Source organism: Danio rerio, chromosome 16, assembly GCF_049306965.1.
Source record: "Danio rerio strain Tuebingen ecotype United States chromosome 16, GRCz12tu, whole genome shotgun sequence".
NCBI lineage: Eukaryota > Metazoa > Chordata > Actinopteri > Cypriniformes > Danionidae > Danio > Danio rerio.
In genome coordinates this window covers 12,945,888-13,012,239 of record NC_133191.1, presented here as the reverse complement: position 1 = coordinate 13,012,239, position 66,352 = coordinate 12,945,888, and the positions used below count along the sequence as shown (strand labels likewise).

The following is a 66,352-nucleotide window of genomic DNA, read 5'->3' as shown; positions in this document are numbered from 1 at the left end:
AAAAAAGTCATGTGGTTTTGTTTCACAGATCATGTGATAACAAAAAAGCATGTAAGGTGGCATTAATGAACAAACTAGTGATCCGACCACATTGCACAACATCTGAAATGTTGTTTTGGTCATTCTAAAATGCCATAGTTAAAGACTGTCTTCAAAGACGTTACCTCCCAAAACTGTCTTGAGCAGCCGCGCTCCAAAAGAGAGGCTACCACGTGTTCATTACATTGCGTCTTCTGAAACACAAGTAATTTTTTATATAAGAAAAAATTCCCACAGAGGTTGCCATGGTGGATCAGTGGTTAGCACTGTTACCTCACAACAAGAAGGTTACTGGTTTGAGTCCTGGCTGGGTCAGTTGACATTTCTGTGCGGAGTTTTCATGTTTTTCCCGTGTTGGCGTGAGTTTCCTCTGGGTGCTCCAGTTACCAACACAGTCTAAAAACAAGCACTATAGGTGAATTGAATAAACTAAATTGGCCATAGTGTATTAGTGTGTGTGCGCACACATGAGTGTGCATGGGTGTTTCCCAGTACTGGGTTGCAGCTAGGAGGGCATTCGCTGTGTAAAATATATGCTGGATAAGTTTACGGTTCATTGTAGTGATGAATAATGGGACTAAGCCGAAGAAAAATTATTGAATAAAAAAATTGCCAGTGACTTGCTTTTTGACAGTGGCTTCTCCCACCACAGCAAATTCTATGTTTCATTTTGATATTTGCCAACAGTTTATCTGGAAATATTTTGTTCTTTGTTTTTAATTGGATGAAAATGAGGCTTTATTTGCAAATGTTTTATGGGATATTCCAGTTTTGTGCATAAATTAGCATCTTTGGATGGAAATATAACATGTGCGTTAAAAAAAAAAACCCTGATGAATCTGCCTGGTTGAGGAAAAAGGAAAGCGAGTAAAACGCATGTGCCGCACGCTCCTTCATTTGCTGCTGTCTGCGACTGAGTTTGACTCCGTCCTGGTGACTTTAAAGTTGGCATCCTGCGTGTTTGTCTGTCTCCAGTCGCTGTGCTTCACCCTCTCGTGCACTCTGTGGCCAGGGAAATCACCGCTCCCCAATGAGCTCCCTCTCAAGTGTGTGTAAGTGCATGTCTGAACGCAGACATCTGGAAGAGATCTGTCTGCTCCCATGATTTACCTTCCGACCACAAGTCTTTCTGAGGTCTTACCACAATGCGCTATGTGTGTATAACATGGGAAAACAGAGAAACGAATACACTGTGGGTCCTGCTCCGAATAAAGCTGATTATCATGGCTGCTAATTGTTTCTTTTAATACACTAAAATGACTTAAAGACAAATGAAAAACTAATGATATATATGTGTGATGAAACCTTTAACACTATTACTGTTAAAAACAAACCGTTTCCGTCATAGTCGACTTACCCTCAAACTGTTCTTTCTTTCCTCTGAAGAGCACAAACTAAAAACTTCTGAGACAGTATCTGTGCTTTTTTGTCTATATTCTGAAAGTTAAAGTCTGAGTGAAATCAAAATGTGCAGTGTTTATTTAAACAGCGCACGTTGTTATTCTATATGTGAAGCAATCCGTACAAGTTAATCCACTAAAAGAAATGTTTTTGTAATCTTCAAAGTCTGATCATTTGCTTCCATGTTTGGAGTGGACTTCCTTCTCTGTTTACGTCAGTTTTATGGCTTCATCCACACTATTCTTAGCCACGCCCCTCTTACCGTTAGTTTGCTATGAGAGAATGATGTGTAAATTGAAAAGCCCCGCCCCCAAATCAATATTCCGTTCCAGGTAAAGTACATCAACATACTGAAATAAACTCGCAGCAACTTCCAGATTTACGCAGACTTTAACAGAGGGCAGATTTGTTTTTGAACCGTATTGACTTCATGTCAAATCACCTGTTTAAAGAAAATAAATGAGCGAAGGTTTTCAGAAACTCTTGTTTTTATCAATGGCGATTTAGTGTGCTGCATGCCAGTAACGTTTTGCTTGTGCTCACACTTGACTGGATGTGATTCAAGTTCCTATTTTTATGCTTTTAACAAACATCTGTCGAAGCTGCTGAGAGCGACATTCAGATGAATATGCAAATATTTGCTGCCTCTTTCCTTTCAATAATGGAATAAACACACAACAAAAATTACAGCAGTTAAGAATCCGATCATAACAATGTGGATTTGTTTGCAGAGGATCTGCATCATGCTAACAGATAAGATAGAATTTACACTGATTTGTAAATTTGAGACAATAGACTATAGACCAGGGGTGGCCAGTCCTGTTCCTGGAGAGCTACCTTCCTGCAGATTTCAGTTGCAACCTATATCAAACACACCTGAACCAATTAATTAGGACCTAATCACCATGTGATAATTACAGGCAGGTGTGTTTAATATGGGTTGCAACTGAAAGCTGCAGGAAGGTAGCTCTCCAGGAACAGGATTGGCCACCCCTGCTATAGACCTACACTACATGACAAAAGCCTTATCGCCTATCCAAGTTTTAGCAACAACAAATAACCTGATTTCTAGTTGATCGTTTGGTATCAAAAGTGTCTTATATGAAAGACAAACGCCTCTAGATTACGCTTATTTTAGCTAAATAAAATATCATCATGCTTTAATTCTTAATTATTTAGTTAGGACAGTAAGGTTTGTCTTTACTTAGACAAAAGTCTTGTAACAGAAATAATGTGCAGTATAAAATATGAAGTCATGGTGCAGTGGAAAAACAATTAATATTGTGTACAACTCCCATGAGCTTGGAGGACTGCGTCCATACATCTCTGCAATGACTCAAATAACGTATTAATAAAGCCTTTGGAACGGCAAAGAAAGCGTTCTTGCAGGACTCCAAGAGGTTATCAAGATTCTTTGGATTCATCTTCAATGCCTCCTCCTTTATCTTACCCCAAACATGCTCAATAATGTTCATGTTGACTGGGCAGGCCAATCCTGGAGCACCTTGGCCTTCTTTTCTTTCAGCAATTTTGATGTGGAGGCTGAGGTAAGAGAAGGAGCGATATTCTGCTCAAGAATTTGCCCTCTCCTGTGGTTTGTAATGTAAAGGGGCAGCACAATCGTCTTGATACCTCAGGCTGTTGATGTTGCCATCCACTCTACAGATCTCTTGCACGCCCCCATACTAAATGTAACCATTATTTTCCTTCACCAAACTTTACTGATTTCTGTAATAATAATGGGGCCACGCAGGTTCCATTAGGTCTTCTGCAGTATTTGTGATGATTGGGATGCAGTTCAACAGATGAATCATCGGAGAAATCTACCTTCTGCCACTTTCTAAATGATCAACTAGAAGTCAAGTTATTATTTGTTACTCTTTACAACTGGCATCCATGACAAGACTTTTGTTAGGTAGAGTATATTTGACAAGTTAAAATATATACCTTTTCTTTTAAATGACACATTGATTTTACAGTACAGAAACCTCTTTCGGCATTATCTTGTATTGCATAAACATTTGTTTTATCTAGAGAACATGTGCCAATGTCACAAGTCCTTCACATAAATATCATTTTAATACAGGTTTTCCAATGCTATCAATTCATAACTTTTGTGAAGTGTGTGGCTTATTCATATGATTTTGTACAATCTTATTCGTACGATTTTGTACGATTTTCTCATCCCCTAATGACAGTCTAGTGGTAGGGTTTGGTGCACCTACTTTTAAAAACTGACATTTACGTATGACTGAATGATGTATGAATTTATACGAATTAGCCACTAAACTGACAAATCATATAATAATTAAGTTTTCTCGAGAGACCAGGCTGCGTTTTCACATACTGCAATACAGGACAGGTATCATTTATTTATTTGCCTATTTTTTAAGTTTTTCATTTTTTAAATGTGTATGTGTAAAATAGCAAACTGCTTCTTGAGTGATTTATTCATTCGATATTTTTAATTCAATGTGGCAAATTTGACAAAAGGTCTAGTAATATACTGTTATTTTTGTTCTATTTACGGCCTCTAAAAAAATCTTCTTACCATTGTGATATTCAAAGGGAAAGTATATAAAAAAATGAACGTGATATTAATTTACTCAATGCCATCCAAGATAGTTGTCTTTTTTATTTGGTAAAGATTACAATCAAAGATTACAATTAAAGATTGTTTAATTGTAGCCCTTGGTGATTCCTAAAATACAAGTCAATATTAGGCACCAGCACCTTGAGAGTCAAAAAAGAGGGTTCTTGACAACTTCTTGGCTGACCGCTAACTCAACCTAAGTAGTATGACGATGGTACTCTGCTTCACACAAATATGGCTGCGAACAAAAAAAACTCAAGCTCTTCTTCTCTTGCAGTGAAATCTTCTGACCTTTAAACTCTTTGTTTTCCACATTCAGTGAGTTACCAGAAATTAGTCATCTTCGCTAGAGCTTCCACTAGGAATGCATCTTATGTCAAAGGTCAGTCAAGACATTGTCGAGAATGCAGCTGGATATTATCTTCAAGCCTCCAGAATGTGAAATAATGAATATATTTAGATAAGCAACTGTAAAACCGTTGCAAGTCAGTGATTTGAGTTTATAATAAAAAAAAATAATTATAATTATCCTTTTTGTCACAAAAAGCACACTGAACCACTTCATAAGACATGCATACATCCCCTGGTGGTGTACAGGTTTGTTTTTAGAAACTTCAAAAGGGTTTACAACCCAACACCATAATACAGTAATGATAAAAATCCCATTTGTAATGGGTTTAAACAAAATTGTGTGGCAACATTGTGTAAATATAACCCGATTCTAATATTAAAAAATGTATATTTTATTTTTTATAATTCCTCCTTATCTGCAGAAACACTTTGATTGACATTCTTCCGTTGTTTGTGTCATCAGAGGGGGGAAGCCCCTCCTATTATTGATGATCTGTCCCTTATTAGCATATGACATTAGTCTGTTTTTGAAGCTGCCACTCTACTGACACATAGGCATTTGCACATAACCCCGCCTTCAAAGGTACAGTTTCATAATGATATTTTAATTTAAAGCGACAGTCACCAAAACGACACAATTAGGATCAATGCCTAAAAGAGGCAGTTTGAAAGAGTTATAAAACATTATTTATAGGATATTCTGAGCTGAAACATCACACACATACATACTCTAAGGCAGAGATGCCCAAATTAGGGCCTTTGTATCCTTTGATTTGGCCCAGCAGAGGGAAAATTAATGGGAAGGGTTGTGGAATGCCTTTAACAGAGATTCAATTTTTTTTTATGTAACCTTTTTTATCAATTTTAACAATCAAGGCTCGAACCAGCGACCTTCTTGCTGTGAGGCGATTGTGCTTCCCACTGCACCACCATGTCACCTTGTGCTATTGTTGAGCTACAAAAAACAAACAAAAATGAAATTAAATATTTCAATTAAATATTGTACATGAAACAATTAAAAAAATGTACATAGACAAAATACAAAAAATGTAGCTACACATCGCAACGACGTGTGGCGCAAGCTCTGTGATTGATCACTTGGTAGCGCTGATGAGTCTGGGCGGGACAGAGAGCCGCACGAGCTCGATGGAGCGATTGTTTGCAAGTGTGGAGTCTCGTGAAGGAGCTCCGGATGAAAAGTTTTGTTTTGTTTATCTCATGGTTAAAGTTGTTGCACGTCCGCCGGTTCCTGCCTAAAAATGAGTGAGTTTGACCCACTTGTACATTAAGGAAGCGTTCAGTACAAACAAAACACCAGCAAAGAAACTCAACACAGAGGAACATAAACACCTCACTGCCAATTAGTGTTGCGGAAGTGTTATTGCAGAACAACCGAAACAGCGCGCAGAAGTATAAATGCACAGCTACGTGCGTTGCATGCGCCGTGGGTCACGCCGATCACTTGATGCAGAAGTATAAACCAGGCTTAAAAGTGCCGATAGCACCAAGATTCCGAATGTTTTACTGAAGAACAAAACTCCCCTATACCTTGGATGGCCTAAGGGTAAGTATTATATTCAACATAGGCTCATTCTGAAAATGTAGCCCTATATATGATTTTGGAGATCGTGAATTATGTAGCCTGAAGTACGTATGGCTGCATTTCATATTTTAAATGAATGCTACGCTGCGGTATGACAGCATTGCTTTTCTGGCTTCCTAGCTAACCGCATACCTCCATATGGAAGGCTTTCCCACTGTTGCCAGTTTTTCCTGTTAGCTCGCCATGTGCGTTGGCGGACTTGAGATGTAGATAGGAGTTGACTATGACAACGAGTTCGAGTCTGGTGAAGAACAGTTCTAGAAAGCAGCTAAGACAAAAACAAAGTAAATAACAGGGTGAGAATGTGGTAAAGTCAAGCGAGAGCTTTTCTTTTTCTGGACTGATTTTAAATGCTGTTTGGGTTTAGAGAAGTGGGTAGGCGGGTCAATCAATACAATTGGTTGGGTTTAGGGAATAAGAAGAGTGAGTCAGTCGATCAGTCAGTCCGTCAGTCAGTCAGTCGACAGCAGCCTCTAGTGGGTTGGCGCGGGAACAGCAGGCACGAATGGCACTCGCAAGAGAAATTTAGGATCTCAAAAAGCGTACACATTGGCCTCCAGTGGATTTGCGAAAACAAGAACTGCAAAAAAACGTAGCTCCTGGGACTTATTTGGTAGTCACCAGAAATGTATATAGAGGTAAGTTTTCATTTTGAATAAAATATCCCTTTCAAACTGAATTCATGTTTAGTGTCTGTCATAGACTGTAAGCTATACATGTATGAACAGTTAAGTCCCACCTTTTTCAATTTGGCCATCTCAGTGATTTTGATAATGATGAGCACTGATGTGACAAACCTAAACTTTTAAAACCTTTTGTTATTTTTACAAAACAGAAAAAACAATATGAATTAGAAAATGATTTCAATGCAATAACAGGTGTTCTGATTTTAAAAAGCTATAAAACTCTTCATTTGCATCCTTCAGAAGAAAAAACAACACAAGGCTGATTTATTACAAATGATGATAGGCTTAACGTTTGGTTCACACAGTCACAGGTGAACCAAAGCCCACTTTTGTCTCTTGCTTAAGGTGCGCTATGAAGACCACCACATTGTGTGAAGGGGCACATTATATGAATCGAATCATGGCCGGAAGCGCCTAGTCATATTTTCCGAAACCTACCCACCTACACACACACACACACACACACACACACACACACACACACACACACACACACACACACATAGAGACAGAGAGACCCATCGTGCAGACAACTCAACCACAACTCCAAACACACTTACTTTCCAGAGTCATGAACTCACATCTGTTTCCTGGCGACAATAATAGTTACACATTGGTTGGGGGGGTTCAGTAGCAGGTGTTCAATCGCCTGGACATTATAACAAAAGCTCCTCCACAACAAACCAGCCACCATGACTTGCAAAAACTACCAGAAGGAAAGATGAAGTAATTGTGCTCATTAGTAGACTAACACAATTGCAGCCCATAAAAAAAAAAAGTATAGTGGCTGAGTACTAAAACGGGTTTTTACATTAGTGTTGTGGGTGTGCATGACAAGGGCATGGCGATGTTTAAAAAAAGAAGAAAAAAGCCTTGTACCGGTTCTTCAGCTGCATGGTGGATTCATTTATATATCTATATGTGAGTCAGTTATGTGTGAATTTACAGAAGTTGTCTTATAGAACCCAAATAAGTTTCAGGTAACTATTACAACTCATCGTGAAAGTGTATTTAAACTGAAACATGCAAAGAAAAGTGTACTAGAAAGAAATATGCAAAACGAGTACAACAATTTTTACAGATTTATATTTGAATGTATTTTATGCTTTAAGTTTTATTAATATAGTTATTTTAGTGACGTATTTTCTTTTAATAGTTAATAAATGTTTGTAAATAACTGTTGTAAATGCCAACTTGCAAAAGAGAAGTCAAAAAAATGAATTGTTCTGCTTGCTTTTTGACTTGACACTTTTTCAGAATAACTAATGTTTTCATTTGTTGTGATTGAAAATCAGGCTCATTCAACCAAATATTAATAGCTCTTTTGAGGTTAAGACATTGGCATTGTGTTGTCTAAAATGGAATATAAACATATTTGAAAACTTTTGTTGCTAACAATATATATATATATATATATATATATATATATATATATATATATATATATATATATATATATATATATATATATATATTTGGAAAATGTCATCAGTAGTTTACATGAAGTATAAAAATTGTGTTTTGCTAAAACAAAAAATTTAAATGCAGTATTTTCATATGGTGTCAGTTTTTTCAACCTGATCTCACAAGAAAATGTATGTATTTTACGTTATGTCAGTTTAGTGGCTCATTAGTACGAATTCGTCTAATTACGAGTTCAGTCGTACAAAACTTTACAATTTTAAAAGGATATGTGGCCAACAACCCCATCCCTAAGCCCAGCCGTTATTGAGTAATGAGCAAATCATACTAAAGTGTACAAATTAGATTGCACAAATTCATACAAATTAGCCATTAAATCAAAACATTACGAATTGCTGTGAAATTGCGTTGGTTTTCCAAGAGTTATACACACTTCTTATGTGCTTCAAGCCAATTTAATATTTATAAATTACTCACATAAACTTTTGAAACTTTACAAACTTTAAACTGATAAAGTACACTTTCCTTTGTTCAATAGCATATTTTGATGGGTTAACAAACGCATTACAAGTAACGCGAGTTATTATAATATTACTTTTATAACAAGTAAAGTAAGGCATTACTTTTTAAAAATAAGTAAAAATATTTGAGTTACTTTTTAGTTTATTTGATTAACATTTGAAAAGATATATATATTGCTGAATTAAAATTGAGTCACAATGAATCACGCAGTCATTGAGAGAACGTGTTTATTGTTTTGAACGCATCGAAGAAAAGAAAAAGGAGATTATCTCAATGGACAGTGATTTTACTTAGTACTAAAAGTAGCAAACTAAAGTAGCAAACTAAAGTAGCAAACACACTCCTTTTAACTTTTAATAATCTGCATATATGGCATGTAGAGTTCTGGTATCAGGAAGTTCTCAGATAACATTATCCCAATATATAATTTTTTGATGTGTTTTTAAAGGTAAATGCAGGTGTAGGTTATAAAAGTGGGATGTTAATTGAAGCTTCTTAATTGATGTAAATTGAGCTTCTCTAATAAAAAAAAAGAAAGAACAAAAAACTAGTTCTGAAAGAGATCAAGCCTCAGCCAGGTAATAAAAAGTAACTCAAAAGTAACATAACACATTACTTACCCTAAGAAGTAACTAAATAATGCAACTAGGTTTTTTTTTTTTTTTTTTCTGTGGAGAGTAACTCAGTATTGTAGTGCATTACTTTCTAAAGTAACTTTTCCAAACACTGACATGTTTGATGTTTTAACAACAGTTAGATCATTTTAACTACAGTAGTCAACATTTAAAGTGGATCAACATGGGGACGTCATCAAGATGGCGCCGAGCATGGCTGCCGTGTTGCGAGCACTTAGCAAACTTTGTTGTGTTTTGAGTGTTTTACTTGTATTTTTGTCGTTTTTCGTGCTGGATGTACACTCTCCTAAGCTTTTCACTTATCATAGCACATGTGCTGCTGATGATGTGACAATAAAAAGGGATTTGATTGATTTGATTAATCACCTTTAATTAAAGTTACCTAAAACTAACAACACCCTTTCTTGTCTAAGTACAATTTTGATCAACTTTTTGATCTACTTTAAATGTTGACTACTGCAAACTACATGACATTTAAAGTTAATTATATTTATCTTTTCAATAATTATATAATTAATATTCAAGCAATTAAAAAAAGAAATAAGAAATATACACTGTAAATGCTTGCAAGTACATTGCACAGTACGTTTTATGCATCATCCAAAGAAATAAAAGTAATTTTTAAAATGTGGATTAAAAATAGGTCATATAAAGCTCTGCTGACTGCAGATAAATACCTTTATAAACTATATTTTCCATTTAATTCTATTTTTAATTGGAATTAATTGCAATTAGGTGGCCAAACCTTTTACATTCAATTCAATACTAACATCAAGATACTAAAATTCTTTTAATCTTTAAAGTGTACTCCTTTTTTCACATAGATGTGGTTTACAAACAATAGTCAGAGTGTTTTCTGTTAGTTAGCAGCGCTAGATTTTAAACGTGACGGTGCAGCTTTGTGTTGCAGGTAAGCATCAGACCGACCGCACAGCGAACTGTATAAACATCCGGTGGTGAATGACAGCCTTAGGTGCTGTTGGGTAAGTGAGTGAGAGTGGTTAAGGTATAGCTGGGGTTTTAAGCTAACCACGCGGCATGAGCAGCTCTTAGTTTCAAATAGACAAAACTGTATCCACCCACACACATTCAGCATGTGAGAAAGAACTGTACGCGTGTTGCATGTTGCAGCAAATCAGAAGTAATCTATCTGGATAGGAGAGATTAAACTCAAGTTGCTGTAAATTTGCTTGTACAGGGTGTCTATTATGATCCTATTATTACAATAAGTCTTTTAAATGTCATTAAAATGTACCGAAGGTTTTATAAGAAGAGGTTTATGAAAGACATTGAAATGTTTAAGCATTTACAGCATTTTCAATGATGACAGTGGGGTAAAGTGAGACACTTTACATTTGCTCCAATGTAAGCGAGCTGAAATTATATATTGGTAAAAATTACAGATTTCTTATTAATTCAGAATGTTTTTTTAGCAATGGAATTTATCAGACTGTATTTAGGATAAAGAAAAGTGAAAATATGATTGTATTAAAAAAAAGTTGTCTTGTGTCTCACTTTACTCCAGCTTTAAAGGGGTAAAGTAAACCAAAGGGGTAAAGTGAACCAGCCGGGGGTAAACTGATCCACTTACTTTTTCCACATTAAAACTACCATAACAACGCATGTTGTAAGAGTCTGAATCCTAACAGCTAGCTTGACAACCACACCATTTCAGAACTAATGTCGGACTAGTCAATTATGGATTGGGGATTGGTCAATTAGGCACATTTGTTTATCGAAACACTTGAAAGTAACTCTGAACAAAATCAAAGCAATCTACTTCAAACTATTTGAACTTACAATCTAATGACAGATAGAGCCAGTTAGATTAGAACACAATCTGAGGCTCAGAACACAGGACCCTTAGAGCCAGCTGTAGTATATGGGGGTCAGAGAAAAGGACAATCAGAACTAGATAGAACAGCTTGGGACTCAGAACACAGTCAGGACTAGACCCACCTGAATTAGAACATCAGCCTACTGTCATACTCGACAACTCCCACTCTTTTGTGTTTCCTTGGATTCTTCCTTCCTTTCCTGGATTAACATCTATATATTGATCCTTAAACAACATTTTAATCAGCCAATCAGAATTAGGGGCATGTCTACCGTTTATGTTCAGTTTAGGCTTGCGGTTAGGTTTATGCACTTATACTTGATTGTTATCCAACTATTATTCCGCTCTGATTTGGGGAGCAATGTTCAGTTATGGCTGGGTTTAGGGGTAGGGAATAGGTATGGATTAAATTTTTAAACAAAACTATGTTCCAGGATAAACATGGATGTTAATCAGATCATATTTGGCAAAGTCATGACGTGCGTAACTCATCATCATCAACTTTTTTAACCATGCCAGTGTAATAAACCCTTGTGTTTTTTGTTGCGAAGTTAACTATCACAAATTCTCCCACAGACAGATCTGTGTTTCTTGGACCACTACTCTCATCCAGAACTTTCTTCGTCAGACACATTATCAACTGAGACAGGGACATCACTTTTCTCTGAGCTGCTAACTATGATTTCCTTTTGGGTTAATTTTTTTTTTTACATTTTTCCTTTTATTTGCTATTCTTTTGCTTTTTCCCTTGCTTGTTTTTCGTCTTTTTTGTAGGCCTTTTCATTTGTCACACAGTTTTATTTGGATTGTGTTCTTGGAGGACATTTGAGAGTGGTAGCATTTCATGAGGAGACACATATCCAGGTTGGCTGGAAACACATGGCACATCCATGTAGACTATGTGCAATTAAAGGATTAGCATCAGTGAGTGAACTATCTGTATATGGATCATCTGCAGGAGGTAGATCATCCAAATATTCTGTAGTGGCAGGCTGGAGCTCAGGATTTGGCCAGTCTGACACCATGAATAGTGCAAATGCTTTATCAAGGAAAATGTCTCGGTTATATGGAACAATTCCAGTGGACCTAAATCCAGAAGTGATGTTGCATGGTGTCACTGTTGATTTGAAGGCCTCATTTACAAGTCCTACAGTCTGGTAGGCAAAATTTTAGTTGTGCCTTATGTCTCACTTTACCCCACTGCCACATTTTAGAAAAAAAAATTATCTTTTTTAGCAATTCAGGCTAATCCTCAGCTAGCATCCTCACATGATTTTATATGTTGGTAGTTCATTAACATGTATGATAAAAGTTTTTTCGACTTGAATCAATTTGCTTTAGCACAACAGTTGATTAAGTTGATGGCAAAAAAAAAAAAAAAAACCTTGAAAACCTTCATGGTAGAGGAGAAATGGAAAGGGCTTGAAAAAAAAAGTTTTAGTGTGATATATAAAATCTGCTCCCTAGATAGAGGGGGTGTCTCACATTACCCTATGTCTTACCCCGTTCTCCGCCTCTAATTATACTTATTATTTGCCAAGTTTGACAGTGAAAATGCAACGCCGCATCAACAATCCATATTAAAGAGGTGGTTCACTACGATATCATATGTTAAACTTTAGTTGATGTGTAATGTAGCTGTGTTAACATAGACAACATCTCTGAATGTAATACACTCAAAGTTCAATGCAAAGGGAAACATTGACTGCATCCGAAACAGCCTACTACTCAGTAGGTTTGAATTTAAACGTACTACTCGGCTGTTAAAAAAGTAACTATACAGTATAAATGTGAAAAGTATGAATGGAATTCGGACGTACTACATCCGCCATTTTGTCATGGTCATGTGACCTACCTGCATCAGTTGTCACTTCACTCCTATTCATGAATTCTCTCGCGGGGCATCATGGGATAGCACAGCGTGCATGGTATGCGCACTTCAGAATCTTGCAAGGAAGTAGTAAGTCATCCGGGTATTTCTCGCATACTGATTTTCGAATTCTATGAATTCGCACTGCTCGGCTCGCATACTGATTTTAGCGTACTGTGTAGTATGGAAGTATGCAATTTCGGATGCAGCTATTGGCTTTTACAGAGTTAGCTTAGCAAAGCCTACAGTGAATGAAGTTTGGGGACTACAAAAAAAAAAAAAAAACATCCGGACTAAGGAGATCACAAGCGCTTTAGGTTACATGCATTCACTATGCGCATATACCCCGCACATCGAAGAGGCGTAGCCAGAGGCGATGTAATGTTATAGCAGAGAAAGCTAAAATAGCATCCAAACGCTGCTATTTCCACTGAGCTTCTTCTGTTTCTGTAATTGGGCTTTCAAAAGACACGGCCTAAAGAGAGAAGGGCTTACAATTTAATTTTAATTATGTATCAAAGAATTATAAAATATATATATCGCTCTAGCATAAGACAAAGGAGAGCTTCCAGAATCTCTCCCAGTCCAATGATGTATTCGGCTAAAAACTCCTCAAAGGAGCAGCTCCAACCATAATAGACCAAGATGTGGATTGTGAGCCGCAACCTGTAAGTGTTTTTATTTGTTAAATTGATCTATTACATGGACCATTTATAGCGTATGTTGTAGCAAGGACGTAAACAAAGATGTAAACAACAGGAAATGCTGTTTGGCACCGCTAATAATTTAGCTACAAATTCATATTTATCTGTCAAACCGCTGTAAACACTCACAATCTTCACCAGCGCTGCAGTGTCTCTCTATGCGGTTGTTTTCCCAGCATTCTACATCTCAAATAACAAATTAGCAAAATAAATGTGAACATTTCATATTACTCACACATGCTTATAGTTTGAATATATGTGAAAGACACTTGTCAGATGTTACTTTAAAGAGCAGGTGTGAGGTTCAGCTGTGTCCTGTGACATTTTCTGTCTGATTCAAGCACAAATTGATATGGCTAACAGCTACTCTAACTGACAATACTTACACAGCGCAAAAGCAAGTGTTTGTAGGGGCCTGACGCTTTCCTGGTAATGTGGAGCCAATCCGCAAATCACAGTACATTATGTTAACTGAACAATCAGAGCCCCTTGAGTGCGGGCCTTTCAGGGGAACTAGTAGGAAATATGACAGTGGTTTTCATCTTAACAGAGCAGCAGTATATAATCAAAATACAAATTATGAACAAATAACGTGATTTTTTTACAAATAAAGCATGAGCACAAATTGCTTTGTATCTTATAAACAACCTCAAGTCTTAAATATACACTCTGGACCACCCCTTTAAATTATGACAATACTAATTGTATTTATTATTTGACATGTTTGACAGTGAAAATGCAATGTCTCGTCAACAACCGATATGTATTAGAAGTGAGTACTAATAAAAATGGTATGAGAAACCTTTGGGGAATACTTTTATTACCTTAAAAAACAATGCTTATTCATGAACAGAGAAACAAGTGTTTCACAAAAGAACAAAAATCTCAAGTTCACTCATAAATACAGTATAATAAATAGGTTAATAAATAAGGTAAACCCATGTAAATCTGCCTTAGTCCATGTTAAAACAGTGATCCATGCTTTGATTGATTGTCCTTTCCTATTCAAAATGATACCTCCGTGAACCCAGAGATGACTTTTGCAGTGTATATCGACGTTAAAAATGACTTATGCAACATAAATGATTTTCATAAGAGCATTAATAGAAGATCTTTTTGTAATGGCAAACCATTGTAACGGCTGTTCAAACAAGTGGAAAAAAACACTCATTCGTACAGGTTGAAATATTTCAGGTTTAAAACAAGTTGAACTCGATCAACAGTGCTATTTTGTTTACCCCAACAACTGACAAGTTAAAATGGCCCTAAATTTAGAATAAAATGAACATTTATTTTCTAAATACATCACTGCTTTTTTGAGACTAGTCAGCAAATAATAAATAAGAACTAACAGGTGCCATACATTAGTTGTGCTTTGTTTTGTTTTGTTTTGTTGAACTTAGATGTACATCACAATACAAAGGAAAAGATTTGTCACTATTTCAATACTTCTGGCTTACGGGAAGGCAATACAATGAAAGGGAATGGGTTAAAACAACAGCAATAATGATAAAATCTCAAGACAGCTATAAACAATCTGCTAGTAAGGCAAACCATGTAAGATTTTGTCATTAAAATATCCAAAACCACTAGAGCAGTTATACATTTTGCTGACTTACGTGATACAAAATGTTTCTAAGAATGTTCAAATCCAGAGAAATAAGCCATTTTAACTAGTGATATGAACCATGTCCTGTGTTGCCATGCTAATTATGTCATATACCCGCAATTTAAGGTTTGTTTTATAAAAACCATGGAAACACCAAAGACTTTTATATGTTGTGCGTTTTATGGCATAATAAAAGCTCTGCTGCTTTCTTGCTGCGTCACGCTCATATCTCATTAGCAATTGCTTCAGTGTTTTCATTTCACTTCAATGTCTGACAGCCTTACTTCATACTAATTAAGACGACAACTCCCATGATTCTAGACTCATTTGTAGCATCAGCAAGCTATGCCTTTGTTTGTTGTTAATATGCGCCATCTAATGGCGAAAATTACAAATTGTGCCTTTAACTTGATTGTAGTGCAAATTATTGCTCACTTGCTGTATAAAGTTAGCGCATATGTACATTTCAAATAAAAAGGATGCTAATGAAACAACCCCATACACCCATTACTTTGGCCGTTTGGCTAAAGCTGCCCTATAAATAAAATCTAAATATACCTAGGCATCTCTAAATAATAAAGAGTTTGATAAATAGATCTAAGTAAAATAAATAAAATAATTAAATGTTATTAACAATTGTTTAATTGAATTAAGATGCTGAGGCGATCGCTCAGAACAATTCCTCTATGAACAAGCACACCAAACATCATTAAAAGAGCAGCACTTGTGTAGCAATCACATCACCTCCAACATGCAACTGCAACACACATCACACACACACACACAAGATCACAGCCTATTGACCTTATACTTCACATACGAGCAGCGACAGCCACTGCAATCTCTTTGGATCATGGCTTCCGGTCTCATTCACTTCCATAGACTAATTTCATGTGACCGCCAGTTTAAAAGCTAAAGCAAGGCTGAGGTGGGAAGAAACCCAAAACTATCGGCTGGAGTTTCACAGAAACGGCGTCTACAATGGCATACTGTGTACCTGGCTGTATTTTTTATTAGCAAAGAGAAAGTGACACAAATGTATAATTTCATTGCCTTCCAAAAGACCCAAAGTATCGTTCTGAATAAATTGTGAAAATAAAAAGGGATATTAAACCTTATTTTTAGCTAAATTAAGGGACATGGCAATAGTCAGCTAACGTTTTAAATACACGTTTTAAAATACCATTTTTCAAACTCAAGTTGATGAACTGATTATTTCACTTTAATAGATTTCGCTACTGAAATAAAAATTAAAAACGTCAATTTCCCGCTAACATTTAAGCGTTGTTGAGTGCGTTCTTAAACAGCGATAATTTGCCATTGTGTTTACCACGGGTCCGTGCTTCGTACCTTGCTTAAAGATGATCTGGCAGATCCTGGATCTTTTAATCTTGATAACTGATCTGACTAATTTGGTTCTTCAAACAAGTTCGCAAATCAGATTAAAATGTCTGGATGAACTGATCTAAAATTGCTGCGCGTGTTGTAAAGAAATGATCTATCAATCACGCAAAATCATGATCAGCAATGCAACGATTGGCTGACGGCAGAGGCGCAATGACATCATCTGATTTATATTAAATTATCCATGTGAGCAAAATTACATAAAATTCATAGGAAACGGTTTGTTAAATATGATACGCAATTTCTTTTCAAAGTTTGTTGTGGGCTGCAGGCTTTACACTTTCATGAGTCAAGAGTATTTAGCAATTTATTTAGTTTTACAGTTAGAGAGGATTTTCTTTATTATATTAGTCATAGTATTATAGTAGCCGATTTCTTAATCGGTGTAAAGAAAAACTGTATGTTTAAATTAATTTAGCATCACAAAAGCATTTTTATGTTGGTAAAGGTGTCTGCAACTTTTGTGAAACATCAAATCACCGTCATATTAGCTGTGAAGACATGTTCATGACTGCATAAATGTGTTATTCCTTAAAAAAAGTTGAATATGGTGGATGTCTATTTTCATACACAAATTGTACTAATAAGCGATTGTATCTAAAAAGTTCTTACCAATCATTTTTCTATTTAAACCACCAGGTGGCAGTCTTCGTACTTTTATTTCTGTGTGCAGATGCCATATATTTTATTAATATATATATATATATATATATATATATATATATATATATATATATATATATATATAGTTTTAAAAATTACATTCTCTATTTTTACGTTTATATAATTACTACTGTAAGAAAATATCAGAATTAGTTACATACTTTCAGTACAATCTTTGCTTGAACTGACCCGATCTAATCCTGTTTTAATGAGCCTACTTCCGAGCAGGTTTGAACAACCAGAACTGTTGCTATGACAACAACTTTTGGACAACATGATCCTGGATCATGTCAAATCGTCAATTACCAAATCCAGCTAATTGAGTAATCCACGTACAAAGAACGGACCCCAGTGCTCAACAGAAACGTTTGTGATTGGCCGTGAAGGTCATCAGTTCACTGCACTTCACTATTGTTTACAGAATGCAAACACAGATGAGCGATCCACTGATCTTTGCGGCTTTAAACGCTCTATTGTCCGTGTATCTCTACTTGCACTCAATGAAGATCGTTGAACTGATGACCTTCACAACCAATCACAGAAATGGACGTCTTTAAAATTTCTGTACCGGGACAACACTATTACAGACAACACAAGGGTGTGCTACAGAGCACTGCAGTGTTTTATTGCTCACCGGGTTACATAAAGCCTAGTTCACACTACAGGATTTTAAACATCAGCAGATCGCTGTGCCGTTCACACTACATGACTTGACTTTGTGTCTTTTAATCTCTGTGGTGTTCACACTACGCAACACTCCGTGAATGATCCACAAGAGGGAGGTCACACACTACATGATCTGACAACAACTCATTCCCCATCAGCTCATTCAAGCTACCAAACCACAGCCAATGAAAATTTGAGGGAGGAGTCATCAGAAAAAGCTGAACACTATTGGCTGCTTGTGTGCTGATTACATCACTGACAGCGTTTCAAGCTTTGGAGAAAGCATTTAAAAACATCGTCAAATCAGCAGATTTATCAGCGGATTAATCACTCATCTGCAAGGTTCCAGTGGATAGATACACAGAGAGTTTTTAATTTTTGTAATTCTATAACTCTTTGAAATAAAACTAACAAATAACACCCTGCCGTTTTCTAACTATCAGTGTATTTCTTTCTGACATTGTCATTTTTTTTTATTACAAAACAGTAAAGAGCTGAGCATTTCTGCCTTAAAATTACCATATTGGTCAAAATGACTGCATGCATGTCTGATACTTTTCACTGTGACTTTAAATATGTGTGCATTTTTGCCTAACAACTTCCTTCTAACATAAACAAAACTTTCTGATAGCAAAAACATCAATTTACTTCAGACATCTTTCAAAACAGCATTTTCTGTGCCGTGAAATAGCTCCTGTTTGAAAGTGAAAATGAAAGCCAAGACCTTTGCATGGTCTAGTATCTTAACTGCATATTTATAGGCTGTATTACCAAAAAAAGATGATATTTTTAGGGTAATGGCGTCATTAAATATGATGCCAGACATTCAAAGCTTAATTTTAAAGGGGTGGTCCAGAATGTAATTTTAAGGCTTGGTTGTGTTTATAAGATGCAAACTAATGTGTGCTTATGGTTCACTTGAAGGAAATCGCGTAATTTTTTCATACATCTCACTTTGATTATACACAGCTACTCAGCTAACAAGAAAACGGCTGTCATATTTCCTAGTTCCTCTAAAAGGCCCGCCCTTAAGTGAAACTGATTGGTCATCATCATAATGTGCTGCTATTGGCTGATCAGCTCCACGTCACGCCCGTAAAAGCACACGCTTTTCTGCTGTGTAAACATGCAGTCAACCTCGCGCCCGCTCTCTAAAATAACATCTGACAAGTGTCAGTAACTAAGGAGTGAAAATGGGGTGCGGCTCCTTTAACCGCGCGTGTGTGTGCGTTTATGTGTGTGTGAATGTGTAAACTTTCTTTAGCAAGCGCATGTGCGCGGGACTTTCTTTTTCTCTGATGCTTGGATTAAGTTATTTTCTGTAATATATCGTGACAGAAGAATAAAGCACAAGATGTGAGATGCTACCTGTTGAGCCTTGATTTATTATTCTGCTGCGACCACTAGTCAGGTAAGCTAATCTGTATTTCTTTAACTCTATGCGTATGACGTCTTTCACGAGTATCCGGAATATGCAGGTGTAAGTAATATGAATCATCCACATATCTTTTGCGACTTCATTATCTGAGATGTGAAACAAATGGAGCTCCTTGAAGACTATTAGTGCAGTCCCGTGCGCACACACATAAGAGACACGAACGTGCTGGTGGAGTGAGTGTGTGTTACAGCAGTTTGGCTGATAAATATGAATTTGTAGCTAAATCGTTTGCCCGCAAAGCAGCATTTCGCATTGTTTACATCATTGCTACAGCATGCCATGTCATGATAAATTTTAACAAATAAAAACACTTACTTGTAGCTTACAACTTCTGCTTTAAAGAGATTTTAGCCGAATCCAGCACTGAACTGGGAGAGATTCTGGAGCTGTTTTGTCAAATCATGCTTGCTGAGTATTTTATAATTCTAGATAATTAATATTGAACTGAAGGCACTTCTGTCTTTGTGTCGTGTCCTTTGGAAGCCCAAATACAGAAACAGACGAAGCTCTGTGGAAACAGCAGCATTAAGACGCATTTTTAAGCTTAATCTCTGCTATAACTTTACAGTGCTTCTGGCCACGGCCCTTACCTGCATGCGCAGTGTGGGATGCGCAGTAAACGAACTTGTGATGTCACAGGGGGCGGAAGTATTTTTTTGTAGTACCCAAAATTCGTTCATTGTAGGCTTTGCTAAGCTAACTCTGTAAAAACCAAGGTCTCCCTTTGCATTGAACTTAGAACTTTTTACATTCAGAGATGTTGTTTATGTTCACACAGCTACATTACACATCAACTAAAGTTTAAAATATGAGATCGTAGTGGACCACCCCTTTAATATCTCAATAATAGCTTTGAATGTAAATATGTTGTGACAATATGGCGTTTTATATGAGAACGGTCAGAATGAGCAGTATGGTAATTCTAATAGTGACGGAATTCTAGTTCCACTGTTAATATAGCCTACTCTCATGTCTGTGTTAACACAGAATGAAGCGAGTGCGTTGATGCCCATTCTGACCAATCACAGAGGTTTCTGTTGAGCTCCTAAGCACACAGGCATTCAGCTCATGCTGATATGCTCTCTCATTGGCTGCAGCTCGTCACTACATCGCATGCTAAATGTTGGATTTCCATCTGCGAGGTGTCGGCGACGCGTCAGCGAGCCTCGTTGATGCGTTGTTCAGTAGTTCACACATAAAGAGCGGCAAGCGCCGTGCACCCGCAGATTTTTTCCCGATCACAGCCCGATCTGTCGGCGAGCTCGTTAACTTCCAAATCGGGCTTAAATCAGGCTTAAAATCCTCTAGTGTGAACTAGGCTTAAGCTGAAGCAGAGAAGCGTCCCCACTGTACTTGCCTGGTGCCATGAACTAAAGCTTAGGAGGACACTTAACCGTATTACTCTTAAAGAGATTGGGATTTTGTTTGATGCCTAATATGCTTTCAATTTCTTAATTAAACTTAACTGAATATTAAAGTGTTGTTTCCATAATATCAGCACTTTGAAATCACGGCAACAGCTGGAGGTTTGTAGTCTACGGTATGTTGTTGCAATGTTTACTGTACTGCTAATCCTATACTTCCAGGTTTCTTCCCACCGCAGCCTTGCTTTCAATTTTTAAAATGGCGGCCACGTGAAATACGCATATTCATTTTTAGATGTTAAAAACAGCTTGTTACGCTGCTTGATGTTGCAATCTGATATTTTTCGAATTATATTCTTCTACTTTGTCAACCCATGAACAAACTTGTTTGTAGAGCAGGTAGTTTGGCCGTTTTCTGATGTTTATTATTGCTAGTCATTTCTCCCATAGGACACTGTGTCGAAAGTTCTAAAACAATTATAAAAACGAGCGCACTTCCATACTGCAGAATAAGGCTGGGACGTCCCACCACACAAATACGAATCTAATCTAATCAGTTGGGCTTAAAGGCAGATTTATACTTCTGAGTCAAACGTCGGCGTATGCTACGGCGCTGACGCATAGCCCTTCGCCGTGGCCATCGCCGTCACTGACGTGCACCTCTCAAAAAATGTAACTACACGTCGCAACGACGCGTAGCGTAAGCTCTGTGATTGGCCGGCTTGGTAGCGCTGACGAGTCTGGGCGGGACCGAGAGCCGCGCGAATAACGCGATCGATTGTTTACAAGTATGGAGTCCCGTGAAGGAGCTCCGGATGGAAAGTTTTGTTTTGTGTTTACCTCATAGTTAAAGTTGTTGCACGTCCGCCGGTTCCTGCCTCAAAATGAGCGAGTTTGAGCCACTTGTACATCCCGGAAGTGTTCAGGAAAAGCAAAAACGCAGAGAAGAAACTCGACACAGAGGAACATTAACACCTCACTGCCCACTAGTGTTTTGGAAGTGTTAATGCAGACCGACAGAGACAGCGCGCAGAAGTATAAATGCACAGCTACACGCGTTGCCTGCGCCGTGGGTTAGGCCGGTCACTTGACGCAGAAGTATAAATCAGGCTTAACACTCAACCTATCAAGAGACAATCATGATATTGAGAATTCCAGGCTGAAAGAGTTTAACTTGTTTTGAATCCAGAATATTCCTTGCATTCTTCATCAGCTTCTCTAAATCCTTTCGATCCCACTAAAGATCTTTAACAAACACTTTAGTTAAAGGGTACCCCAGCCAGCCCTTCTCTGGGTCTTCATAATCGTCCTCTTCCTCTTCCTCAATCCCTGCGGTCTCACCCTGCAGACGATAACCCAGCCTCCTAAAAAAAGCTTCGCCCACTTTGGAAGGGATTGGCACGTGTGCATAGACCCGGCATACGCCTTTCTGCTTTGTTCTTGACTCCAGGCCCTGCACCAATAGTCTGCCCAGTCCTTCTCTGCGGTACCAACATTGGACCACCAGCCTGCAGACCCTACAAACACCGTCCCGACTCCAACCATCTCTAGCCACGCATCCCACAATCTCCCCATCAGAGTCTGCCACCCACACCTCTCCAGCAACCTTGGCCCTCTGCTTCAGCTCATCTTCATCCACCTGCTCTCTCTCATTCATCTTCTCCTTCTCTTTGGCCTTTTTGCGCCGTCTGGTTTTCTCCTGGTTGGTAGTCAGCTTGGCTCTGCCCAGGTGAGGATTGGGTAGATCTGGTTCTGTGTCTGCATGGTAGCTGCTGCCAATGTAGTCCCAGTATGGTCTGCATGAGCCCAAGATGCCTGCCGATCGCGGGATGGTGAGCTTGAGGTAGATGACAGAGATGAAGACTGGAATAACCAAGGCCAAAACGAAAGAGTGCAGCACGCAGCGCAGGATGGAGGAGAGGATGGCCAGCAGGAGGAGAGCAAGCGGACGGGTCAGAAGGTGAAGAATCAGGCGGTTCTCCGTTCCCTCACATCCTTCCTGAAAGCACAGTCAGAATAAGAGGGGCCACAGAGAGAAAAGAAAGCATTGATCTTTATTATTTTAGTAAAATAATTTGTACACTTAAATATGTCATCCTACAGCATCAGCAAAATAATAGTTACTATTTTTCAGCCATAGGATGCATCTTTAGAAAAGTACAGATGTTTTCAAATTACATTTTAATTAATGGTGCAGTAGGTGATTGTGTTCAGAAATATTTCTTGTGCTGGTTGAAAATCTCTTAATATTACAATAGTAATGATTACAGTAAATTATCTAAATGTGTTTATATGCAATTTATATACTGAACTAAAAAATGTTCATCCAATTAAATACAGTTCCCATAATTCTGATAATTAGCCCAAACTGTCTATCAACAAATGTAGATTTGTACATCTGCGCACCCCGTTCACGCAGATCCGCCGTTTGAATGTGAACGCAGCACATGAGAGAGAGAGACAGCGGTAAAAACAAAGGCTGAATCAAAACTTTTTAAAATTCTGAGACATATTGGAGCTACTATTTCATGCTGAAGGAAGGATGACGTACAGGTAAAGTTATGTTTTAAAATTGTTTCAGTCACACAAAGCTGATGTAGACTGTGTTGTGTTATGATTGGGTTATATGCACTCATGTGTTGTTCAGCCAATGAAATTCTCTGGCAAAAGATTGATGCAAATATTTTTTATTTCATAAAGTATCTTTTACAGCATCGATAATGTACATTTTTATTTAGTTTAACAACAAAACATCAGTAAATAGCGATATTCCGCGTAGTCTGCTTTACTGAGCTGAAGTTTATGCACATTTTAGATATTTTGTTCTCTTTGACTCGTTGGATGGAAAGGCTGCTTTATTTGAACTTCTTTTATGCGATATTCCTGTTTTACGCATAAATTTAAATAGCATTTTTGGATGGAAACACAGCTATAACAATAATAATAATTCCTCACATTTATAAAGCACTCATCTGGGCACTCAAAGCGCTTTACACAATGGGGGGGGAATCTCCTCATCTACCACCAGTGTGCAGCATCCACCTGGATGATGCGATTGCAGCCATTTTGCGCCAACCCTAACCCTAACCCTAACACCACACACCAGCTGATTGGTGGAGAGGAGAGAGGGTGATAAAGCTAATTATGATTTGGGGAGGGTTAGGAGGCCATGATGGACAGAGGCCAGTGGGCAGATTTGGTCAGCATCCAGGGGTTAAACCCCTACTCTTTTTCGAAGGACATCCTGGGATTTTTAACGACCACAGAGAGTCGAGACCTCGGTGTAACGTCTCATCCGAACTGAACAGTATAGAGTCCCCATCACTATACTGGGCCATTAGGACTCACACAGACCGCAGGTTGAGCGCCCCCTGCTGGCCTCACTAACACCACTTTCGGCAACAACCTAGCTTTCTCATGTGGTCTCCCATCCAGGTACTGACCAGGGGCAGCCCTGCTTAGCTTCAGTGGGCGACCATGTGAGAGTTGCAGAGAGCTGGCTGCCGGCTCATGAGAACCTGTGATGCATAAATCAGGCTTGTTTGTTGCACACATTGTTGCACCCTTATTTTACAAATTATAAAAAATGTCTGCTTCTCAAGCTCTATGAGGGGTGTCATTCATGTTTTTTAAGATGCACTTGGTCAGAAGACAATCGCATGAGATAGCATGACATTGGGTTTTTGATTGTCAGCATGATGTAGGCTTATAGTGACAATAATATTTATACAATATGGTTAATATAATGATATTTATACATGACCAAACTAGTGTGCAACTTAAGCAACTTTTTTTTACATTTAGTTTTGTAGTTCAGGCAGAAACAAATATTTGTTGCATTTTTTTAATTGTTTAAGTTCATTTAATTGACAATGTAAAATCTTTTAGCTACGTTTGATGTTTCATTGTTGAGTTAAACATTTTTTTAGGGTCTCTGACACATTGCTTTTATTATTTATCTTTATTTTATTAATCAACATTAACTGTGTGCATCAGCAGGCAGTTTTCAGGTTCATTATTTATTAGGCTCCCTCAAAACACACAGGCACACACATTTTCAGTGTGGATTATAATTTTATTGTAATAATAAATTTTAAAAAATTAAGTTTTTAACTTGTCAACTCTTGTTATTTCCTATATATGGCTTTTGTGCTTTTATAGAATGGGAGTTGGTAAACACATTCAAGGGCATGCACAGATGGGGAGCATTTTGATTGATTTAGTGGGCCGCTCTGGCCCAAAATGCCAGGGCCGATTTTTTTTGTCCCATTCCAGCCCTGAGTGCAATTGTTTGTATTCAATACTTTATTAATATTATTTTAATTTTCCATATCTGTAATTCTTGTATTTTGGCATTTTTTGCAGTCCACTTAGAATCTAACATGGAAATCAATGTTTTCTTTATTGGCATTGGTTGTTTTGAAATTCAAATGGCATTAACATGCCTGTGTTTTTATTTCTTTAATAAATATGGCTGTCAAGCCAGGATCTTGATAGTTTATTGTGGGTATGTTGTTTACATGAAGAAATATGTATTACAAGTTAAACAACAATTCTAATAATAAATTATATTTTGGATTTAAATAGTATTTGTCTTGCGTTTACGTTAATTTTACATTCGAACAGGCAAAATTACAAGTTTCAGTCTTTTAAATGCGATTAATCGCGATATTTAAAAAAAAAAGTGTGAATTTTTTTTTATCGATTGACAGCACTAATATATATATATATATATATATATATATATATATATATATACACACACACATACATACATACATACATACATACATACATAAACATACATATTTTTTTTTTAAAGAAAATTATTCTGTTCTTGAAGGCATTCATTAAATATATATATATATATATATATATATATATATATATATATATATATATATATATATATATATATATAAAATTGTTACATTTTTATTACAATTTTAAATAACTGGTTTGTTATTGTATGTAGTTAGTTTCAAAATAAATGATTACTCCAGTCTTTATTGTTTTTATTACTATTAGCATTATTATTATTTATAATAATAATAATAATAAGTATTATTATTATTACTAATATTAGCATGTTTTCTGAAGGATCATGCGACTCTGAAGACTGGAGTAATGAAGCAAAAAATTCATTTTTAAAATCACTGGAATAAATTACTGAATTAAATTATACTTTTGAACAGTTATTCTATAGTACAACATTTCCATTGTAACTTTTCACAATTTTGTACTGTATTTTTGATCAAATAAATGCAGCCTTGGCGAGCAGCTTATTATTTTTAAAAAATCCTACTGACCCCAAACAGCAGTATATATGTATGTATGTATGTATGTATGTATGTATGTATGTATGTATGTATGTATGTATGTATGTATGTATGTGTGTGTTTGTGTGTGTGTATGAGCGTTAAAATAAAATTGTCTTAACTGTCTGTGTGTTGAATCGCACCTTAATAAGAGCCTTTACTGCTTCAATGTCCTTCTCCTGCATCCTCCGCAAAACTACATCAGCAAGATCCAATCGTACCATTTTACCTAATAGAAAACCCAAAAGTCATTCACACATTTACTTAAGTTGAACTTAAAAATTCACTCTACATTTGGTTTTTGCAGATATTTTCGTGACAATGCTCTGAACAACACATGCAAGAACAACTTTAACGTGATAGACTTTGTGGTTTATGTATGCCTGCCTTGTGGGAATATTGCATTACATCTCAGACGTTAAGCAAAAAAACTGATGTTATGGCTCCTCTGTCTTTCAGTGTGTGGAGCTGTTCGAGAAGCAATTTAACAGGTTTAAATCAGCATGTTGTACCGTTAGCTTGCTCCGTCCCCCTCATGTCGATTTTTTTAATCCTTATATGGTAAACGCCGCCTTCTCTAAGGCTCAATCCCATAGCTATAATTTAAAGATCATGCGTGACCTACTTACCTGATTTTCAGAGACGCGCGTATTGCTTTAAATACAAAATGCTGCAGAAATGCCCTCCTCTAGTCGATGTTACTTGCAGCGTTTGAGGGATTTATGGAACAGGGTTGTCTCTTCAACATGGAATGTAATTTCCACCAATCCTCATTCGGGAATACGACCCTGCGTAAAATGCGTAGTGTTTTTGCGCTCATTAACTATCAACGTTTTGAGCGCATGCGCCGCGTGTGGGCGAGTTTTTCTTTCTGCTATAAAATGTTTTAAATTATTATTTATCTATCAAATGTGCAGCTTATTTTCATAGATCACATGATGTTACATGTCATGACAATACAATATTTTATGCAAAAAGTGTCTCATATTGCAAATATCATGAGCTTTCCCCCCCATCATAATCAAAATATCGTTTTTTTTTTATTTTTATTATTGCGATAATTATTTTTATTGTAGTCATCTTTCTAATTCTACATTAAATTGCTTAAAATATATTTTATCTCTGGCTAGGCAGTAAAATCTTCTGAACTGGACTTACTCTCCATCTCACTTGTTAGATTAGAAATGTTCTTTATTTTATTAAAGAAAATTAAATACTATCTTTACTGACCTAGCACTATTCTCCTATTTTCATTAAACTGCGGGAATCCCCTCTTCATCTTGACCTTGTTCTTTCTGATCGAGTCTCTACCACCAACTTGGTAATGGAAACTAGTTCTCACGAAATACTCTTAGTGTATTTGCTTCTTGTTACATGTTTTTGTTGTCCTTTATTTTGTATCTTCTAGGCATGGGCCGGTATAAGATTTTGACGGTATGATAACCTTGGTTAAAAATTTCACGATATTGTGATTACTGCTCTAAAATATATTCTTTTTTAAATGTCTAAAAACAAAAACTTTTTTCCCCTTTGAAAACAATATATTTTATTTTTTGAAAGATTTATAATATTTTGGAGCAGTATTCATGTCAGGCTAAATCAAATTCTGCTGTCTTCATTAGTTTCAAAAACACAGATTTCTTTACAATTTAAAACGGCATCTTTGGATATTTTTTTGCTAAAGATACTGTTGTCCTAAAAAAATCTAAGTAAATAAAAAATCTTACACATACCTTAGGAAGAGAAAGTTTTGGCGGTTTTAAACCTTGAATTTTCAAAATTGTGGTATACCTTGAAAACGTCCCATGCCTATACCTTCTAGTAATGTGTTTCACTATCTATAAATAAAATATACATTTAAAGAAAAATGTGTGTCAGCAAACCTTGCTTCAGTTACGATGCAATACTTTGCCTTTAAATTGGTAGTATTACCTCTCACAACTGTGTTATACACAAGCAATGATGCCACTTTCCTTTGCTGATAAGAAATGAAGCACTAAAAATGTCTGTGCGCTCACTCTAAGAAAATATTTCATTTGAAAAATCTTACAAGTAGAGTTATTTCCCCATGTCAATACTTTCACAATTTTAAAAGACAATCTATTGATTATTTAAAAAATATTTTGATCCCGATTTACTTAGTGCCATGTGCTCAGTATTTATGCTAGCTAGTGGGCTTTTTGGCTAAAAAGAAGTAGATTTGTCAGTTTTGTTTCTGTTACCCTTCGCTATGTTGTCCCGCGAGAGAACCCTAAAACGAAGATAGGGAATAAAGTTTAGGCAGGATATTGAAGCTGCAGTCACACTGCACTTTCCTCCCCATAGACTTCCATTCATACGCACGCGAATGCATCAGACTGGAAACACAAGCACCTGCGACAGGTGTGACAGTTGAAATCACATCACTTGACTGCGTGAGACCAATCGAGGAACATGACCTCTTTGGACAGAAATTTAAACTAAGGAGCAATCGGTCGCTTCTTTAAATGTCATACATCTTCTTTAATCCCACCCCTTTTCGCAGCGCCGCACGACAGAATTTTGCAAGCTCAAACTCTAGTGTGACCACAGCTTTATAATAGTTTTGGAATGACCTGATAGGCTAGCTAATGATTAGCAATAAGGATCAGCTGTAGTGGATCATATCACGTGCTCCTCTCGAAATTAGTAAAAAGTAAAAATACATACATTTAGTATACTGAAAATATGTAATGTTGATATTTTAAAACAGAATATGCTTTCAATAAGATACTGGAAAGAATTGTTGTTTATAAAGAGTTTTTTGAAATGCTAAATTAACCTGTCAGTATACAATCACCCATGTGCATGTGTGCATGAAATCTAATCAAAGTATTGAGTAAACAAAATATATAGCAAACACAAATACTGACATTCATACGTATTTTTATTGGTAATTGTCATCTAGTACCAATATTAAGACTGAAAACAAACAGAGTAGTCATATTTACAAAAGTTCACTTTGTACAGTCACTGTCAACATGACAGCATGGCTGAATATAGTTCATATTTCATATTAGTTTAAAAATTCTGTTTCAGTGCACCCTGAATATAGAAGAGCAGCCGAGATTTCCTTCATTGAGAAACCACCGTTTTTGGCTGGGCTGTATTTGATGACCGTGGTTTGTGAAACAGCTCCCCGTAGGGGCCAGGTGAACAACTGTAACCAAGAAACATATGCTTTATCCCCACAAAGTGCATTCTTGCGGGGGACAACAGCAAAGGAAGAAGACACAGTGGTGTTCTAAGGATGTCTATGTGTGCAACAAACAAGCATGATTTATGCAAGATCTAACATATGTCATGTACAATACCGTCAGCATGTTCCTAATCTCTAAAGACGTCCAATTGGAACACTTCAAAATGACAGAAATATTACATTAACCCAGTGTGTGGAATTGTTAAACAAATGTGCAACCGGTAGTTTTGCATTTGAAACCGTGTCTAGAGGTGCAAATTGTTAAATATCAGTCGTTCCACTTGGCCCTAAGTTCCAATCAGCCCTATCTCTGATGTTGATAAGCTCTCAGTCTCAGCAACTTTTAACTCTTCTGACATTACTTCATGTCCGCCTTGTGCATCATTAGTTTGGTTTTCCTCAGTTCCTTCCACTAAAGCATGTCCTACATCTGCTGCCTCTATTCCACTCTCTCTCAAACTGCTGGTGCTAACTTCAATTATAACAATGCCTTCTCCGCCCTCTAACTGAAAGATTCCCTCCATTTGCCCAGAGTTTGCCCCAACAGCACCTTTAAAACTGCCTCTTGCTCCAGAACTGTTCCCCTCACCTTCTATCAGAGCGATCATTTGAACGCTGTCTCCAGCACCTGTGCTTCCATCAATTTTTGTCTCGTCGCCAAGCTCAAACACCACATCCTGCCCTTCTAGGGGTACCAAGGCTTGCCCAGGATGACAAGAAAGGCTGAGATCCTCACCAGGGCCTCCTATGAAGCCCGAGCTTGGCTGAATGTCATCCTCATTTTGAGGCTCAGTTTGAAAATGAAGCACAAATGACTTCTCTACGTCAACATTTCCCTCAGCATTTGCAGCTCCATGTCCCTCACTCTGTTCGGTCCACTCTTGCAGTAAGTTAAGAGAGACCATTCCAGTCTTATCTTTACCTGCTTCTCCCTCACATTCACCCTCTGTCTGAAACCGTAGGACATATGACTTCTCTCCTCCCTCACCATTCTCTCCCTCTTCTTGGTGCTCACCCTCTATCTGCAAGACATAAGATCGCTCTGCATCATTCTCTCCTCCCATCTCCACCTTCACCTCCATCCCATCCCCCTGTTCTCCATTTTCCATTTCTTTCTTCAAGCACAGAACAAAATGCTCCCTCGATATCTCTTTAACAGCTTTCTTCACTGCAACACTCTCAGGATCACTGCTCAACATGGGGGAACTGTTTGTTAGTGTAGAGTTTGGTGTCACTGACATAATGCTAACTGAAGGAACAGAAGGGCTTTCAGGTACTTGGCAAGTGCTGACAGGCAAAACAGCTGGTGGATTATTAGCATTAAGCTTTGGGAACATTGTCTTTACTGAAGCAGCTGAAGTGACACTGGATATCGTGGGCGATGTGGAACCTGCAGACGACAACCTTAATGGTTGCTTGACTGGCGTGGTGTGAAGGGCAGAGGGGGATTTTTGGGTAGCAGCTTTGGGCTTTCGTCCACGCCTAGTTGCTCCTTTTCTGCTCCGAGCAAGACTCCCTAAAATGGGACGAGCAATCGTCGATGTGTTTTGAGGCTGGGGAGTAATGAGTGGAGCATTATTATTGGTCAAAATAAATCTCTGCTGTGTCTGGACTGGTTGAAATGGCTGGATTTGAATTTGGGGTGCTGCCAGAACTTGGGGCATTGCTGGAATAGTCTGAACCAAGGGGAGGGTCTGTGGTTCTGATGGGGTGGGAAGAGTGTTTGTACTGGATGCTGTGGGGACCAGGATCAGACTAGGCTGATTTCCATTGTTGGACTGGCATTGAAGAAGCAGGAAATTCTGTGGAGGTGGTGGGGGTGGAGGAGGTGGGGCTGGTTGTGTTGGTGTGGGATTGGACAGTGGGATCAGCTGCAAACCCGAAGTTGTCTGTATCATGAAATAATTCTGTGATGTGTTTGGAGGTATGTCCAGATTTGGGGGTGAAAGAATCAAAGTGGAATTACTATCAGTGGGAAACAATGAGGTAAGTCCTCCAGGTACATTCAAGTTTACATTTAGCGTTGCTGTCTCTGAAGCCCCACTACCTTTAACAACCTTTCCTGCTTCCTTTGTACATGCTACGTCACCCGCAGAAGTTCTCAAATGAGTTCTCAAATGCCTCTGCAGGTAGGAGAGCATGACAAACTCTTTTCCACAGTGTTGGCACTTGAAGTCCTTGTGTGAGGAATGTGTGCGTAGGTGCAGCTGCAGATTGGATGAGTGGGTGAAGCTTTTGTGGCACTGGGAGCACTGAAAGGGCCTTTCTCCAGAATGTGTTCGCTCGTGCTGTTTGAGGTTGGAAGTCTGAGAGAAAGCCTTACCGCACACCGAGCAAGCATGTGGACGTAGACCAGAGTGGAGCTGACTGTGGCGACGGAGACAGCTGGTGTTCTTGAAAGACTTGCCACATTCCTGACATACATATGGCCGCTCACCGGTGTGCTGGCGAAGATGGTATTGGTAGTGTGAGCTCCACTTAAAGGTCAGTGGACAGTAGGGGCACTGAAAAGCCCGCACACCTGTGTGCACCTACATGGGTTGAGAATCATTTTTAGAGGTTAACAGCTGATTAAGAAAAGAAGAACATAACTAAAGAAACAGTCTACTTTAAATGCAAAATTCTACTATTAATTATTAATGAAAAACAGCACCATAAAATGATAAATGTATTTTTTAATGTTGAAATTATTGTGTGTACAAATTTTATCTAAAATTGTGCTCTATATAGCTTGGAGTGAGGTACAGATGACAATTTACAGCTAGCTCATATTGCTATTCTTAATTTATATATCTTAATTGTATTACACTGTAAGAATACAGACGACTTTTATAATACTTTTACTTACTTGACAGCTCCAGACCATAACTTATATAATTAATATTTGTAATATATGCTATTACATAATTATAACTGCACAGGACAAAAAATAGAAAGCAAAATCAAATATCTACATTTGTGTTCCATGCAAGACAGTAAAATCACTTTCAGTTTAAAAATCAACCATCAGTTTGATAAGTAGCTGGATTTACCCTTTGGTGTATGGAGAGCAGTGAGGACCGTTTGAAGCTCTTGCCACACTCTGTGCACCGATACGGTCTCTCCCCAGTGTGGTCTCTCATATGGTACCTAAGTCCTGATGAGCCTTTGAATGATTTCCCACATTCAGAGCAGCGATATGGCCTCTCTGTAGTGAATGAACACAGCAATAGAGTCGTGAGATAAATTTGACAACCAGACAGTGTTTAAGCACATCATGTCAAGTGTTTATTATATTTATCTAGATATCAAAAAGCTTGATAATACATTTAGCATCAAAGTATATTAAATTAAATAAAATACAACTTGAAAGTAAACCAATTAATTGATTAATATCCACTACAGCTCTCTTACCGTTATTTGCGGCAGATGTCTTGCTACCTCCACCTCTCCTGCTGCCCTTTCCTGAAGCTTTGGCAGATGGTTTCACGGCTCGTCTCTCTCCCTCTTCAGTGACAGCAATCAGACTGACATGGATCTCTCTCTCTCCATCTTCTCCCTCTCTCTTTAAGGAGGGCAGGGGCAATGAGAGAGAGGGGCAGACGATCTCTGCCTCCGCTTCTGCCTCAGCAAGCAGCCTCTGCTCAGGAGTGTGGGAGTGCTGGTGGTTAAGCAGAGAGGAGAGCAGAGGGAAGGATCGGTCACATGCCGAGCAGTTGAACTGAGTACGCGAATCGGATGGAGTGCGAGGATGGGCCTTGAAAAGAAAGAGATCATGAGAAATGAAGAGTGTTTATTTAAAAAACCTGTGGAGCAACTCGTCGGTCTCACCTGTGCCACATGTCTGGTCAGTCCACTGCTGGTCTTGAAAGTCTTCCCGCAGTAGGTACAGTCTGTTGTAGCTTGTGCAGCTGGCAAGCTGTTATCAGATGTCAACTGATTCACAGATGCAGTGAAGGTCTGCAGAAGATCATACTGTGCTTGACCGGATTCATTTCTAACTGCATCCAGACCTAATAACTCTGCACCTTGCCCACTGTCTGCAACTGTAGTAGTTTCAACAACCTCTTCAAAGTCTGCCAACAATGGTGTAGCCCCCACCAGTGACACCCCAGCTCCGTCAGCCTCTGTACAACTTTCGGTAGCAACCACTCCACCACCTGCTGGGCCGAGGCTATCTAAGTGTAGTGTCTGATGCTCTTCAAGGTGAATCTGTGTTGAAAATGTCTCATTACAACTGCCACAGCTAAAAAGCAAGACATTAGCACATGTGTCACCCTTGCTCATGTGGATATGATCTGTGTCTGTGACAGAAGAGGAAGTAGATGTGAGGGTTAGTTGTGGCAGAAGGTTCTGATTGGCTGGTCCTGAGGTAGCAGGTGAGGGTGTACTGTGAGACAGGAACACCTGTCCGACTGCTCCTTCCTGTCCACCCACAAGACCAACCATTTCGGAAATGCTCATACCAACAGTGTTCAAATCCTCCGTCAGCACCACCTCCACCTCACGAGTTGCTGAGCCGACCCCTCCAGCCTTCCCAGCACTCTTCCCCTTCCCGTCCATGTGAGAGATGCGATGCAGCGCCAAGTTGGAAGAATGAGTGAAGCTGCGCCCACAATCTCCGCAGATATATGGACGCTCTCCTGTGTGTATGCGCATGTGCTGTCGCAGATTAGTGGACTGGCTAAAAGCTTTATTGCAGACGTCACAGACGTAAGGCTTGAAGCCCAGGTGTACATTCTTATGGCGGCGGAGGCTGCTTGAGTTCTTGAAGGCCTTGGAGCAGCTGTCACATGGATACGGACATTCACCAGTGTGCTGGCGGAGGTGATACTGGTAGTGTGAGCTCCACTTAAACGTCAGAGGGCAGTAGGAGCACTGGAAAGTGCGTAGACCCGTATGCACACTGCGATGAATCTGATGGATATATAAACCATAGTGATAAGCGATAAGTAAACAATTTTCAAATACCTTTGATGAAAACTCACTTCAGGGCTTTTTGCACTTCAAATAACAAACTCTTTGCCATTCTAAACACTGTAAATGAAAACCTAGATTGCCTTGCTTCAGGTTAGATAATTGTTTGCCTGGGGTTAACGATTCCACAATGCTGAGGTTTTACATTGTACATTCCTAAGCTTGTTAACATAAAAGCTTTTTTTAAACACGTTCTCATATTTAGATTTGCTATCAGATATGGACTTATAGGGTGTACTTTCACGGTTGCACAGTGGACATTGCTTTAGTTATATCGTTTTGGTCGTGGTTTCATCCATTAAAAAAGTAATAATGATTAATAAATCCATATAAAACAGTCCCTTAAAATTGACGTTGCGTCTTCAGTTTCGGGCACAGGTGCGCTTTGCATTCCCACTACAAGCATAACGAGCTAACGCCCAACCGAACCACTCTCTGGCACACCTCTTCCAACTGGGCCAGGGCCGGCCAACTGAACCACACCTGGGCCCGATTTGGAGCACTCACACTTGTCAAAAGAATCGGGAAACACGCCTAGGCATGGTTCTAATTGCGTAGTGTGAGTGCACCCTAAGACTACAAGGGTCAAAATAAAGCCTTTTCTCCGCTACAGTCACTTTTCCACACTATTTAAAATTGCACCCTAGTTTCATTGAAAACACTAAACAAAAAGCAAACTGTGTTTCAGTAACTCGCCAAAGCACTTGAATTTGAGACAGGGGATTATCTGTCTGTTGCTAAACATCTATCCATAAAATTTTAATACAGCACTGTTTTACACTGCACATGTTTGGCACAGCATTGTGAATTTAACAATGCAAAAGTCATATTAATCTTGCTCCGGAGTTGCACAAGCCTGGGAATAGGCAGTATTCTGCTTTCTAATATAAAATGCTTTTTTACCCAGAACCAAAAGAGATTTGGTAGGATGAAACCCTAGGATTAGTCCCAGTGTGAAAAGCCCATTTTATAACACAATATATTCATAAATTCTAACTGTGCGTTCACACCGAAGGCAGCGAGAGTGTCAAAGTAGCCAGAAGTCATTCATTTTCAGAAGTCATTCATTAATTGGAAGCCAGTGGAAATAAGCAGCGAGGAGTCTTTGCCAGTGTGGGCGTTGAGGAGAGTTGAAATCAAGTCAACTTTATTGTAATGAGCTATGACACGATTCAGCAGCAACCAATCGGAATGTTGAAGTCCACCGCTTGGGAGGAGTCTAGAGAACACAGTCTTGTGAACTTTGGTTTGACCACAGTTGTTCTCAAGGATTTGATTATTGAGGTTGCCGGATTTCTAATTATTTATGATGTTTTCTTACACAGGGACAAGCATTAAAAAAGTCACTGGCCAGTTACAGATGTGCATTAATGCTGCTTTAGAATATTTCAGGCATATGGAGCAAAGACACACACAACAACTTAAAAGGCAGGCAATATTTTCACACTGGAAAGCATGTTTTCATGCGGGAATGTAACTGATTTGATGCAACGGCTCCTTTAAATACGAGATCAATGTAGCGAAATTTAACGCTCTTGCCAGCGGAGCTGTGAAGGCAGACAGCATTGTCGCTCTCGCGACTTCAGTGTGAACGCACATTAAGAATAAATCAGGGGTGCATACAATCTTTAGCCATCAGAAAATGTCTACTGTACCAAACAGGAAATGCAAATGAACTGATTCCCTCGTTTTATTTTGAGGTTGTGCTTTTATGAATTGTAAATGAATTGTAGGAATTACAGAAATTAATGTTGAGCCTTTTTGCAAAAAACAGGCTCACCTGTAGAAGAGAGGAGCGTTTGAATGCTTTACCACAGTCATCGCATTTGTAGGGCTTCTCTCCAGAATGAGACCTTAAATAACATACAAACAATATTATGTAGAAATAGCATACATAAAAAAACACACGTCACCACCAACACATTATATAATTTTGATTAATTAACCAGACATATATCAACCAACGTGCTGAATCGGTTGACCTCTCACCTCTGGTGGTACAATAGGGCAGAGGAGCCCTTGAAGGCCTTAGGGCAAATGTTACAACGATATGGCCTTTCGTTGTTATGGCTCCTCTGATGATGTGCCAGTCTGGATGACCACTTAAAACTCTTCCCGCAGTCCAGACACTGGAATGGATGCTCCGGGTTTTGAGCCACCGTTGTAACAGGGGGCGTTGATGATGTCACCAAGTCACCTGTTAGCACGACTGTTTCAGTCTCTTTGCCCTCTTCTTCTCCTTTCCCTCCGTCCTCCTCTCCATCCTCTACAGAAGGAAGTAGGGAAGGAAAAGGAGAAAGGGCGGAAGGTGTTTGAGAAGTTAAGAGTTCGGTTTGGACCACCAGAGTAGCAACAGTGTTGGCCATCACAGCTGGTGACAAAAAGTTGGGCTGTAGTGAAGGTTCTCAATCGTCTTGCGGTTTTGTTCCAATAGTAGCAGCCATGGCTTGTGTTTGGTAGAGTTTTTGCTCACATTTCAGCCAGAAAACCTTTTCTGAGGCAGAATGTCTTCTCTCGTCTTTTCTTTAGCTGATAGAGCTGTAATAACAGAAATATAGAAATAGGTGTATGATTTATGTGTATGCACTTTGCAAATATAAATAATAGCCTTTAATTGGTGTGAATGTGATACAACTAAAAACTATTTTCAGGTGTTGAGGAAAATGGAAATATGTCAAACAAATATTAAAATCCAACTGTCCATATAAGCACCAATGAAAACAATAACAAAATAAATGTTTTGATGTTTATTAAAAGCATTTTGCCCTGGTCAACTAAACAGATATCATTATCTAATACAAAGATGCCTAAACTAGGGCCTGCAGACCAAAGTTGCCCCATGATAACCTTTGATTTGGCTCACCATCCCATCTGAGAAGAGAGGGAGAATGATAGGGATGGTTTCAAGACATTCAATTCAAATTTAATCCCTTATTTCTTTTACTGGTAAAAAGCTGACTGGAATTAAAGGTTTCAATTAAAAGGTGGTATTTATTCAGATTTTGTTTAAATGTACCGTTACCTGACAATGCAGAGACTTTGGTGAGCAAATCAAAGTCAAAGACAGATTCTGCTTGACTAGTAGATTCATTAAACTCCACTGTGTTATAAATATGATCGTTTATGGGTTTTTTTTACTACAAGGTATCATTTACTGCATAAGACAATACCATTTAATGTCACATTTTTTATTTTTATTTTGAAATAATATGAAATAAATTAGGAAATTAGCCATGGCAACTTTAATGCAAAATAGTTTGATACATTTACCTTCAGCACACGGCTCTTGATATTTGTTTTTAGCCCTTCATACAAAAAAAGTCTGGACACCAATGATCTAATACATTACATTTCCTCTAACATTTGACATCCATAGAATCCATAATACAAACATTATGTAGGGAAATGGATTCCAACATTCTTCAAAATATCTTCTTTTGTGATCAACATTACAAAAACAAAATCAAAGTGGTTTGGAATAAGTCAATTGTGAGTAATGTCAGTATTTCGAGAACTTTACAAGCTAATACCTGACACTATAATGAAAATAAAGTAATAACAATGCAAACTTTGGCTAGCATGAGCTTATAAGAAAAATGGTGTCTTCAGAGTTTCTAATTTGATACTCTTGACAACTGAAGCTTTCCACCAGCTTTGGACTGGAGTTATCCAGAGGTATGGAACATGATATGCTTCTAGCCTGTTTTTTTTTCCTTTCACTTTCATCAATTGGTGAAGTCCTTGCCACTGGCTTGCTTGGTTTGGGACTTGTGGAGCTGCGCATAGGTGGATTTGCTCTTTAGTGTTTGAATTAGCAGCAGTAAAATTTCAACAGCACCGAACTGAACTTGAAAACCCTGAAAACTGGACTGATACAGTTTCAGTTTACTAGAACTTCTATGTTAAGCTGCTTTAACAAATCTACATTGTAAAAGTGCTATAGAAATAAAGAATAATTGAATTGTGTGCTTTATCCTTCTACACCAGTATTGAAAATACTGAGCATTGTTGGATTATGCTATAATCTTGTAAGTGGAAAAAATATTCAGAAATGAAACACAATAAAATTGGAATATTACATTGGTAATAAAACAAACAACATTAATGGTTTTGAAAAACAAAAAACTACTGAAAATATATATATATATATATATATATATATCTGATAATGTCAAACAATCTAATCTAAATGTGTAACAGTGATCCAGCAAACTGCTTTGAACAGAAATCTGAGACATTGGAATATGTCAGATTTATTTATAATTTCTAAGCAAAATAATAATAATGAGGCAACTCGGTGGCTCAGTTGCTAACACTGTCGCCTTGCAGCATGACAGTTGCTGGTTTGAGTCCCGGGTGGGTCAGTTGGCACTTCTGTGTGGAGTCTGCATGTTTTTCCCATGTTCGCGTGGGTTTCCTCCGGGTGCTTGTTTCACCCATAGTCTAAAAACATACGCTATAGGTGAATGAGGTATATGAACACAGAGTTTTCATTTTAATCAGCCAGCAGCAGGGTTTTCAGTTAATTGTCATCCCATATAAAATCACCGTGTTTAAAATATGATTTCATTAAAAAAACTGTGATCTTCACTGCTTGGCTGAGATACGATATAAAGTTGGTATCAGACCAAACAAAAAGCACTGCATTCAATTAATTTTACCCCAGTATTTTCAATGGAGTTTCTGTGTTAGCCTGCTGCTAATGATGGCACCTGCTTTTAAATAATTTTTTGGTCTCTTTTCAGGCTTTAAAAACCAAATAATGCTTAAGACTATTAAACTGTTTGTATTGTAATTGCGTTACAACATCGATGCTGTAAAAGGAACCATATGAAACTGAAAACAGTCACATAAACATAGTCGCTGAAAAACACTAGCTGTGCATTAAAGGGTCATGAAACACCAAAACACATTTTTTGAGCTGTTGACAGTCGTATATGTGTCCCACACTGCTAAAAACACTATTAGGACACCTATATTTCACTAAAAAGTGTAAATTGGTTGTTTTTGCGTTATTTCAAGCAAATTCGTACTTCCTGTTTGAAACGAATTTTTGAAGCTGCGTCACGGTCATGACATAATAGCGTTGTATTCCAGCGTGCAGACTGGGCGTCTGTGCCAGAGTGAGTCTTATTACGTCTTACAGTGTGATACATTAATGCATGAGTAAGGCTTGGTTCAAACCAATCAGCGCGCTCTACTGTGCAACTTCATTAATATTCATTTGTGTCACCATGCTTACACCACAAAGACGCCACGTTGTGTTGGCAAAACAAGCGTGAAGTGTTGCTTTTATAGTTTGCTTTTCGTTTTCATTTTCTCTCTGTGAGAGCTTATCTGGATCACGTGTGGATTAACAGTGTACGCGACACTCGACAACAATAACTTGCTTGTCTAAGGGGGATTATTGTTTACCTGAGAGCTGTTCTCATCTGCAAACGCTGAAATCTGGATTCGCTTGTAGTATTCTCTCCATATAGACGCGGCTCTAGTTGCTGGTGATTGTCCTGTCTCTACAGATTTGGTAAGTGAGCGACCAGTGCTCTTTGTTTATTCAGTTTGTTCGTATCGAATTAAGTTAACTATTGCACTGAGTGCAGAAATGTTAGCACCGCATTTTGTGACCGGAATAACACACGCGGCTTTCTGACACTACCTGCCGTACGCATCTAGGTTTCCGGGAAATGCGGAGGTTTTTTTTTCTCTCATTCGCCGTGCGGTATCAAACATTGCATGAAAAATACACGCTTAGAGCAGATCCTCGAATCAAATATCTCGTTTGTCGCGAGAGGCATGAATGAATTCCCTGAATGAAAGAGCCAGACTGCAGTTAAAGTCCAACATTTAATAATTTGGCAAATAATTCGACTACAGATGTCCATGTAAACACAGTCACATTGTCCGCTGTGGGTGTGTGTTTTGACTCTGAAACTCGCGCGTGCACAAATAGACACTCCCACACCATCCCACTTTAGTTCCTCCGACACCCCCCCCTAAACAGAGCTGGACACGCCCACTTTTCTGACTTTTTCCAAAGTAGAGGTGTGAAAACACCCTGCTGAAACGAGGGGGTTTCATGGCCCTTTAAGCCCATTGAATAAACTAAATTAGCCATAGTATAAATAGGCAGAGTGTGCATGCAAGTACAAGTGTGTATGGGCGTTTCCCAGTGCTGGGTTGCAACTGAACCAACCCCACCCCTAACCCTACCCCCAGTGACATCACTCGTAGAAGAAGTGCAAAAAAGGTGGAGCTCAAGCTTAAGCTCCCCCTCGCTGGAGCTCAGCTCTCCTCAAATGGCTCTGCAGCGAGCACCACTTGACTGAAAGGGCATCCGCTGCGTAAAACATTTGCTGGATAAGTCGGTGGTTCATTCCACTGTGGCAACCCCAGATTAATAAAGGGACTAAGCCAAAAGAAAATGGAATTAATGAATAATAAATCAAACGCTTAAGCCACAATTTACAGAAGCCTCTAAAATATAATTTAGTGTCGCAATAGTTTAATATACACACCCACATACACTAATGTGTATATTTAGATCATTTGATGACATAATACAATTATTTTAAGTATCACAACAACATAAAATATTTATGTTTTTAAATATTTAACTTAACCTGTATGATATTAATACATTTGTGATGCAATTATTAATTATTTCTAATCATTTTTTTATATCCGAGTAGTAAACACTGACCCACCTTCCCCTTTAAATATCCTCCTCCTCCTCCTCTGCTTCACTCTCCCTCCCTCACCCTCTCTCTCCGTGTTCCTGCGTTCTTGCTTAGCGAAATGAGAAAAAAAAACATAAACACATAACGAAGAAAAAAGGCTCCAAGTGGCCAAAGCCTACTCACCACTTAGTTTCTCCACAGATCAACGGTGGATGGTTTTATCGACTGTTTGCTGAATTAATAGTGCCATCTCGAGCCGGCCTACTCGAAACCATCTCATCCTCTTCTCCGTTCCTCACGCGTCGCGATATTTGTCGCAATACGTGCATTATTCTGTGCATTTATTATTCCCTTGGTCAAATGCTGAGCAATAGCTGTGTTTAATGTAATTATATAAGGCCGAAATCCGCTGTGATAGTCCACACAACCTTAACAATATTCTAGAGCACAAACTAACCAGCAGTCGCCAGCTTGTGACCGCCTCTCAGTAAAGTCGTCGACTATTGGTTTGTTCTCGTCCCCTGCTGGCTCGTCTCATTGGTCAAAAAAACACTGTGACGAACTTTATATTAAAATATACCTAGATTGTTCGTTGTTTGTTTTAAAACCACAGGTAAAAATGAGTTAGGTTATTATTTAAATATCGCGTTTTCAATAAGTATCAATTGTTGATTGTAGACAAAGAAATCACATGTTGTGTGATAGGTTTGCTCTGCGCAAGGATTTCTGGGTAATGTAGTTTAGCCCGTACGTCATAGTTTGGTGAGTGTGCGCTTGTAACCGAAAAAAATGTGCAGATCATAGGTGCAGAGACCTACTCAGAAGAAAGGTATCGTACAACACTTTAAGAGTAAATTTGTTCTTTTAAAAATGTGAGCATTCATAACCCTGCAGGCTTAATTTCCATGAAGATAATAGACATTAACAAACAAATGACAAAAAATGAGCAATAAAAATACTTTATTTCTCTCGCAAGGCACACAGTTGAACTAGTTTTTGCATATTTAGTGCACATACATAAGGCAAATTTCAAATTGATGTCGACACATACCAAAACAGAGATGATGATTGATGTTGAGTAGTATAAAAGTACAAACCATGACAGAAGTCTTGCTTCTGAATAGCGAAAAATAAATAATTTGAACATAATAACAATTATTATATTAATAATAACCATAATAATATTATAAATAAATAGTAAATACTGTATCAAAATCCTAAAAAGTGGGAGGGAAAGAAAAAAAAAGTTTATATTGCAACACATCGATAAAGCGCTGGACTTTGTCTTACAGAAAACAATATTATATGTATACACACACGCATTGTATATACCAGTTTACATTCGGGAACATCTATGTACAACTTTACAGTACCAAAGTATCACAATACATAGTATTTTAAGGCGTAGGTTGTCTTTTAGGTTGTTGCTTGAAATAAGGTTTATTAAAGTATGTTCCTGAATCACAGAACTAATAAGTAAAACAATATAAACCCTAATATGCTGTGCAAAAACTACAGACAACAACTTAAAAGAAAGACAAGCAAAAGGTCAGTGCTAGTCCTCGCTCATTCAGCACTGGCATACATTACACTCCCACAATATTGCTACATCTAGTGGCAAAGTATGACAACCTAGGCAACAGTGAGGAGGAAATAAACTGTATCAAATACAATCAGTTGAATAAATGGCACGAAATGAAGCTGTCATACATGTGTTTTGTGTGTGTGCGTGGTACAAAAGAAGCAAATGGATTAAGGAAAATAATAAAGAGAGTACATTTTACTTCTTGACTTGCTAATGAAAAGAGTGTTGACGTGTATCGAGAACGCAAATAAATAATATCATCAAATAAATAACTAGTCAATAAATAAATAAATACATAAATAACAAATAGTTCTGAAAAAATTAATAGTAAAAAAAAAAAAGAAAGTTAAAAAGAGCGTCAGAAGCAGGATGTCGACTGGAGTGCATGGTCGTTTTCAGATCAGACTCCTTCACTGATCAGGCTTCAAACTCTGACTAAAAATTTAAATCAGCCTGGCATGCCCATCACAACCCACCACAGATAATCCCCCACAAACACATCAAGCAAGGTAGGCTGTTTTGGAATATTTACATCTTTGACACAAACAACAGTGGTGAGACTGATTGCTGTGAATGGGTAGAAGTGAACAAATTGAAATGTTCGACTAGCCGCCTTTCACTGGAATGGGCCGGACTGACGATACGACTCATCTTCAATATATGGAAGCTATTTCCCCACAATTCGAATCGGCCCACTGGGAGATGTCCCGGTGCTTCCTACGACCGGTGCTTCTCTAGAGGTTAATAAAGACCGCGTCCTGCCCAACACTCGAGCGGCCCAGTCACAGAAGAGCGAGAACTGTTCCAGGAGCTCCTGAGAGGTCTGAACCATCTCCCAGTGAAAGGCGGGAATGGGTGGGAGTGAGGGGGAGGGAACTGGCAGTCGGGGAGCCCCTATGTGGTTCATCTGAAATGTAAAGAAAGACAACAACTAATGATTAATGCTCTGGGCACAGATTAATGATAATAGTAATGTTATATTATTGTACAGTTGAAGTCAGAATTATTAGCCCCCCTTTGAATTTTTTGTTCTGTTTAAAATATTTCCCAAATTATATTTAACAGAGCAAGGGCATTTTCACACTATGTCTATTTGTTTTATTTCAGCTACAATAAAAGCAGTTTTAAATAAAAAAAAATTTAAAAGGCATTATTATTAGCCCCTTTAAGCAATTTTTTTCGATAGTCTAGGAACAAATAATCGTTATACAATAACTTGCCTGATCACCCTAACCATCCTAGTTATCCTAATTAACCGAGTTAAGCTTTTAAATGTCACTTTAAGCTGTATAGAAGTGTCTTGAAAAATATCTAGTTAAATATTATTTACTGTCATCATGACAAAGATAAAAAAAATCAGTTATTAGAAATTAGTTATTAAAACTTTAGAAAATGTGTTGAAAAAATCTTCTCTCCGTTAAACAGAAATTGGGGGAAAAAAATAAACAGGGGGGCTAATAAGTCTGATTGCAACTGTATATCACAATGCATGCTAATTTTGTGACATTTGTGCATATGGTTTGCTGAGAGACTAGTGTTACCTGGCGCTGTAAAGAGTTTACGAGTCCCCCGATGTGGGAGACCATGTCTGTCAGCTTTGGTATGCTGTGCTGCTGCTTGTGTGTTATGTTGTTCAGCCACTCAAAATGGTGCTGGAAGGACTTAAGGTTCGCATGGAGCTGAGAAAGAGTAGGCTTGACCTGCGATGAGAGAAAAAATAACATTAGCAAGAGAATTCTGGAGAAAAGGACATCCATTCTATAAGCTGATGTACAGATAAAATTGACATATGTAGAGATAAAGGCCAAAAAGAATCAACCACCAGTATTTTTATTTTTTTATTTTTTGCGTTGGTGAATTAGTGACTAATTTGTGATGAATTTAAATAATCTCATTGGTCATTATTGTCCAATCTGCTCTTGCCCAGTGACTTGGGCCTTCCTTGTCAGCCTTTTCTAAAAATGAAACATTTTCATATAAATTATATTGTACGAATTCATGTCTTTATTTGCCCAATTATAAAGCAGTTATGTTCTCTCTTGAGATTGGGTTGTAAAGAGCAGCCCATAAATCAGGAGTGACCTAACTCAGTCCTGGAGGGCCAGAGTCCTGCAAAGTTTAGTTCCAACCCCAATCAGACACACCTAGGCTAGCTAATCAAGCTCTTACTAGAAATTCAAAAAAAAATCCATGCAGGCGTGTTAAGGTAAATTGGAGCTAAAATCTGCAGGGCAATGTCCCTCCAGGACAGAGTTTGGGTACCCCTGTCTTAAGTAAAGTTTTTAAATTAAAGCTGTGGTCACACTAGAGTTTGTGTGTGCAAAATTCTGTTGTACGGCGCTGCGAAAAGGGGCTGGATTAAACAAGATGATTAGACATTTAAAAATCGAGCAATTGCTCCATGTTTTAAATTTCTGTCCACATAGGTCATGTTTTGATCCTCAATTGGTCTCACGCAAGCTTGAACTTTGCGTAGCAGTGAACTGCGTAACTTAATGCATTCGCGTGCGTATGAATAAAAGTCTGGGGGCGGGGGAGTCAAGTGTGACCGCAGCTTAATTTCAAGAGAAGCTTGCGATATGTTTGACCACAGCTGGTATCTCATCTGTAATCAGTAATTATCATATCAGATTGATCCATGCCTACTATAAATAGACCAGTTTCAGCCTACTGCCATTTCTTCATTTTTGAGGAATCACCCCTTACACCCCATCTCCTCCTTTTTCTTCTCTACTAGGGGGAGCTCTCGAGACGTACCTGATCTCAGACCCCCTTATGTGCTAAAAGACCTGGTGTGAGCCCTGAGCTCAATTATCTCCAAGCTCAGAGTTCTCTCATGGGACAGCAGGCAAAACCTTCTAATAGCATCAAGCAATATCTAAATTGTGTGATCTCTTGAAAGTCATCATTAACTCATTCTTCGCTTGTTCAAAACCTGTTCGAGTTTCTTTATTCTGTTGCCAAAATATACAATTTTTAGGGGAAAATACACTGCCCAGGGGGGCAAATTTTATACTTTGATAGGCTTTTAGTTGAGAATACATAGGCTAGGTTTTGTGTAAAAAATACATTAAGGTTTAGGGTGATGCTAAGGGTCTGATTGCAGCAAGACCCATGTTTAAGGGGGTCCTGCAAATGCTAAACTGACCAAGGGAGAAACTGTTTGTTGAGACTGTACAATTAAGGACAATTTATCCTCATACACACCTCTAGAGTTGCGAAGTCACTGGCTCTGCTGCTGATTGCTGGAAGAGACTTGAACCGGTGATGATTAATCTCTGTACTAAACACCCGGTCTTTCTGCAGAGAAAGGAGAAAAGAGAATAGATGTCAATAAAAACAATGTCAATTGCGCTCTGCACACGTTCTGGATGGAAACGTCATGGCCCTTTCCTCTGGTCACACCTAAGTTCTAGATCCCCAACATTGAACTCAACAATCAAAACACAGTCACAGTTGTCCCACAAATGAAACTGCTGGCATCCACCAGCAGAACCACCACAGAATTACAGGGAACAGCGGTCACCCAGAGTTTACCGAGCTTTAACTTCTGAACCTAGACAATATAAGTTCGTGACCTGAAGCCACAGGATGTTTTCTAGAGGAAGAATAACAACATATGCAATGACTAAGGAGTTTGAAGTGGAATAGACAACACTGGGCTGCAGGGAAACTCCAGGGTCAGGGCTAAAAAAGGTGCCATGACGTATGGGCTGGTCCGTGCCTGGCTGCATTGTCCTCACCTGGCACTAGAGGGAGACATTAACAATCTCAGGTGTTTCTAAGCTGGCTGTCCAAATCTGTTTCCGTAGGGCCACTGCTGTGCAGAGTTTAGCTCAAAGCCTAATTAAACACACTAATCAAGGTCTTCAGACTTACAACAAGCATATAGGTAAGTACACTCTGCAAGATCTTATCCCTCCAGGAGCAAGATTGGACCCCAGAATCATCACCCTCTAGCGACAGGCCTGGTTAAGAGTGACCCAAACTTGCTCTCGTTGGTGTTTAGACAGTGTGTTACAATATCCGTGGTTCCTAATGTGGCCACCACAAGAATGGAGCAGAGAGTGTTTACAAGTCATCCAAAGGGCTGTTTGTGAACTAATGATACAGTGACAGGTGTAATGTGCTTTTTGTATCTTTGAAGTCCCTTCAGGAGAGGAAAACAACTTCTTCGACCAATCAGATGTCAAAAATAATAGCGTGCTCAAGCCAGCTTTCTGCTGCCACTCTAGCCCTGTTTGAAAGGATGTGTTTTTTCCTCGAATTGTTGTTGTTTTTGTGATCCTCAGCTGTGCTTCCCTCCATTTTCTCTTTTCTTTAAACACTGAAGGAAATCTGCTATAGAAGCAATTCATGTATATTTTTAAGTTGTTGATGAAAGATGCCGAATTAAATGTTTAAATTTAGCATCAGTCAGTGATGACACAGTTCGCAACATCAGTCTTCATCTTAGTGGGACTGTCATCACACACACACACCTTGTTGAGCGTCTCTCATCCAGAGCACTCTCTGATCTCTTTATCTCCTTGGCTGCTTGTCCTGTCCTACCCCACCGCCCCACCCTCACATTTTGGATCATGACCTCACTCGACTGATTCTTGTGCCCTCCCTCCTCCTGTCTTCCTGAATGCAAATACGGGAATGTGATAAATCGGAGTGATTTTTATCAGGACACTTTGCTGTGGAGACCGAAAGCTAAACAAGCAGCCCCACACCTACACAGACCACAACTATTTACAACATGCACACTCTCACCGGCACGCACACACGGTCATACAAACATCGCATGTATACACACTCTCACCACCTCACACAAGTAACAGTAACACATTCTGTACGTAGACGCACACACTAGAGTTTTATAGCTTTCTTGTGGGGACTTTCCGTCGACTCCCATTCTATTTTTCTTTCCTAGCCTTGACCCCTGTAAAGTGGAACTCCATGCAAGAAGAAAAGAAACCAAAATAAATGCTTCATGTCATTGAAAAACTAACAAAATGTTTTTCAAAGTGTGTCGGGCCCTTTTGTCACCAGTGGGGTCTTTGATAGAGTTCTCCGCTGGAACATCTGGTGCACACACACAAGGCGACAGACGCAAAACACGCTTATATACAAAACACACACACACACTCGCAACCAAGCATTATTGCTTTTAATTGAAGCAAGGACTTGGAGAGGTGGCCTCTGATCTTGGATACGTGATAGATTAGCTCAAGACAGGTGATTGTCTGCTTGAAGGAGATGAGTAACCATTCAAATTAGCTCAACCTTGAGCACAGGATTTCAACATATATTGGAATCAAAGACTACGGAGGACATTTTAGAGAGGTAGAAATGAAAACCTGACAATGCAAATTCTGTCATTATTTACTCATCCTCATGTCATTCCAAAACTGTATGACCTAATTTCTTCCATTTTTTTACAACAACATTTCCAAGGATATGTTTTTCCATTTTTTTCCATTTCATCTTGATCTGAAGTCATACAGTTTTGCCACAACATGAACATTAATGTTTAGCTGAACTATAACACCAAGCATACTCCCAACAACTGATCGCACCTCTGCATACTGCAGCAGTACATCTGTTAACATTTTCATTTACAGTGGAACGACACAGAAGGCAGCACTGTACTTTTCACCTTTCTGTGCCACGTGCTTCTCTTATGCTGGTAAACAGGACCTCCAAGTAACCATGGGAACAAGGATCTGTTTATGTTTCCAATGGAGGCCTCGGAGAGGTGAGGGGGGCATTGTGGGTTCAAGACCCTCAAAGTAGGGATCTACATCACATGTGACCACAAAAACCCAACTGAAGCCCACAGCATTTCACTTTGGGATGGGTTGAGTGCTGGATGTGAGCACAAGGCTCATTCTGAGCCACACAAATCGTGTTTACCCCCATCCCATAGGTTCAGGCTCATTAGGTTGAACGTTTATGAATGTTACATTGCAAGCTTTGATGAAGTTTGGGATGTCAGCCCTGCTGCTGGGCCTGAATCCAGGGATCTATTTTTTTTTTTTTTAGTCAGATAGAGGCTACAGTAATGAGCCTTATCTGCTCCCACATGGACTCAAAGCTACCGCAATCTGCTATCTCAGCTCTAATATGAGCCAGCTGAATGAAATGCCGATCAGTGGGTGTGTGCGCGCATGTTTGTGTGTGAGCGAAAGCGAGAAAGATAAGCCAATTCCTGTCCACAAATCTTTGCAAGGAGCATTACTTTAGCCCAGCTGTTCAGTGGCTGGCGATCAAGATCAGATCATCATCAACATCTCTGAGTACAGTGTGAACTTCCTCACTAAGCAGATCAACTCACCAATAGATTCCGAGTCAGCGTCAGAAGGAGTTTGGTCTGATTGCTCAGCTTGTCGAAGTCGATCTGGTTCCGCCGGTGATGGACAGGGAACGCAGATGCTAACAAATGTAGTTGAGCCAGCAGCAGCGAGAGAAGCAGCGATGAGGAGGAGTCACCCAGCACTGTGGAGGAGAGCAAATCATTGATGCACAGTCACACACAACAGTATGTCTGTCAAATAGCCAATGTCACCCCTGGACTGTGTTTCCACATGTCCAAAATCAATAATCTCAGCCAGAGGATGCTTCTTTTATCTTTTGAGGAGAAGGAAATCACTCACTTTTCCATCTCAATTGCATCTCACTTTAGGAAGCAACTCACCAGCAGGCTGCTGTGTGCCCTGAGCGAGTAACACTTGATCCATTATTACTGTCGACATGATAAATGCCTCTCTAATGAACTAACCACAAGAGCCTCAAGCCATTATCCTGTCAAACTAACTTTATCCATTAACACTTACAACCTGACCAGGTTTCAATCAAAAAGTCCCATGTTTATTATTAACATTAAAGGCTTGTCAGTTCAAGAAGTCTGTAGGGGGATGATTACTAGTAACTCTTAAAAAACAAAGGTTTATTATTGCTAATGAGGGGTCCATAAAGAATCTTTAACATTCATCAAACCTTTTTATTACACATGCTTTTTTTTAAACAGTAAAAAAGGTCATTTTAATTAAAATGAAAGTTATTTAAGTAAAAAAAAAATAGCTCTTTTAAGAACTGAACACTAACATGCGTTTTTAAAAACCTGTCTTTTCAGAGGCGAGTGCTCTAATTACAAATGCTTAGATGCTTTAAAGCAACAAGTGTCAACAATGGAAATAATGACTAAATGTAAACAAATATAACAGAGCTACTATATATTAAATTAGACACTTACATTTCATATTTGTCCAAGTCCTTGTTTTAAAAGGTAGACACGTCGCAAATAAATACGCAGAAGAATAAATATTTAAATAAACAAAAGTGTACAAATTAATAAATAAATGAACGTCCAGATGTTGTCACGTGCTCCAGAGTTGGTCTCCCTCTCTCAGTATCCGCGCGAACGGCTCGCGACAGTAGTTTAACAGAGGCAGAGCGTGAGGTGAAATGAATGAATGAATGGCAGAAGTGCAGAATTAGCGAGAACAAGAAAAAAAGGACCAAAAACTCGACTCTGTCCAGTCCCAATAGCCGTTTAGTTTTAACAAACGCGAATGAGGATGGAAATATACACACGGCGAGGGTCAGAGAGGTGTATAGAGGGAGAGACAGAGAGAGAGAGAGAAGGATGCGAGTCTAATTTTTCGCGAAGTGAAATGTTTAGGCTTGTTTAAAACTTCCTTTATAAAGACGGGGGTATGACACATTCTGAGTCATCAGTTCATTCATAAAAACACTCTCACACACACATGCACAAACAGACACACACACTCTCTCTCTCCTCAGAGCGCGCTTCCCGCCCCTCGGCGTCTCCTTTTGCGAGTTTTTGAAAGAAAAAAAAAGACATTTCTGTTGTTTTTATTTTTTTCATCCTCTGGCAATATCATTTTCTCTAGGTCTGCCTATCTCTCCTGCTATCTCTCTTCCTCTGCTCCATCCCGCTACGAGATCTATGCCAATCAAATCGTCCATCTCTTTATCTTTTCATCTTCAGATCTCTTCCCTTCTCTCCCTACAAAAGTTTAAAAAGCCCTTTGTTTCTTTTTATATCGGCCAATCTGAGTTTCATAACTTTCCCGGTGTGTCTTTCTCTCAGCCCCGTTATATTAGGAATAAACACACTATTTGCATAATGTAAAGGGAAGCTCCATTGCATGTATTTACCATATACACAAATTCAAACTTGTCCTGAGACAGCAGTCTGTTATTTCCACTCTTTTGCCTCTTTGACGCTCCCCCTTCTTTCTCTCCAGGGTAAAGGAAAGAGTGAGAGAAGGAATAAAAAGAGTAAGGTGTTGCAGAGTAAGGCCTGTACGTGTTGCATAGTAACAGTTATAAGGAACTTGCAGAACATTAGCACTAACCCTTCAAGAGAGACAGACAGAGTTAGAGAGAGAGAGAGGGGGAAGGTTAATTTAGCATATACAGAAAGCAGTGCATGGCACTGGAAACACGGAGTCACATGCAATAAAGCATAGCACAGTGTTTGCAACAGAAGTGGAGAGGAGTTTCCAGACCGGGAGAGAAAGTATGAGGGGTTAATGCGACCTTAAATACACATGCGGCATTAATAGCTGACCTTTCCAGATTCACGAAAAGTGAAGAAAAACTCACTCAGAGGTGTAGAAACGACTTCAAACGTGTGCAAGGGGCACACATGAAGGTATGGGAATGATTATCTAAGCACTGAAGTGTTGGCACAGTAGGTAGTTCATGGGCACTGAGGTTTAATTCCGGGCTTTCCTGATCCTGTCATCCATTTTCTTGTCACTTTAACACCTAGTTTGGAGGTGATGTGTAACAAACTTCTGTAGTCTGTAAAACCTGCATCGTTAAATAATGTAAATCAGTTTTCATATTCATATTTCATAATTGCGAACAGAGACAGTGTCTATCACATCTGATATAAAAAGTTATTTATTTTATGAATTTTCAGCATCATCTTATAGGAAATGAAAAGAATAGACTGGCTTCGCCGATTACCCTAAAACCCTAGATATCGCTTTCATTTCATATCGCTGTCATTGACATACAAGTGAATGCAATGACACCAGTTTTCATGTTTGCTCATGATACATTTGGCATGGTTTTCACCCATAAATAACAAGACGATGACATTAAGTGCAGGGGTAAAGGGTTCAAATAAATTACTATATTAATGAAACTGGCTTTCTTTAATCCTGTTACCATCATTGTTAAAATGTACTCTCAATATGTACTCTCAATAATATTACAATTGATAGTTTCCTGTTTCCGTTTATTCACACTTTTTAATAACATAATTGGACCTTGATCTCTGCTTTAACACGTATGTTGAAACTTTAACTCTAAAGATTAACAAAGTGACTTTTTGTAACAAGGAAGTGAAGCTGACAACAAGGGTGAGGATCCAATTGCAGGGTTTTACTAACAGGATGTTCAGGCAAGCAATGGTCAACACAGGAGCAAACAGATGTATGAGGGCAATCCAGAGTCGTAGTCAGAAACACAGGCAAATATTCAGAAGGCAGGCAGTATACAGGAATGATCAAACAAAACAAAGCAAATGTTCAAAACATGGAAGGCAAGGAAAACGTAATGTTACTAAACAGATTACAAGACTCAGCCACATTGTGCATGATTGTGCTGTTCTTATAGCCAAAGTAATCAGTCTGAGCAGTTTCAGCTGTGTGAGTGTTTAATCAATGGTGACTTGGAGCAGGTGAGTGTGTGTTGCATGACTGGGATTTGTAGTTCATGTAAATGTGAGTGTTTACCAGCGATCTCTGGTTGTTAGATCGCTGGTGATTGTGACACTGTTATTGGCATTTTAGCCATTTAAAACAATATATTCTATTCTATATACTATCTAGATCTGGCGTTGTCTGTATTTTTTAATGTATAATTTACTTATATATTGTTTTGAATGGCTAAAATGCCAATAACAGTCTCACGATCACCAGCAATCTAACAACCACCGTTATTGGCATTTTAGCTATTTAAAACAATATATAAGTAAATTATGCATTAAAAATTACAGACAAAGCCAGATCTAGATAGTATATAGCATCAAATATAATGAAACTATAATAACACTGTAATTTTATCAACCTGATGTCAGAGAATTTGCAGAAGATTCCAAAAATGCCATCTCTATAATCAGATGCTTTCTTAAAGGGTTATTTGTTACTCACCCTCAAGTTGTTCCAATCCTCTAAGACCTTTGTTCATCTTTGAAATAAAAAAAGATGTTCTAGGTGAAATCTGAGAGCTCTTTTGAAAGGTATCAAAAATCCTCAAAATAGACCATATGCCTTCAATTGCTTGATTCAACAATTTCTTCTCTTCAGTGTCATTATTAGGCACCCATTAAAGTCTTATGTTTTGCAGGGGTTACACATCACTCTACTACTGCATTATATATATATATATATATATATATATATATATATATATATATATATATATATATATATATATATATATATATATATAGTAGTGGAGTAATGTGTAACCCCTGCAAAACATGAGACTTTAATGGGTGCCTAATAATGACACTGAAGAGAAGAAATTGATGTATCAAGCAATATCTATCTATCTATCTATCTATCTATCTATCTATCTATCTATCTATCTATCTATCTATCTATCTATCTATCTATCTATCATCTATCCATCCATCCATCCATCCATCCATCCATCCATCCATCCATCCATCCATCCATCCATCCATCCATCCATCCATCCATCCATCCATATATATATATTCCTGTTGCTTGATACTTTTCTGATTAAACCACTGAAGGCATATACATACATATACATACATATACATATCACTGGCCACTTTATTAGAGACACCCTTCCAACTGCTCATTAATGCAAATTTCTAATCAGCCAATCACATGGCAGCAACTCAATGCATTTAGGCATGTAGACATAGTCAAGACGCAGCTCAAACTGAGCATCGTAATGTGGAAGAAAGGTGATTTAAGTGACTTTGAACATACCATGGTTGTTGGTGCCAGATGAGCTGGTCTGAGTGCTTCAAAAACTGCTGATCTACTGGGAATTTCACACACAACCATCTCAAGGGTTTACAGAGAATGGTCCGAAAAAAAGAAAATATCCAGTGAGCGGCAGTTCTGTGGCTGCAAATGCCTTGTTGATGCCAAAGATCAGAGAAAAATTACCAGACTGGTTCACGCTGATAGAAAGGCAACAGTTACTCAAATAAGCAGTCATGGCAACCGAAGATGCAGAGGAGCATCTCTAAATGCAAAACACATCCCACTTTAAGACAAATGGGCTACAACAGCAGAATACCACACCAGGTGCAACTCCTGCCTACTAAAAACAGGAAACTGAGGCTACAGTTCGCACAGGTTCACCAAAATTGGACTCATTTTGGGCCCATTATTACCAACAGAGCATTGTGTCAACGCCACAGCCCACCTGAGTATTGTTGCTGACCATGTCCATCTCTTTATGTCTAAAGTGTACCCATCTTCTGATGGCTAATTCCAGCAGGAAAATGCACCATGTCATAAAATGCCCAAATCATCTCAGACTGATTTCTTGAACCTGACAATGAGTTCACTGTACTCAAATGACCTCCACAGTCACCAGTTCTCAATACAATAGAGCACCTTTGGGATGTGAAGGAATGGGAGATTCGCATCATGGATGTGCAACCGACAAATCTGCAGCAACTGCATGTTGCTATCATGTCAATATGGACCAAAATCTCTAAGGAATATTTCCAGTACCTTGTTGAATCTATGCCACGAAGGATTAAGGCAGTTCTGAAGGCAAAAGGGGGTCCAACTCGGTATAAGTAAGGTGTTCCTAATGAAATGGCCGATGAGTGTAGACTGCTTCGAGGATTTCTTGGAACCTTTCTTGACTTTTAACAACTTGGCACCATTGCTGTCTATGGAGAATGTGAGAGCTCTTAAATTTGACGTGAAATATCTTAATTTGTGTTCAGAAGATCTCAGGGGTTTGGAAAGACATGAGGGTGAGAAATTAATATCATTTTCATGTTTGAGTGAACTGACACTTTAACAACTGATTTCTCAGTATTTTCTCAAAATGTGTTAAATGTGTTCAAGAACATACTTTTTGACTTTTCCTTTTCTCTGATGTACACTCCAAAATGTCTTTAATTTGAAAAATAATTCAGAAATGCAGGCACCAAAGAAGTCATGTATATGTCCATCATAGTCATTGTTTACATAAATTGCAGTTGTAATTTGTTTATTTTTGTATTAAATTAATTAATTTGAACCATACAAAAATAGGTGTGGATACTGAATGCACATACATCCCCTAGTTTTGATGATTGCAGCACCTTCACTCACTCTAAATAGTTCAAAAGAAGCCCAGTTTCACACACAGCCGTTGATTCCCCCCCTCCTTTCTCTCTCTCTCTCTCTTGCACAGGGTGTGTGGAGGTAATGCGGTTTGCAGGGTCACTCTCTGGTTTTGTTGGGTCAGCCGTAAAGAAGAAATTGAGGAGAGAGGAAGAGATGGAAGGAAGGGAAATGGATGAGTGTGCAGGAGCGATGGAGGGAGATATTGACACACTCGCTCTTTTAATTTCCCACATCAAAGGCCTGTTTGAAGACACAGCTGGGGAAAGAATAAAAGAAAGAGTGAAGTTAGTCACTCACCGACTCTCTCTGCCTGTGCGCCCCGATGGGGGTCTCTTGGGTGGTTGATGGTGAGTCTGTTTAAGTCCCTAATCCAAAGGGTGTGTGTGTGTGTGTGTCTGATTATGTGTGTGGGTGTGTTAGCGGGTTACCAATCAGCAGTGATTGCTCTTTTGTATGTGAGTGTGTGGTCCTGACGTTCGACCCGTCACTTCACCGATCGTTGGACGCTGTCCGGTCACAAACCTCAGAGACATTACACACCGACTCCCACACATTCACACACACACTATCACGGGGGAAGTGAGACACAGGTGGGGAGCAATAAGTGTCCAGACATCCTGGTACCTCATTACTGTAATATCCCCCATTATGAGACACACACACACATTCATTACGTCCACATTCACAAGCTGCCAGACCTCCCCTTCTGAAATACACATACACCGCAGCATGCATTAATACACACACTGTTTCATTGGCCAACGCGCTCACAAGCTCAGAAATGGTTTTTGTTGTCTTTTTTAATGGCTTCCTTTGAAGTGTCAGCACCCTAGGCAAGAGGGCAGAAGCTTAATTGGAACAATTAAGGCACTAATGAATTTCAACAGGTGGTTAAAATGCTGAGTTTAAGAACTACTGTTGGAAAACTGCTGTTTCGTCCTGGGAATGGGCAGCAGGCTTCGTGAGATTGATGGTTAAACTGGGTTAAATTAACAAAAATAATACTTTTTATATAGTAATAGTTCTAACTATTCGGTCAGTGTGTGAACGCTGCATAGTACTATTTTCTTTTAAACCATTTAAGCCCAAAGGCAACTATAGTTGTCGAAGTTCATACTTGCCATTTTCCTTTTTTTTTTTAAAAGGGGTTTTCACCTTTAATTTGGATGGGATCTAGGGATGCTCAAAATAATCGATTAACCGTTTACCGAATGGGTGCATTTGTAACCGATTAATGATATCAGTTAAACGATTACATAAATTTTATTTAATACATTTTTAAAGTTTGGCTATCTAAGGGGCTGATAACAGCGAATGCGCTTTTTTGTGTTGAGAGAGGCATCTTTTGAATGGCGAGGCAGTGGCGCAGTAGGTAGTGCTGTCGCCTCACAGCAAGAAGGTCGCTGGTTCGAACCTCGGCTCAGTTGGTATTTCTGTGAGGAGTTTGCATGTTCTCCCTGCGTTTGCGTGGGGTTTCCCCCACAGCCCAAAGACATGCTGCAGGTGAATTGGGTAGGCTAAATTGTCCGTAGGGTATGAGTGTATGAGGGTGACAGGCCCAGACAACAGGCCGGCATGTGTAAAAAAGTCGTTATCATATAGACAAGTCTAAAAAATGGCTTGTCCAAAGAGCCGACCCCGCAACCATACGGGACTAAGGCCAAAGAAGAAGAAGACATGCTGCTGGTGAATTGGGTAGGCTAAATTGTCCGTAGGGTATGAGTGTATGAGGGTGACAGGCCCAGACGACAGGCCGGCCGGAATGTGTAAAAAAGTCATTATAATATGGACAAGTCTAAAAAATGGCTTGTTCCAAAGAGCCAACCCCGCAACCATACAGGACTAAGGCCAAAGAAGAAGAAGAAGAGGGACATCTTTTGAATGGTTTAACCCTAACCAAAGAGCTTAGAATGACCAAGAGGCGACACTCAATAGAACATTCCATTGCAACAGTAGTGCCCAGAAACAGCCCCGAATTCCACCATTTTGGAGTGAAAGCGATCGGCTGTCCATTGGATCTTACTGTTGTCGCAATGGCAAGCAGCTGCTTTGTTTCTTTCTTTCTTTATTTAAAAAGCGCATTAAAGCCGAGATTCAACCTGAAAAACGACGATACAACACTTACTATCACAATCTTCAGCACTTTCAGTAGTTATTTTACAGACTTATAATATGCTGTTGTGCTATTGGAATTTTCATTCCAAAATGGCCGCCGTTTCCCAAATCGCACTAGAGTGTCGCCTCTTGGTGATTCTATGCTCTTTGCCCTAACCCTAACGGCCGGAATTCTTTGCACGCGGCCAAAGAGCATAGAATCACCAAGAGGTGACACTCTAGTGCGATTTGGGAAACAGCCACTAGATGGCGCAGCAGCCATTTTGTAATGAAAACTACAGTAGAACAACAGCATATTGTAAGTCAGTAAAATGAAATATTACAGTGCTGATGATTGTGACAGCAAGTGTTGTATTGTCATCTTTCAGGTTGTATCTCAGTTTTAATGCACTTTAAAAAAAAAACAAAAAAAAACAAAGCAGCTGCTTGCCATCGCGAAAGCAATAAGATCCAATAGACAGCCACTCGCTTTCACTCCAAAATAACGAAACTCTGGGCTGTTGCTGGACACTGCTGTTGCAATGGAACGTTCTATTGAGTGTCGGCTCTTGGTCATTCTAAGCTCTTTGGCGCGACTCATCCCAGAGCAGTAATGTTTGTGTTGTCAAGACAACTACAGAGAACTTTTAAAGATGTAGGAGAGACTAGTGCTCGTTGTAAGTTATCCAGAGCTGTATTACTTTACAAATCTTGAATATTACAATATTATTAAATATTACAATTGTAAAACATACACAGCAACACTCTTGCACAATCAATACCCAGCCGATTCAGTCATATCCATAAAAACAAAGAGCACCGCGCTTCTTTTTTTCTTGTCAATAAAAAAGGCATTGAGGTGCGTCTCGCGTTTTTGGAACGGAAAAGAGCATTTGCTGTGATCGGTCCCTAAATGTGTAACTGCAACACATACTTGTTAACTCGCGGGATGGTAACATAAACACACATGCCTACAGACATATTTGCCAAAGAAACAAAATGGAAGAAGAATATTGCTGTTTGATACAGATGAGTTTATGCCAAGCCAGCACTGATTTTGACCGTCTCCTAGATCTGCGTCATAAACACAACAGATAGGCTGTAGCTTTCAGAATTCATCAAATTAATGCAATATATTTTAACAACAAAACGGTTTACAAAGAGTCAACATATGCGCGTGGTCATTATCTTTTCATCACAGGCAGCACGCGCACTTAAACCGCGAGTTAGAGAGGAAAAAAAGCACAGAAGCGCAAAACCAGACGCTTAAAACATAATCTTTAAAATAATAAGTTTTATTAAAAATGTAAACAAAACAAAAGAACTCGATTGGAAAAAACAGCTTATGCCGGTTCTTAAAAAGGATTCAGTCAGTGTTTTTGTTTTGTAATCTAAATTAGTCATTTAAGTGAAAAAAAAATGTAGTGCAGGCCTATTTTTTTATTCATTTTATTTAGTTTATTCTGTTCTTCTATGCTGTTGGACATACTGCAGGTGCGTGAAGATGCTCTGTTGTTATGTTCTAAAATGTTTGCATAATAAAATAATTTAGTAATTTAAAATGCAATATTTAATGTGTTAGACACAAAATAGACACGTCAGTTTTAATTACATAATAATTAAATATTAATCTGACCTGTTAACTGTTAATATTCGATTAACAAGTGACGGTTGTCGGTTAGCAAAATTAACCAAAATGAGCATCCCTAGATGGGACGGTAAAAGTTACATATAGTAAAAAGGATTTGGAGCAGAGAGAGGGGAAGAGTCGCCAAAGGACCTCGAGCCGGGAATCAAACTCAGGTCGCCATGAGCACTATGGTGCTTAACCACTAAGCTATTGACACCGACTCCATTTTTCCTTTTATAAGTAATTTTCTCCATATTTAATTTCTCAGTTGCTATGTTTCAATCCAAAAATGTGAACTAACTTTATGCGCACTGGATTATTGCATTAAAAATGTTCGAATAAAGCAGCGTTTCCATACAACGAGTCAAAGCAAACAAAATCTTCACTTCCTGATTATATGACCCCCAATTTCAACAGTAAAAACGGAATTTGCTGTGATAAGAGAAGCTGCTTGAATCTTTTCATCATTTAATAAATAACTTATCCTCACACACGCGGAGGTGTTTGAAGGCGTGAGAAGTGGAGCAAAGATGTCTTGATTCTGCAGGTAATTAATAATATAATAACACTAATACTGAATTGGTTAAGGCGTTTTAGAACGACCAAAACAACATTTCAGATGTTTTACAATGTGCTCAGCCTGCTGGTTTGTCCATTCACTCAAGTTTTATCACCGTATGATCTCTTATAACAAAATCACATGACCTTTTTTAATGCAATACTGGAATTTGTACGGTAAAAGTGTTTCCATCGCAGTTTATGCACGTCTTTTCTGGTTGAATAAAAGGTTTATCCTAATTAGTTATGCGCATAGGTTTTTATGCAAATATCCAAAATGCACATAAAAATAGGTGGATGGAAACATAGCTAATGACATGCAAGCAAACAACCAAATAAAAGATTTCAAGAAAGAAAAAAGGAATTAATTTACTTCCTGTCACATGAGGCTATCAACTGCCTACCCCTAATTCCAATAGGGAATTTGCAGAAGTATGCGGAAGAAATGTTAATTTGTCAGTAACCTGGGTCCAACGCTCCCGGTGAACTGTATGTCGTTACAAAATTTGGCGAGTTTAAGGTCTGTTTTCTTTAAAAATCAATGATCTTCACTGCCTGATAGATATAGGATATAAAGTGGGTCTCAGAATGTAAAAGAAGCACTGCATTAAAATATATTTTCCTGTGCCATGCCTTTAAAACATGGACATTTATTTAAATTGAGCTAATCCTGACGGGTGCGTGAGTGTAAATGGCTTTTCTTGTTTTACGCTTGAATAACTAAATGAACACTAATGTCTATTTAACTGATTATATTTTAATTACATTACAACAGCGATGCTGTAAAAGGAGCCATATAAAGCTGACTGTATGAAATGAACTGTTCACTGGAAGTTTATCAGTATGAGAAGAAACACTAGCTTTTCCTAACTTTTTCATTACAGTAGTTTGCTGAGGAAACTAGTGTGTGTTTCATCACTGTAAGAAATGGACTAGTTTTTTGTGTTTTCATATTCATGTATTTATACTCTATAGATAATTTTCCGGGGGATCATATCAAATGGTTTTCAAAGTTTTAACATAATAAATAAATTTATTGATATGAATTGGGCGTCGCGGTGGCGCAGTGGTTAGCCTGATCGCTTCACAGCAAGAAGGTCACTGCTTTGAGCTCCGGCTGGGTCAGTTGGCATTTCTGTGTGGAGTTTGCATGTTCTCCCCATGTTCGCCTGGGTTTCCTCCATGTGCTCCGGTTTCCCCCACAGTCCAAAAATATGCACTATAAGTCAATGGAATATGCTAAATTAGCCGTAGTGTATGTGTGTAAAAGAGTGTGAATGGGTGTTTTCCTGATTAATAAAGGGACTAAGCCAAAAAAAAAATAATTCATTAATTTTCTTGTCGGCTTAGTCCCTTTATTAATCATGTGTCGCCACAGCAGAATGAACCGCCAACTTATCCAGTATGTTTTACGCAGCTGATGCCCTTCCAGCAGCAACCCATCTCTGGGAAACAACCATACACACTCATTTACAATCACATACTACGGACAATTTAGCCTACCCAATTCACCTTAACTGCATGTCTTTGGACTGTGGGGGAAACCGGAGCACCCGAGGAAACCCACGCAAACACAGGGAGAATATGCGAACTCCACACAGAGACACCAACTGACCCAGCCAAGGCTCGACAGCACTACCTACTGCGCCACTGCGTCGCAAGAAAATGAATGAATGAATTGATCTGTTAAAAACAAATGTTCTTCTCTTATTTAAATTTTACATTTAAGGGTTTTTACAACATATTTTTTCCACCAGCAACTATATTCAAAGAAAACATCAAAACCCAGTACTGGGGGTTCATGAGCTATAGTGTATTGTCAGTGTTGGGTTGCAGTAGGAAGGGCATCCACCATGTAAAACATTTGCCATGGTAATTAGTGGATCATTCCACTGTGGCAACCTTTAAATCAGGGACTAAGCCAAATTATTTGTTATTGAGAGGCTTATGGCAAATGTTTTTTTTTTATTGATTTTATTTTATTATTTTATAAACAATACATTTTACAGTTATGTACTGTACAATTTCATATAATGCAATGTTAGCCAAATTGTGAAAAATATGTTAACAGTTGTCCAATTTTTTTTTTTTAACAGCTCCAATTTTATGTTTTTTAATAGCATTGTTAAGCCTTGATGTATGTTTAAACAAGTTAGTTAAAAAGTAAAAAAAAATCTATATTTATATATTCATTTAATTTATTGTTTTAAAATAAGCTTATCCTGCTTACCAAGGCTAATTTTTTAATTTATTTGACCAAAAATACAGTACAAATTGTAAATATAAAATAACTATGAAATAACTGTTCAAAAGCAGTTTATAATTTAATATAATAATTTATTTCAGTAATTTTATAGATTAATTTTTTGCTTCATTACTCCAGTCTTCAGTCACCTCAGAAATCACTCTAATATTTATTATTATTATTATTATTATCATTATTATTATTATTATTATTATTATTATTATTATTAATATTAATAATAATAATAATAATAATAATAATAATGGTAATAGTAAAAAAAACAATAATAACTGAGTATTAATTTCATTTGAAAATACATAAAGTGAGAAAGCAGTTATTTAAAATTTTAAGAAATATTTAACAATTACATTTTTTTTACATTTAATAAATGGTGCCTTAATAAACAAAATATTTTTCTTTAAAAAAAACTGACCCCAAACTTTTGACTGGTAATATATATATTATGGTCAAAACGACAAAAAGATCACAGCTCTTTTTATATACAATACTTTAAATCAACAACTTTCAAATTACTAAAAAACCAATAACAATCATTTGTAAAAAATTATTTAGTTCTAGTTTATACATTATTCCCTTTTTTCTTATACAAGATCTGTTGTTTAAACAGTACAGATTCAAATAAATGTGGCAATAAATATCGACAATAAAAGTCACACTGGATAAAAGCCTCTGTCAAGATCCTAACTATAAGTAAAATATTACTTTTCCTGTCTGCGACTCCACTTATTTAGTAACATTTGATAACGTTTTGCATTGCATTCAAAATCATTATCACACTTTTGACTTCCCAAGCCAAAACCTCACAGCAGTTCGCCATCATTTGGTTTTAGTTTAATTTGGCTTTTACTGCCAAACTGCATGTGCAATTACAACTGTTATTTGTGAAAAGTGGAAAACTTCTCAAGATTTGCTGAATGTTTTAGTTTAACTGTGTGTGTGTGTTGTGGGATGAACAATTATAAGTTTATTAGTCAGTCTTATGGAACAAGTTTCTACCAGTCTAAATAGGTAATGAGCCAATTTGATAAAAATGAGGATGTTTAAAATTACTCAACAGTAAAATAAATCAAACTTTGTTTAATATTACTGTGTTCTCCAGTATTTCAAAACACGGCCTTTAAAGCCATGTAATTATGATTATGTTACGTGCAGGACGGCATATCACTGCCTCAGTCAACACCACGCACACACACACACACTCTCGCATATCAACAGTTGGCAGGGCAGCAAATATGACACTAAATACCTGCAAAAGCATGATCTGATATAAATGAATAATTTCTCTACCATCCAGCTAAACCCTCGAGGGAATTTCACAACGACAGAGGTGCTGAGAAGGAAACGAGGAGAAAAGTGAGAGCGACTGCTGGAAGATGAATGCGTGTGCCTGTGTGGGAGGATGTATAAATACAGTGGGAAAAAAAGAGATAATTCTTATGACAGGATGTTGTTCGTGTCCTTTGACCCTCACTGACTGCTCCTATTCATTGTACGGTGGAGAAGAAAGAGGTGTGTCCTGACCAACCACGATCTGGCAAGCCCCCTTCACCTTTCCCAGCCCGTGTGCCCCTCGACAGACGTCAGAGAGCAACTGACTGTGTTAATGGCTCCATGGGAAAAGCAAATGGGGAGAGAGAAAGAATGACACACTGCAGGAAGATAATCATTGGGCAATAAAGTGACGTCTCCGAATGAGCCTCTCATAATGCCGCAAACTCAAGCTTGCATGAGCACACGTGCACAGGAAGCCACGCAAACACTGCTTGATTACGCCTCAGCCAGTTGATATTCAGGGAGGAGAAGAATGAAGAGGAGAAGAGTAAACGTGCTCTGTGCGGGTCAATAAGCACACTAGGGACAGTGTAAAAATATCGATTTTCCGATCAATCTTTATTTGATCTTCTTAAAATCACAAGCTCACTGTAGTTATGTGGCGTGTATCAAGATATGGTTTTCACAAAGCACAATACAGCAGAAAAATCTAAGAAAAACAACACTACACCAACCCTATCTTTCATTTAAAAGCTAAAAACATATTTTTCTCCATTATAAAATGGAGAAAAATATGTTAAACAAAGATGTCCTGAATCTTCTACCTGAAGGCAATGATTCAAAATAATTGTACACTATTATTTGATATCATAGCTGTACATCATACATCTTTCCTAAAAAACATAGAATGAATGGAGTGCTTTCAGACTTGCTTTTTACATCAACAAGATCTCCACAGGGTTGCGTACTGTGCTCAATTCTGTATATGTTGTACACAAATGAATGTCTCAGCATTAAGGACAATTGCCATATAGCCATATATACTGATGACCGTTTTTTATCCTTGGTAACAAATACAGATTGTAATGACAGTGATAATCATAATGAGTTTTTTACGTGATGCAAAGCAGCTGAACTACAACTGAACATCTCTAAAACGAAAGAGATGGTAATTGATTTTAGAAAAAAATAGGTGGAATCGGTGTATTTTAATGGAAAACAAGTTGAAAGGGTACAGGGATATACAGTTGAAGTCAGAATTATTAGCCCTCTTGAATTATTAGACCACTTGTTTATTTTTTCCCCAATTTCTTTTTAACAGAGAGCAGATCTTTTCAGCACATTTCTAAATATAATAGTTTTAATAACTCATTTCTAATAATGGATTTATTTTACTTTTACCATCATGACTGTAAATAATATTTGACTTGATATTTTTCAAGACACTTCTAGACAGCTTAAAGCAGTGGTCACCAAACTTGTTCCTGGAGGGCCGGTGCCCTACAGATTTTAGCTCCAACTCTAATCAAACAGACCTGACCAAGCTAATCAAGGTCTTACTAGGTATACTTAAAATATCCAGGCAGGTGTGTTGAGGCAAGTTGGAGCTAAACCCAGCAGGGACACCGGCCCTCCAGGACCAAGATTGCTGACCCCTGGCTTAAAGTGACATTTAAAGGCTTAACTAGGTTAATTAGGTTAACTAGGCAGGTTAGGGTAATTAGGCAAGTTATTGTGTAACGATGGTTTGTTCTGTAGAATATCGAGAAAAAAAATGTAGCTTAAAGGGGCTAATGATTTTGTCCCTAAAATGGTGTTTAAAAAATTAAAAGCTGCTTTTATTCTAGCCGAAATAAAACAAATAAGACTTTTTCCAGAAGAAAAAATATTATTAGACATACTGTGAAAATTTCCTTGCTCTGTTAAACATCATTTGGTAAATATTTAAAAAGGAAGAAAAAAAATCGAAGGGGACTAATAATTCTGACTTTAACTGTAAGTATCTTGGCACAATCTTTAAAACCACATAAAGCAGGGTTGCGCCCGGTCAGTACCTGGATGGGAGACCACATGGGAAAGCTAGGGAGCTGCTGGAAGTGGTGTTAATGAGGCCAGCCGGGGTTGCTCAACTTGGGGTCTGTGTGAGTCCTAATGCCCCGGCATACTAATTGGGGACTCTATACTACTCAGTGAGCACCATCTTTCTGATGAGACATAAACCTAGGTCCTGACTCTCTGTGGTCATTAAAAGTCCCTAGGATGTCCTTCGAAAAAGAGTAAAAAAGAGCCAAATTTGCCCACTAGCCATTACCATATCATATTTGGCTTCATCAATCTGTCTCTTCTCCACCAATCAGCTGTGGTGTGGTCTGGCGCAATATGGCTGCCGTCACATCATCCATATGGATGCTGCACACTGGTGGAGGATGAGGAGATTTGTGTAAAGCGCTTTGAGTGTCTAGAAAAGCGCTGTGTAAATGTAAGGGATTATTACTGACATAATTATTAAAATTGTAGCAGAGCTTAGTAGCTGTTGCTAAGAAAGTACATCAGAGAATGTATGTTCTCAGGAAACTGAACTCTTTTTGTGTAGAAAATAATATACTGATAACTTTTAATACTACCTATATTGAGAGTATATTAACCAGCTTTTATGCTGGTTCTCCACATTTTCCGTTAGAGACAAAATCTCCTTCAAATCTTAGTTAAGACTTGCTCCAAGATTAGTGGTTTGCTTCTGCAGAGTCTAGCAGTTATATGAACGGCAAATGCTAAGGAAAACCTCGAAGTGTAATAGGGGATGATTCCCATCCTCTGAAGCCTTTTTTTTTGTTCTGTTGCCCTCTGAAAGAAGGTTTAAAAGTTTAGATTTAAGGTTTAAAATAAATGCTTTTCTAACAGATATAAATTCACCTTTGTTCCTGAGGCAATAAGGCTTTATAAACTTACTTTTTAGCAAGTTTTACATTTGAAATATATGGATCCTTCCTATGCTATTTTTTAGTACTCTTTATGAAGTTATTATGAAGCATGCTGAATTGTGTTTTTTAATATTGTAAGTGATTTGTGTGTTTGTTGTATCATGGAATGCTACTGCCCTAATTTAATTGCATCTGGTGGGATTAATAAAGTTGTTTAACTTACTTAAACTTAATAAAGACAGATTTCTTTGGTTTTTGAAATATTTAAGTGATCGAAGTGGGGTTGGAGCAAGAAGGTCGCTGGTTTGAGCCTCGGCTGGGTCAGTTGGCGTTTCTGTGTGGAGTTTGCATGTTCTCTCCGCATTTGCGTGGGTTTACAAACACATGTGGTACAGGTGAATTGGGTTGGCTAAATTGTTCGTAGTGTATAAGTGTGAATGAGTGTGTATGGATGATTCCCAGAGATGGGTTGCAGCTGGAAGGGCATCCGCTGCGTAAAACATATGCTGGAAGAATTGGCGGTTCTTTCCGCTGTGGCCACCCCAGATTATTAAAGGGACTTAGCCAAAAAGAAAATGAATGAATGTGTGTTACACACTGTCTAGGGATGGTGCACAACATGAAGACAAGACAAAGAAAATATGAAATGTAAATTATACTGGGGGTTGAATTCGGGAGCTGACAAAGCC

The 66,352-nt window shown here is 38.3% G+C and overlaps 3 protein-coding genes and 1 long non-coding RNA gene across 12 annotated transcripts; 1 reads left to right on the top strand and 3 right to left on the bottom strand.

Moving 5' to 3' along the window:
- Nucleotides 1-17,433: 17,433 nt before the first annotated feature.
- Nucleotides 17,434-26,878, bottom strand: nat14 (N-acetyltransferase 14 (GCN5-related, putative)). Of its 2 annotated transcripts, NM_001045344.1 has the most exon segments (4): nt 21,211-21,374; nt 21,923-22,806; nt 26,269-26,354; nt 26,755-26,878. In NM_001045344.1, coding segments are annotated over 2 exon segments (843 nt in total). In that variant the 5' UTR covers nt 26,350-26,354; nt 26,755-26,878; the 3' UTR covers nt 21,211-21,374; nt 21,923-22,044.
- A 2,134-nt stretch (nt 26,879-29,012) lies between these two features.
- On the bottom strand, nt 29,013-41,464 carry znf628 (zinc finger protein 628). 6 transcript variants are annotated; one of them, XM_021466863.3, is made up of 8 exons: nt 41,159-41,464; nt 41,003-41,084; nt 36,288-36,836; nt 36,079-36,151; nt 33,153-34,238; nt 32,736-33,078; nt 32,375-32,529; nt 29,013-31,873 (listed from the first exon to the last, which is right to left on the bottom strand). In XM_021466863.3, exons 3-8 carry the CDS (start codon nt 36,662-36,664, stop codon nt 29,630-29,632), a joined length of 4,278 nt encoding a protein of 1,425 aa, XP_021322538.2. In that variant the 5' UTR covers nt 36,665-36,836; nt 41,003-41,084; nt 41,159-41,464; the 3' UTR covers nt 29,013-29,629. The 6 variants fall into 6 exon arrangements, with proteins under 6 accessions (XP_021322538.2, XP_073782026.1, XP_068070198.2 ...); XM_073925925.1 differs by having other exon boundaries at nt 32,736-32,982; XM_068214097.2 differs by having other exon boundaries at nt 41,003-41,080.
- Nucleotides 41,465-41,701: 237 nt separating this feature from the next.
- Nucleotides 41,702-65,883, top strand: LOC141378180 (uncharacterized). Of its 3 annotated transcripts, XR_012392044.1 has the most exons (4): nt 49,971-51,228; nt 54,990-55,269; nt 62,765-64,007; nt 64,363-65,883. It is a non-coding gene; the product is annotated as an uncharacterized lncRNA (long non-coding RNA). The 3 variants fall into 3 exon arrangements; XR_012392042.1 differs by lacking the exons at nt 49,971-51,228; nt 64,363-65,883 and adding an exon at nt 41,702-41,804 and having other exon boundaries at nt 62,765-64,100; XR_012392043.1 differs by lacking the exon at nt 49,971-51,228 and having other exon boundaries at nt 53,744-55,269.
- On the bottom strand, nt 42,192-50,223 carry il11a (interleukin 11a). The gene is made up of 5 exons (XM_693882.11): nt 49,801-50,223; nt 48,883-49,043; nt 45,768-45,860; nt 44,102-44,260; nt 42,192-43,467 (listed from the first exon to the last, which is right to left on the bottom strand). The coding sequence occupies exons 1-5, from the start codon at nt 49,805-49,807 to the stop codon at nt 43,228-43,230; spliced, it is 660 nt and encodes a 219-aa protein (XP_698974.7). The 5' UTR covers nt 49,808-50,223; the 3' UTR covers nt 42,192-43,227.
- Nucleotides 65,884-66,352: the final 469 nt, after the last annotated feature.

What these genes read in the sequence shown, in the direction of transcription:
- nat14 (XM_073925293.1), bottom strand. Translation starts at nt 26,349, where the DNA reads ATGGTACGATTGGATCTTGCTGATGTAGTTTTGCGGAGGATGCAGGAG. An exon ending in CAGTAAAGGCTCTTATTAAG is followed by an intron (nt 22,807 to 26,268) that starts GTGCGATTCAAC and finishes CTGTGCTTTCAG; the next exon opens with GAAGGATGTGAGGGAACGGA.
- znf628 (XM_021466863.3), bottom strand. Translation starts at nt 36,664, where the DNA reads ATGGCCAACACTGTTGCTACTCTGGTGGTCCAAACCGAACTCTTAACT. An exon ending in GACATCTGCCGCAAATAACG is followed by an intron (nt 32,530 to 32,735) that starts GTAAGAGAGCTG and finishes CATTCACTACAG; the next exon opens with AGAGGCCATATCGCTGCTCT. An exon ending in TGCTCTCCATACACCAAAGG is followed by an intron (nt 31,874 to 32,374) that starts GTAAATCCAGCT and finishes CAACCCATGTAG; the next exon opens with GTGCACACAGGTGTGCGGGC.
- il11a (XM_693882.11), bottom strand. An exon ending in GTGACTTCGCAACTCTAGAG is followed by an intron (nt 44,261 to 45,767) that starts GTGTGTATGAGG and finishes CTCTCATCGCAG; the next exon opens with GTCAAGCCTACTCTTTCTCA. An exon ending in TAAACTCTTTACAGCGCCAG is followed by an intron (nt 43,468 to 44,101) that starts GTAACACTAGTC and finishes TTTACATTTCAG; the next exon opens with ATGAACCACATAGGGGCTCC.